Consider the following 70,700-nt stretch of genomic DNA (forward strand, 5'->3'; position numbering starts at 1 on the left):
TTCAGCCACTTTAAAAGCTGGTGCTGCCCCAAAGAGGAGTGGAGATCAAATGGCCCAGGGCAGGCAGTGAGGCTGGTCCCTGCCCATTTCAGACATAAATCAATCCCAAAAGCAGTTGGGAAGCTGCAGCCTCAGATAAAAACATGTCATTTGATGAGGTGACAAATACCCCGGTGGTCCCAGGCGGGCTGTGAGTGCTCTGCTTGGACTGGCTGCAAAAAATAGGTATTTATGTTTCATATAAAGGGCTCAAAAACGTGAATCTGAGAAGCCTGAATGGCAGCTGAAAGGAAAGTGGGGCTTGGCACCAAAAATAGCTCCTTGTTTTGGGGTGTGGCAGCCCAGCCACGGCACGTGGGGGTGGGAGCAGCACCCAGGGGGTGAAGCAGCCACCTGCTGAATCACTCATGTGTGGATATAAATGCACATATATATATATATCTATATACACACACACAGGCCTGAATGTGTAAAACTACTGAAAAACGTGTTGCAATAAATGTCATATTTGAGCAATTGCAACAAGACATGGAATCAGAGCAGGGACATCCCTGGCTGTGCTCAGGATGCTCTGCCAGACCCTGGGGCTGGGCAGGACCAGCACAGAGCCCTGGGGCTCCAGGCAGCCTTTGGACACTCTTCTGGTGCTTCAAATCGAGCTGGAAGGACAAAGAAACCCAAATTGTTGCCCCCCAAGGGCTTTTGGAAGGCCTGGGCTGGAGAACCGTTTGTGCTGAGGGTTTGTTTGCCAGAGCTCCCCTGGGAGGGAAGTGGCTGGAAGAGAAGTGGGAATGCTCTTGTCCTCTGCAGATGATGACAGAAATTAATGAATAGTGGTTGAATGTGATTCCAGAGCAAATTGTTACATTAATTGGTTGTAAATCCACGTTTTTCCTTCCATCACACAAATGCAACTGTTGCTTTTTCCTAATGTTTCTCACACCTGGGCCAGGACTGGGAGGAAAGGGATGAGAGCATGTTTCTGCTACTGGAATGTGGCTAAAACACCAACTTTCTGGATGTTTTGGTCACTTCCACTCGAGCTCTGTTTGGGGCTGCTCTGCAAACCCCTGTGAGCAGAGCTGGGGTTTGGGTTTGTGTGGGGGCACCTGTGCAGCAGGAGCTGCTCTGAGACCAGGAACCACTTGAGACCAAGGGGAGGTTGTGAGTGCTTTGCCCTGAGCTGGTGGTCAGGGCATGATAGGAAAAACATCATTATAATGTATAATTTTTACAGAATCATGGAATCCCAGACTGGTTTGGGTCGGAAGGAACCTCAAAGCTCATCCAGTCCCACCCCCTGCCATGGGCAGAGACACCTTCCACCAGCCCAGGTTGCTCCAAGCCCCGTCCAACCTGGCCTTGGACACTTCCAGGGATCCAGGGGCAGCCACAGCTTCTCTGGGAATTCCATTCAAGCCCCTCCTCACCCTCACAGGAACAATTCCTTCCCAATATCCCATCTATCCCTGCCCTCTGGCAGTGGGAAGCCATTCCCTGTGTCCTGTCCCTCCATCCCTTGTCCCCAGTCCCTCTCCAGCTCTCCTGGAGCCCCTTTAGGCCCTGCCAGGGGCTCTCAGCTCTCCCTGGAGCCTTCTCTTCTCCAGGGGAACCCCCCCAGCCTGTCTTCATTTATTATAATTAATAACTCTCTCTATATATGTTGTATTAATAGGGAATTATTTAGATATAGCTGACTCTTAAATATTGAGTGTACTGCACACTTAGTCCCCTCTGAGCCTTTGGTGTCTCCTTGCTGAGCACAGAAAAACTCTCTAAACACTGTTGAGGAAGGAGATGTCCAACCTCCCTGCTCTGAACTGCCACAGGGTGGGGCAGAGAAAGGTACAGAGCAGTTTTTTGTATGTTTAAGTAATTTTTCCTGCAGTTGGTTGTGTCTCTGAGTTGTGGATTTCAGTAAAACACCGAATTTTGTGACGCTCTGGGTGAAGTTGTGTCTCTGTTGGTGTGTCCAGCTGCTTTCCCTCTCCCTGCCACTCTGCCCCCCCGTTGGCTGAAGCTGATTTATCTGCAGAAAACAGGGAAGAAAACCCTGTGGTGCCATGAATTGTTTTGGCATTCATTTGGAAAAATAAATTCCACTGATCTTTGACTCCTCCATGTAATTTTAAAAATTGTGTGTGTGTGTATGAGGTGGATGGCAACAGGTTTGGGAGAGGTTTATACTGATCTGCTCTAGAAAAAAAGGGGGTGCAGCTGAAGTTATTCAGCTTCCTTTTGTCCAGGGGCTGTGGTTTTATTGCCCCAAGCCAAACTCCTGTTTTAACATCCCCCTTCCAGTAAATGGGATTTTGAGGGCCTTCCCATCTGCTGCCTCCAGCAGGGCTGACAGAAGCCAAGTTGGCTTCTGATTTCTTTATCATTTCAGATGACAAACTGACTCAGAAGAGAGGCTTTCAAAAAAATACTTTCCAAATCGAGCTGTTGCCTCCTTTTTTTTCAGCTGTAGCTGCTCACAGGATTTGCCATGGGGCAGGTGACACCCCCTCAGCATGCTCAGAGTGATGCAGATTTTAGCTGGAGGGAGAAGCAGCAAACCTTTCATCTGGTGATGAGTTTTTTCCTCATCCCACCCACAGAAAGTTGGGGGTCTTGCCCCTGGTACAAAATGACTGGGGGGCTTTTCAGGGCTCGTTTTAAACAGATTTTTCACGGTTTTCCCAACTTTAAATACTGTGTTGCTTCCATGTAGGAAGAAAGGAGCAGTTGTTGCCTCGAGGAGATCACAGAGTTGCCCATCCTGGAGGAAAGTTTCCACCACATCAGAGATGGGAGGTTGGGGTTGTTGCTCTGCTCCCAGGACCATTTCAGCCTCCCAGACTGAGCTTTTCTCCACCTTTTTTGCTCATCTTCCCCATCACCACTTGGTCTTTCTGTCCCTCCTGCTGGAAGGGGACTCAGGTGTTTGCTGGTGCTTGGAGACCCCGGGGCAGATGACACAGATCAGCTGCTGGGCTCCAGATATTAATAGTTTCAGGAATTTCTATTAATACTTGGAGCAGCAGCAAGCCCTGCTCCTGCAGCACGTGACAACACGCTGTGTTTGAACAGATTAAATTAATTTCAGTATTAGAAGTCATTTAGATTCAATCATCCACTTAAAAAATCTGGGACCTGTTAAGCAGCTGCCCATCAGGAAAGGGCTGCCAGGTCTCTGGTTCTTCCTCTTTGCCATTGTTGTTACTGCCCTTCCATGGAGACTCAAGAGCTTTGGGAGCTCAGAGACCAGAGCTTCTACCTAATTAAAAGTGTCCAATATGTGTTTTTGGTGTTTGGAGAACAGCAAACCACTGGCACAGCTGTGCCAGGACTGGAGAACATGAAAGGCTGTCTAATCAACCCTGAGTCCATCCTCTAACTGCCTCACAGAATCAGGTGGTAGTTTGGGCTGGAAGGGACCTTAATGTTCCTCTTGTTCCAGTGTGGGAATGGGATGGATTTGGGGGTTTCCTTAATGTTTAATAGAGCTCCAGGTGCATGTTATAATTTTCCCAATTTATTGACTTTTGCATTTGGATAAATCACTCCGTCCCTGGAAATGTCCAAGTGGGAAGTATCTCCTGGAGCTCTGGCAGCCTTGGGGCTGTGCCCACTGCCCTGGGGAGCCTGGGCAGTGCCCAACCAGCCTCTGGGGGAAGAACCTTTCCCTGAGATCATTCCCAACCCCTCCTGGGACAGTTTCACACCTTTAATATTTTCAGTTTGCCAGCAGTGAAGTGGTTTGAGCTGGGAAGGGTGGGATGGCACCCGAATAAAGACCATGTGCAGCTGGTGCAGGAAAGATCTGCCCACATGCTGGAGGTGTAATGTGAAGTTGGGACAGCAGACAGGCCATCAGGTTTTCCTCACAGGTCATATTTTGCTCAGTCATGGATATCTTGCCCTGTTAAAAAGCCTGTATTGCAAACCCCACCTTTCCCATTTGTGGATCCAACTACCTTTGACAAAAGACACCAGATCTGCTGCCTTCATTTCTCACATTTGTCACTTGTGAACAGCCCCTTGTGAGAGTTTAATGACAAGAAGAACGGCTGGTGAGGCAGCACACAAGCCCTTCCCTCGTTTTATTTATTGAACAGTTAAAAGTTTGTCCTTAAATTAAAAAACAAAACAAACCAAAACAACAACACAGAAAAAACCCTGCCCTGAGGCGTTTTTCCCTTTCTGCAGAAGGTCACTGGGCATAGTTTGGTTTTCCTCTTGAATAGTTAACTCTCCAGAGAAGTTTGTGCAATTAAAAAGAAAAACTAACCACTGCCAGTGGTGAGAAATGAAAGGTGAGGTGGTAACCTGCAGGGAGTTGCATTTGGAAATGGGAAACATCTTATTGTTTAATTCTTGTTGCTTTTATTCACGGCTATTGATTGCATTGTTCTACTTGAGATTGTTCCTGCCAGGCCCATCTGTGCCTGCCTTGAAAACTTCTCATTCTCAGCACTTAATTGCAAATAAAGGGTGTGTTAATCATTTCAGAAATCCTGTGGAAATCACAGAATCACAGAATGGTTTTAGTTGCAAGGGACCTTAAAGCCCATCTCATTCCAGACCCTGCCATGGACAGGGACACCTTCCACTAGCCCAGGTTGCTCCAGCCTGGCCTTGGACACTTCCAGGGATCCAGGGGCAGCCACAGCTTCTCTGGGCAACCTGTGCCAGGGCCTCCCCACCCTCACAGCCAACAATTCCCTCCCAATATCCCATCTAAACCTACTCTTTTTCACTCTGAAACCCTTCCCCCTTGAAATGCTGGCTTGGAAAAGCACAGGGACTGTGCACTCACTCAGGCTTCTGTCCCTCTGCTCTTTGGGAGCTCTGAGGCCAGGACTCCACCTGAGATTGTTTCTCTTCAAAACCTGTAAATTGATTTTTGCCAGGGCATTTGAAAATGAGTTTTCTCCCCTCCTTTCAGAGCTGGGCTGTCACTGAAAGCCTCGCTCTGCTCTAGGGCACCTCATATCCCTGGACAAGTTGGTGTAGCTGCTGTTAACCTGCTTGTTTCAGTGCTGTGGTGGCTGAGATGTACCAAAGACACTGATAATTTCTGACTGTTCTTGGGTGTGTAATGAGGCAGGAAAAGTGGAGTCTGTAGAAAACCTCTGAATCATAGAATTCCACAATGGTTTGGGTTGGGAGGGACCTTAAAGCTTATCTCAGTCCCACCCCCTGCTATGGGCAGGGACACTTTCCAGAATCCCAGATTGCTCCAACCTGGCCTTGGACACTTCCAGGGATTCTACAGCTTCTCTGGGCAACCTGTGCCAGGGCCTCCCCACCCTCACAGCCAGGAATTCCTTCTCCAGCCTGTGTGAGCTGCACTTGGGTGTTCACATGCTCCATCTGCAGCATTGGTGTGAAACAACCTGAATTCCCCCTCTGCCTCCAAGATTTTTGGGGTATTTTGGGGTTATTTTTAACCTGGATCAGGTCAGTGGTTGGTCTGTTCTGGGGCAGTGACCAGTGGCACAGGAAAGCTCAGCACACAAGACTCTGCTCAGCTCCCGGAGGTGTTTAACTTTCTGCTTCTCGTTACTCTTGTTCTTTAGCCAGTGTTAACTCAGAAAGAGTCATCAGTTTTCCCTGATTTCCAGATTAATAGTTTGGTTTTGGTATTTTATTTTTTTGTAATTAATCCAAGCTGGAAAAGACAGGATGACAGAGAAAGTATGTGCAGAGATCACATGTGAGAATTCAAACTGGCATCTCGGAGAGCCTCCGCTTCCAAGAGAGCTTCTTCCAAACCTGAACCAGCTGCTCCTGTGCTTTCAAAGGGAATAAAAACCTCCTGCTTTGTGAGATCAGAAGGTCTGGTACATGATGTGAGTGAACATTTATTAACAAAACCCCAAAAGTTCCCCTGACTGCTGATCCTTGGGTTTTACACACGGCTGGGGTCAATATTTGGATGGGAAATCTGGAAGGGAATCTCCAAGACCTCGTTTTTCACGTGGCCCCCCACAACATTAAATGCAAAGGGGTGGATGGGATGGGTCATTAAATTTGCACCATCATCCTCCAAAGAAATAACTTTTAAATACAAAAGCTTTGGAATTCTGAATGCGGGAAATGCTGAACACAGAGTGCTTGGAGGTTTTGGTTCTCCCAGGTGTTGGAGAGGGTTTTGGTGCTCACCAACCCACGAGGGTCCACCTGGAGCTGGAATAGGATATTGGACCTCAGTCTTGGCTCCAGAGCCCCTTTGTCCCCCTCAGAAAAGAAACATGGATTTCTCCAGGTTTTCCTGCCCCATTTCCTTTCTTTTAGTTTGTGGTTTTCCTTCTGTGTTGGAGGTGGAGGAGCTGAAGCACCAATTTGAACGACTCTTGTTAGCTGGGATTTGACCTCTCCAGTTGAACAGCACTGTAAAAATATCATTTCTTGGCAAATGAACTGAAAAAAAAAGGCTGTTTGAGGAGAAATCTGCAGAAAGTCTTTCTGCAAAGGGTCGAAATTGGTGATTTCTGCAGCTGGAGGGTTTCCACAGGGCTGTGCACAGGGAGGGTGGGAATCACCTGCACCTCCACCAAGGGATGCAGACCTGGGATGGGAAGCAGGGCTGGGAACTCTTCACCTGAGAGCAGAATCCCAGGCTGGGCCCTCTGTGCTCTCAGGCTCGTTTTCCCCTCCCATGGGTGACACTGACCTGCACAAAGTTCTGCTCAGGGGCACAAGTGCCACAAAGAAACAACAGGAACATTTTCTATCCTAATTTCAGTGGTCATAGGAACTTGATTTTTTCTTCCTTTGCAAAGTGAATCCTCAACTCCTTCAGAACTGTTAAAGGAATCTAACAAAGGGCTCTGATTTTGCAGCAAATTTGCTTCCTCATCTTCTCAGATCTCATAAGTGTCCATTATTTTGACATAATTTAGTCAACAGAGAAAAAAATAAACCATGACCCTCAACATTTTCTTACTAAAAGATGCTTAAAGACTCTTTGTAGACACTTTTGAATTATATCCATGAATTATGTCAGTGGAATGAACAATTATTCTCAGTAGAATCTCGCTGAGATTTTATAAATTTGATAGCTGGAAGCATTTAAAAAATACTTAGTAACACTTATAACACAATTAGAAATAAAAATATGGGTAATAAATTATAATTTCCTCTCATTTCAAACACACATCATTTGCAAATATCCCACACAAGAGACTGGAATGAATATGGCATTTGCAAATGGAACATTTGTGCCGGGGCTGAGGGCAGGATGAAGTCTGAAAATTCATTTCCATGTGCAAGATGTTTTAGGATTCTTCCTGTAGGAACAGCATAGGATGGTTGGCTGGTTGGTTTTTATACATATTTATTTTATATATATTTATTTTATATATTTATATATCTTTATCCTCCTCTTTGTGCCCCCTCTCACCGCCCATCACTTGTTGTTTGTTGTTCTAACCCCGTTTTTATGGCAGTCAGTAATTTATTCATGGAATTTCAGAATGTTGGAAGGGCTGGAAGGGACCTTAAAACTCACCTTGTTCCATCTTCTGCCATGGGAGGTGATTTAGGAGGAGCACAATAACACTACTTTATATATTTTTGGTGAGATTTTACACAGTTTCCTTTATATCCAACACTTGTTATTCCAGATAACATCCTGTTTGGACCAAGAAAATATTCCCATGCAATTCAAACCTTCCAGAATCCCACTGTTCATCAAGATGAATATTAATACGGAGTTAGATATTGCAGTGTCACCACTGGAAAGGGGGAAATCACCCCACCAGGTCTCTCCAAGCCTCATCCAACCTGGTCTTGGACACTCCCAGGGGTGGGATGAGCTCCTCTGGGCTGGAGGCTGAGCAGGGGGTTAATTCTCCAGCACGAAATCCTTGTCATTGTTACTCTGCTAGAAAGAAGTGAGGAGCAAAGAGCAGTGACAAAAAGGAATATCCATTTCCTGGGGATTTTCCTGTTGGGTTGGACAGGGATGCAGAGCATTGCCCAGCACTGGAGCTGGAGCCTGAAATCAGGCCAAGGGGCTTTATTTGGGACGTCAGGAGTTCGAAGGAAGTGTTGAGGAACCCACCAAGTGCAGAGCTCGGGGGCAGCGTGGGTCAGCTCTGGAAAGAGCTTTCCCAGGAAAGGCCCTGAACTGCCAACCTTTGGATAACAAAGGGCACAGGGAGCAGTGGCAGGGCCAGGGCAGGGACACTCCGTGTCAGGGCAGGACGTGGCTCAGGAGGAAGAGCCCAAACTCTCCTGTGCTCAGACTGGGAGAGCGCAAAAGCCCAGGGGTCCTTTGTTGGGGTCCTTTGTTGGGGTCCTTTGTTGGGGTCCTTTGTTGGGGTCCCTCCTCAGAGGCAGCACCTCGGGCTGTTTCTGTGTTACTGTGCTGGGAATAAATTGTTTTATGGAATGAAAGGTATTGATACATTGGGGAGTGTCCAAAGGAGGGACACGAAGGTGGGGAAGGGCCTGGATTTGAAGCCGTGGGAGGACACTGAGGGCACTTGGTGTGTTCAGCTGGAGCAGAGGAGACTGAGGGGAGACCTCAGTGCAGTTCCAATTCCTGGGCAGGGGCAGAGGAGGGGCAGGGACTGAGCTCTGCTCTGGGGGAGCAGGGACAGCAGCCAGGGAACGGCTGGAGCTGTGTCAGGGCAGGCTCAGGTTGGATCTCAGGCAAAGGTTCTTTCCCCAGAGGCTGGTTGGGCACTGCCCAGGCTCCCCAGGGCAGTGGGCACAGCCCCAAGGCTGCCAGAGCTGCAGGAGGGTTTGGCTGATCCTCTGGGGCACAGGGGGGGACTCTTGGGGCTGGGCCTGTGCAGGGCTCAGGGTTGGACTGGATGGTCCTTGGGGGTCCCTTCCAGCCCAGCATGTCCTGGGATTCTGTGAGACATTTGAGGTTCTGCCATGGGAAACCTGGGGTGGAACCAGTGAGGAAACTGGTGCGACTGGGAGTGGGGGGGGAGTCAAATGGGGACCTGTTGGGTCACTGGAGCTGCTGCTGTGAAAGGGCTCCAGTCCCACCAGTGACCATCTCTGATGCTGGGACTGGGACTGACTGAGAGGCTCCTGAATGACCAGACTGGAAGTTTCCTCAACAAAAACCCAGTTAGAGAGTCAGAAGTGAAAAGTTTGGCTTCAGCAACTTCTAATTCCAAATTCAGGCCTTCAGGTGGAATACAACTCCCAAGCCCACAAACCAGCTTTTTTTGCTTCCTTTTGCCTCCTAAATGACACTCCCAGCTCCACCTCTGCAGGAGTAATGCAATGCTCTCAAACCAATAATTTATTTAATTCTCCTCCAGCCACAGCTGAGCTCACCTGGACTGGGATCAGGCACAGGAAGCAGAGATTTTCCATGCTGTAATGTCATTTGTTACTCCCAGATGTGCTTCACTCTAAGCACAGTAGGAAGCACAACAAACCACTTGCTCACAGCCAGTGCTGGGGGAGATTCCAGTTTGAACAGGCTGAGCTGCTTTGCTGGGGCTCTTGGCCATTGGATTTGTTGAACGTGACTTTCACAATTTGGACTTGACTGAGAAGCTGCAAAAAGTCACCAGAAATTGAGATAAGGGGGAAAAAAATGCAAGTTGGCTTCTTGTTTGCAGTGGTGAAACTCCAATGAATGTCAAGCACAATATCATTCATCTTGATGAATGGTGGGATGCTTGACACAGTTCTGAATTTAATTGGAATATTTTCTTGGTCCAAGCAGGATGTTAAGTGGAATAACAAGTGTTGGACATAAAGGAAACTGTGTGAAATCTCACCTAAAATACTCAGTGTTATTCTGTTCCTCCTAAATCAAACAAACCAGTTGAGCTGTTTATCTCTGACCCTGCAGAAGAAGAGTGGATGCCAAATATGGTTTCAATCCTTTGCTTACACCAAGAATCTGTCCTCTGAAACCCTTGCTGAAGAAAACAAAGCCTTGGAGCTGTGCTCAAATGCAGTTGGTTTGTCTCAGCTGCAGGTTTGGATTTGGTTTTGGCTTGGCTTGACTTTGGCTTTCCCAGCAGGGCAGTTCTTCCTGTGCTGCAGTTGATGTTTATTCCTGACAACCTTGTTGTAATTTTCTTGTTCCCTCTGTGTTCCATTGTGGTGGTTTTCCATTTTTTTTTTTTAAATATATAATTCTCCTGGATATGTTCACACAGCCCTCTGCTAAAAATGCTGTTTATAAAACCCTGGAGGAGCCACTCTCGTGCTCCTGGAGATGATGGGGACAGCAGGGCTTGGCTGTCCACCCCAACCCTGGTGGGTGACCAAGGCTCAGCCAGAGCCCTCTCTGACCCAGTGCCCAGCCTTTTCCTTGCCAATGGACCAAGCTTTGTCTTGGAGCTTCCTGCCTTCCCTCGTGTGGCAGAGAAACATCAGAGATGATGCCAGACTTCCAGGCTGAATTCAATCCTTGGTTGTGTTATCTCCATTGGATCTCGTGCCAATATTGTCCTTGAAATGGCTCCTCCTGTCTCAGCTTGTGTGTTGTTGGGTCAAACAAACTGTCCTCCTTCAGTCTTCCCTTGTTTCCATGTTCTCCATTTCCTCAGGGATCACTGTTCCAGTTCTCTGTGTCTGCTGGAAATCATTTCTCTGGGATGTGGAAAGAATTTCAGGTGAGAACACACCAGGGACTTGGACAGTGGCAGGGATGTCTCCTTCTGTGGGACGTGCTTTAACATCCAATTTTCTTCCTCTGCTTCCCCCTTTGGTTCCCTTTCTCCTTTGGGGCACTGGAGCTTCTCTTTGTGAGGCTTGGTTATCCAACCAAAGACTTCACAGCTAAATGTTGAATTACCTTTTTCCACAGAATCATTATCACAGAATCATTTAGGGTGGGGAAAAACCTCCAAGATCATCAAGTCCAACATTCCCCTTTCCTTCTCTTATGAACTTGCTTATTCTCCACACCAGGAAGGTCCATCCTGGTCCCAGTGCTCCGGAATTCAGAGTTGTTCCACTTTCTCCCTGTGATGTTCCATTGGCCTTTGCTGATGATACTTCCTTGCCTCATGTCAATAATGATTTTACTCAGAATCCTCCTGCTTTGCATGATGAAAACATCACATGAAATTGGCCTGGAGAGAAATTCTGGAGCAGTTCCAAGGGTGATCCTGATTTAATAGTCCTATTAGTGGTGAAAGCTGTGGAGGCTTCCTGATGACCAGTGTCCTTTATAAATATTCTGTTCTTCATCTTTCCAGCTGGACACACGTGGAATTATGGTCAATATTCTGTTCCAGTTTCCAAAGACCTTGGTGTTGTTGTGACACAAAAATCAAGATGAGACTTGTCAACTGCCCATGCTCAGCTTCCTCTGATGATTCCCACAGAGAAAATATAACATGAGGTCACAGATGTCATAACTGTTTGGGTTCAGGACCCTTGCACCTGGGGACACCATTGATCTCTGGGTTTGAGATGATCAGCTCCAGTTTAATGCTCCCACTGCTCATCCTGCCTTTGCCCTCTTTCCTCTCGAAATCCAAAGCAAGGTGTTGTCCGGTGGATTATCTTTAATCCTCAAAGAGCCTCTTTTCTTTTCCTGTTTTATTTTATTTACATGGAGAAAACATTTTGTAATTTAAATGGTTGCTTCAATTTCCTTTGCGGGCTCTAATTCAGTTTGACTTGTGTTATTTTTCACTGATAATGTTGTTTCTCAATTCTTAAGATGCAGCTTTCCTTGGGATCATTTCTTTTTGGCTTTGCATTCCCTCTGTTTATTTCTAGTATCTTTGGAGAGAGAATTAATTAGCCAATTGGTCTGGAGCTCTTCTTCATCATTTTTCACCACCCCTTCTTTTTCCAGAATGCAAATTCCTACTCATTTTACAGCCAGGAGCTGAAGAAATCCCACTAAGAATTCCCACCCTTAGGCTGATCTAACCAGAGTTTGCTGAGTTCCCTTCATTTAGAAGAGTTTCTTTTCTCCAATCAAAGGTGTAATTTACAGGTTTGATAGGTGTATACTTGCAATTTACTTGAGAAATGTAGAGAAGTTTCACTGTTCCCATTTCTAGGGGAATATTCACTATTCACATTTCCAGGTGAATATTCCCAGTGGGCAGCTGGGGCTGGAAATGCCTGTGGCAACTGGGAATGTTCCATCCGAGGTGACTGAGGGAGCTAAAGCTGCACCACTGCTGGTCCTGCTGATCCCAAAGGGGCTTGTTTTGATGGTGAGACCTTCCAGGGGGATTCCCAGGAGGATGAGGAGCCTTTAGGTTCAATGTATTGAACTGAGGGCAGAGCTCAGGGGGGGCTGCAGCTCCTCCCCAGGGGCAGCTCTGATCTCTGCTCTGGGGGAGCAGGGACAGCAGCCAGGGAACGGCTGGAGCTGTGTCAGGGCAGGCTCAGGGTGGATCTCAGACAAAGGTTCTTCCCCCAGAGGCTGGTTGGGCACTGCCCAGGCTCCCCAGGGCAGTGGGCACAGCCCCAAGGCTGCCAGAGCTGCAGGAGGGTTTGGCTGATCCTCTGGGGCACAGGGGGTGACTCTTGGGGCTGGGCCTGTGCAGGGCTCAGGGTTGGACTCCATGATCCTTGGGGGTCCCTTCCAGCTCAGCACATTCTGGTTTAGTCTGTTCTGGTCTCTTCTTTCTATTCTATTCTATGTCACTGAATACATTTCTGTACTGGGATGTGTGTGTCTGACACTGGAAATCCTGCTCTGGTTCCTGGGCAGAACTAAACCTTAATTAGTAGCTGCTAATTGGCCCCAGCCCGGCCCTGTTTCAGAGGTGACTCCTTTGCTGTCACAGCTAAACATTCACTTCTGGGGATGTGTTGGCCCCAATTTCTAATTTCCTGCTCTTGTTGTGCACCCTCTTGGGTGCTGAGCCTCTGCTTTGGGTGCTGAGCCCTCCTTTGGGTTCTGAGCCCTCCTTTGGGTTCTGAGCCCCTCCTTTGGGTTCTGAGCCCCTCCTTTGGGTGCTGAGCCCTTCTCTTGGATGCTGAGCCCTCTCTTGGGTGCTAAGCCCCCCTCCTGGGTCCTGAGCCCCTCTCTGGGGTGCTGAGCCCCTCTTTTGGGTTCTGAGCCCCTCCTTTGGGTGCTGAGCCCTCTCTGGAGTGCTGAGCCCTTCTTTTGGATGCTGAGCTCTCTCTTGGGTGCTAAGCCCCCCTACTGGGTCCTGAGCTCCTCTCTGGGGTGCTGAGCCCTCCTCTGGGTACTGAGCCCTCTTTTGGGTGCTGAGCCCCTCTCTTCACCTCATCCCTCAGGAGCTGGGAGTTGTCAGCCTGGAAGTGTGTCCCAGCAGCATTCCACAGGCAAGGCTCTTCCTGCGAGGCAACACCAAGGGTTACCCACTGGATGGAGAAAAGGGGAGTCAGAAAAGCAGAATATTTTGCAATTAAACACTATATAACTGCAACAGAGATTTTATTTTATTTGGCAGAGCCAAATCTGCCCCAAAACAGGACGGAAGGGGTGCCCTGGGCTGTTGTTTGGGAGCAGGAGGAGCAGTGGGACCTCTCCAGGACAGGGCAGACAATTTATCTTCCTCCAGAGCCACATGGGCCATTTCCCCTGGGTGTGATGGGCTTGAGCTCTTTAACTGACTTAATTGTTTCTGCACTTGTTTGCATTAATTTCTGCCTCTACAGGCAGCCTGGCTGTTTAACTGGAAATAAAACACTTATTCCCTGATAAAATCAGTAATAACAGGCTTTCTGAAAGCCTAAATGTCGACTCCTGGTAGGTACCAGTGACGTGGTGTTTTGCTGTTGTCGTTCTGATCCGAAGGAATTAAAGGAGTTCTGAAGGGCTGGCCCTGCCTTTCACTGGAGCAGCTGCTGAGACTGATAAAAATGGGCAGGGTTTTAGGTAAACTGGTCCATTTATTTCAGTTTCAGCCCAATAAAGAGACACAAATTCTTACACACTTTAATTCTCTTCTGTGCTGGTCACTGCTTGGTATCAATGTCAAATGCATTTTTTTTTGTGTAAATAATCAATATTGCCTCACAAAATCTACCAATTTGGTGTTTACTCAACCTTTGAAAATACAGTTTTTGAACTCCTACCTGCTGCTGCCATTCAGCTCCTCCCTGAACTCATTTTCTCCAGGGTTAATGAGAACAAATCCTTTGAACTCACTGGTTATTTCTGCCTGATTTGGTGCAGGGTTCTCTCTAACTGCCTTTACAGTGAAATTTGGTATATAAATTGCAAAGGGTTCCACTATGAAAAAGTTTGATTAAGTTAATTAGAAATTCAGAACTTGGCCTTTGGCCAAAATGTAATTTACTTTCCCTGAGCCCTGATCTGAAATGAAATCTTTGTGCAGGTTTTCATCTAAAAATTCACAAGTTTTCCTTGTTCTTATTTTCTACTGTTTATAGAAAAAGAACCAAAACCAAGACAAAACCCAAACCCACCAATGAATTAAAGTGTAGAAGGATTTAAATAAGGACAGTAAACATGAAAGGATTCTAGATCAGGGTGGGGGCCTTTGGCAGGTGTGTGTCCCCTGGGGTGAGTTAGGCCAGGGCAGAGACAGAGCTTGGGATCCTCCTGGGGGGTGTGGGTGAGGGTCCAGTGCCTGTCCTGGTTCCTGGGCTGGGGACCTGCCATGGGGATCTGAGCATCTCCACTGCTTGACTGGCCACTGGTTTTGGGCCAGAGAAGGGGTTTCCTGCAAGCCAAGCCTGGGATCAGAGCAAAACCCGAGCCAAGGACCATCCTGAGGATAGAATTTAGAGCTGCAGCTGCCCCAAACTCCAAACCACTGCTGGATTTGGGGCTACTGGGGGACCCCAAAGTGTCCGGACATTGCTCCTAAGGAATGGATCCCTGGATGTGGATGCAGCCACACCTCCATGAGCCCAGGATCTGACCATGGCCAGTGGTGACCCCTGGGAGCTGCTGCACCCTGGGCTGGAGCCCATTTCCCTCTGCCCAGTGAGAGGGTGCAAGGGGTGAGGAATGTTCTGTGCTCCAGCTTTCCAACCCTGCTGAGCAGCACAGCCCAACTTTGCTGCTGTGTCACAAACACTTCCAGCTCTGCAGCACAGCACAATTCCCATCTGTACCCACAGAGCAGCTCTGGAAGTGCCCGGATCTCCCTCTTTTGCTTGCAGTTCCAGCTGCCTGGGCAGGGGCAGAGGAGGGGCAGGGACTGAGCTCTGCTCTGGGGGAGCAGGGACAGCAGCCAGGGAACGGCTGGAGCTGTGTCAGGGCAGGCTCGGGTTGGATCTCAGGCAAAGGTTCTTCCCCCAGAGGCTGGTTGGGCACTGCCCAGGCTCCCCAGGGCAGTGGGCACAGCCCCAAGGCTGCCAGAGCTGCAGGAGGGTTTGGCTGATCCTCTGGGGCGCAGGGGGGGACTCTTGGGGCTGGGCCTGTGCAGGGCTGAGGGTTGGACTGGATGGTCCTTGGGGGTCCCTTCCAGCTCAGCACAGTCTGGGATTCTGGGAAATGAAGTTCCTGCCCACAGTTTTGCTGCTTTCCTGCAGTGGGACAGCCCAGGGAGGCTGAGCTGGGCAGGAGGATGGAAAGGCAAACACTGCCCAACTTGCAGGTCTGTGCACTGGCTCTTCCTCCAGTGCAGCAGCAGATGATAAACACGCTCCCCTCATAAGACTTAAAATAAAAAACCACAAAAATTATTTAAAAATTACCAAAATTATTTAAAGCTTGGGTTTTTCTAGAATTTTTAGAACTGGATCTACCTTGGTGGTGGCTCTTTGGGGTCAGTGGTAGCTCCAGACCCAGCTGAGACCTGGGACCGTGTGCCTACAGCAGAGAGTTCATAGAACCCACAGACTCTTTTCCTTCTAACTCTCTCCACACCTCTTACTCCCTCCATCCCTCTGCTTTCATTCTTTGGACAGACAATTCTGGAATAAAGCAATGAGGTATCAACACCTCTGATGTGCTTTGATGTTCACAGGGAAAAGTGGATGATTTTCTTGGTACTCCTTTTAAATCCTCACTGTGTGGAATCCAAGGTGAGGGACTGGTATTCCTGAGGATCCAGGATGATAAGTGGGGAGAGGGATGTAGAGCCCCAGGTACTTGCTGGCTGGCTCCTGTCAGGCTTAAACCCCCTTGAGACAGGCAAGCAGTACAGTCACTACTCCACCTAAACGATTTTATGATCACCCCCGGCCTTTGTTTTATTCTTCTGCCCATTCACTATTTTAATTATGATTTTTTATCTCTCCCTGGGCAGCAAAACCTCTTGGATTTTGCCTTTTGGTTCGGTTATTTCGGGAACTCATTAAATGCCCGAGTCACGTGCTCGTTATTAGAAAATGAAAACAACTCTCTGGCTGTGCCATGGGAGAGACTTCACGGTGAATTACCGGAGTTAAGTAGTAGCTTAACAGCTTGAGACTCTTCTAACATTAGGCAGGGTTTTTTTAGACCTTTAATGCATGGCAGATTATGATGCTTCCTGTGCTGAATGGTATGAGGTTATTGTCTGTGGTTGGTTTAATGTGGATCCTTGTAGAGGGATAACACACAATCCCATACAGGCTGCCGAGGCATTAGATAATGTTCTCTGTTTGGATTTAAATAAAGGGAGGGGAAACCCCTCTTTTGCAACAAGCAAAGCCCATCCCACTGCTCAGCCACTCTTCCAGCTCTTGTCTAACAGGATTCAGGCTGGAACAGAAGTTGAATCATGATGTGACTCACCAAACTTCCAATTCCTCTGCGGTGTCATACCCAGACACATCACTGCTCCTCGAGGAGCTGGTTCCTCTCATCCCTCTCCTCCTGACAGCTGAGATCATCAAAACCTCTGGTACAACTGGGAGTGCTAAAGAGCCCCACAACCTGCCCTGAGAAGCATCACAGTCAGTGGTGAGACAGAGGAGATGAGGAATCAATACCCCGGGGCTCTGCGGAGCAACCTCCTGGAGACGGACGGGGAGTTAATGCTGTGTCCCTGTGGCAGGGGGTGATGGATGTGAGGGGCAGGAGATGCTGCTCAGTGACTGAAACAAAGCTTTTATACCCGTCCTTTCTGTGCTGGGTGTTTGTAGCACAGCACTTCACAGTATTTTTTTAATGCTGGTTCTTAGTTAATCAGGGAAAAATGTCTCTGATCGGAAAAGTGCTTAGTTGGAAGCTCGGTAAAAAGTTGTCAGGGAAAACTCTCCTGAATATCAACTGGTTTTCTCATCTGAAAGTTGAATTTGTTGTGATTTACCCATCATTTGGTATCAGGTGGCAAGTTGGGAGCACAGAATCTCAGAATCCCAGAACCTCCAGAGTTGGAGGGACCCCCAAGGATCATGGAGTCCAACCCTGAGCCCTGCACAGGCCCAGCCCCAAGAGTCACCCCCTGTGCCCCAGAGGATCAGCCAAACCCTCCTGCAGCTCTGGCAGCCTTGGGGCTGTGCCCACTGCCCTGGGGAGCCTGGGCAGTGCCCAACCAGCCTCTGGGGGAAGAACCTTTGCCTGAGATCCAACCTGAGCCTGCCCTGACACAGCTCCAGCCGTTCCCTGGCTGCTGTCCCTGCTCCCCCAGAGCAGAGCTCAGTCCCTGCCCCTCCTCTGCCCCTGCCCAGGAAGAAGTAATAATCCAAATGTTCACAGAAGTTTGCTCTTCTTTAACCAGTTAATAAGTGTTCATTCTGGTTGTACAGACAAGCTCAGAGATCTGTATCTTAAAATCAAGACAGATGATGTAACGGGAATCCCAGGCACACGTGGGAACACTCTGCAGACACATCTTGCTGTGGGCAGAGAATGACCATGGTCTTGAAGGAACAGGAGGAAAGGGAAAAAAGACCAGGCTTCCCAGCTGCACTGGAAATTCAGAGGTTGGTAATGACACAGGTTTGCTCAGGGGTCCTTATTCCTCTTATTAGACTGCACCCCCTTCAAGACAAAATGAACCAGAGAAGCTGTGGCTGCCCCTGGATCCCTGGAAGTGTCCAAGGTCAGGCTGGACAGGGCTTGGAGCAACCTGGGCTAGTGGAAGGTGTCCCTGCCCATGGCAGGGGGTGGGACTGGGTGGGCTTTAAGATCCCTTCCAGCCCAAACCATTCTGGGAATAGGGTTTCTCTGTTCAGCTCCTCACCCAGAGGTGCCTCATGCAGCCCCTGCCAGGCTCCTGAAAGTCCCTGTGGCACCACTGGCTGTGGGGGTCAGTGATGGGATGTGGGATTCAGAGGCTCCCATCCCTGTGCAAACTCCAGAAACCCCTTGTCCTCAAGCTCTCCTAGGTTTTGTTGTTGTTGTTGAACAAGGTTTTGGGTTTTTGAATAAATTTCAAGGAAGAGTCAAATGGCACGTGCCACTTCCCCTTTGGGACAAAGCTACTGGATTGTGCAGGAGGCAGCAGCTCCCTGGACCAAACTCCAGCTGTGACCAGCAACTAGGTGACCCTCAGCACCCTGACCTTTCCATCCTGCTTTTGTGCAAACGCCCCTGTTACAGAGAACAGTGAGAAGACGGAGAGGAGATGGATCAAAATCCATCCTCTGGGTGAGGCAGAGCCACTCAGGGCTCTGACAGCACTCCCAGCCCTGCCTGTGGTCTGTTCCCCTGGTTACAACTCGTCCCTTCTCCCTCCCTGAGCTGTTATCCTCTGCATCTTCCCAAACCACAGTGTGTAATCCCAAAGCAATGCATTATGGAGTGGCACCAGGAATTCCACTTGTTTTGCTGCACTGGGTCCCAGTGGCTGCAGAGGACTCAAAACCAAAGCCACTCTTTGCCTTCATATCTTTGCTACTCATTATAAAGTGCAAGAAGAAAAGCAGCAGAACAAACCCACACCTTGGCGTTTTGCTCCCGAGACCATCAGTGACAGGGCAATTAAAAGGAAGGGCAGCTCTCTGCTTCTGGTTGAGCAGGTTTGATGGGTGGTTCAAAAGGAAAAAAGGCAAAAACCCCACAGTGCTTCACATGCCTCCCTGTCATTTCTCACAGGAGAATGTCCATTAAAAGTCAGAGCCATGAATTCCCATGTCAGGAGCTCAGCCTGGTCCTGCTGGGTGATGTGCACTGTCTGTGCAGAGGTTGCACAGGGATGCTGGGCACAGGGGCAGCCTGGCTTGTCTAAATATTCCCAGAGACCTGGACAAGCTCTAAGCTGCTCCCTGCACCTGTGTCCTCCCCCCAGGTTGGTACTGTCAAGGGAAAAGTACCCACAAGTGTCAAACACTTTCCAGGCAAGGTTTGAATGCTGTTAATTCTTCATGTGATTCTTTTCATGGGAGAAAAAGAGGGAGGAATGAGCTACTGAGTGAATGTCTTTGACCTCTAAAATACAGCTGGGTGTGCTAGAAGCACATCCTGCCTAAAAAAAAGTGTAAAACTAACAGCTTTGACTCTTTTTTTTGGCCCATCTCACCCCTCCCGTCCCCCTTTTCAGTGCTCACAACCAGCTCCCCTCCCTGCAGGAGGGTTCTGCAGTTGTGCTTGTTCCCAGACAACCCAGCTCCAGCACGGAGCCCAACTAATAATCCCCCCTGAACTTATTAGCTCAGGTTTTGTGGAGTGTGTGGCCTCTAATGAGGGTGTTCTTCACTGTTGAGGGAGCACTGAACTAATGCCCCCTCGGGGTGGGCTCTCCCAGGCTTCAGACCCCGCTCAGCGTGTGAGGACGTGGATGATTTGTAATGCAGGCCTTTCCACTGCTATTCAGGGAGGTCTCCCCGCTGTTCAGGTTGGTTTACAACAGTTTTTTTGAGCTGCTGGGAAAGTTTCAGGGTACTGGAGGAAAGCTGGATTTGTATCACTGTTAAAAAAACACACAAAAGAAGTGAAAAAAAGTGCAAATTGGTGCAAAAACTCCAGCATGGATGCTCTGGGGGTGCTGCTTTCTGTAAGAAAGGGTGATACAACCTCGACATGGCACACAGGAAAAGGATTAAAACCTCGTTTGATGTTTGGGTTTAGGATGGATTTATTGATTTCTTGTTTTGGGGGGTGAATCAGGTGATTGTGGTTTTGAACAACTTCTGTGCTACCTTTTGATACGTGTTTGTTTTTTCCTGGAAGGAACTTCTGAACCTTGTGTAGGGTCAGAAGCTTGAATGGCCCTACATGGAGAAGATGCCTCAGAGCAGGATCTCTGATCAATCCCTTATGTAGATAAGGACAACGTGGTGATGGTCTAAGAGAGAAAATTGGAGAGCAAAAGAAAGGTCACCTTTTTGATCTCCTGCCTATTTGGGGCCTCCTCATTGCATTTTTACGGGGAATAAAGGCAAGGTCCTGGCTTTGCTCAGTGGAGCTCAGTTGGGAGTGACAAGGTCCCCAGATCAGGAATCTGGGGTAACTCATGGCTGTGGATGAGGGTCACTTTTAGCAGTGAAGGTACAGAGCCACCACAGGTGATTTTTAAGCTGATTGTCCATTTTTCCAAAGGAATTCTCCTGTTCAAACAGCATTAATTCCAAGCAGTGTGGTGTTTTCCTTGGGAGGTTGGACCACGGCTTTCGAGTACGGTATGAGGTGATGGCCCCTCTGCTTTTCCTACCAGTCATTCAAGACTTGAGATGTCAACTTGGCAGACTTCCACAGACTCTGCCAGGCTTTCCCAGCACAGCTATTTTGGTGTGGAAAGCAAGGCCCATGAAGGCAACTCGCTCCTCGAGGTCCGTGTGGCCGAGCGCGGTGGCACGTGGAGCTCTGGGCTCACAGGAGGGTGGTGACGTTGGCAGGAGCACGATGCCAACCTGGTGACACTCCTACAGCCCCACTGATTCACCCAGTGCTCGTGCATGGAGCTGCCTGGCACCTTGCAGAGGACTTTGGTCACCTGGCACATGAGGTCCAGGCTGGTGTAGATGATGAAACGTCACGTTTTGTGGAGTCTTCTTGAAGTCTGGAAGAGGAAGAACAGTGGGAAGAACCATGTCCTGCTGCTCTGGACTGAGACAGGGGTTTTTTAGCTCAATAGCCTGATTATCTCACTTTCTTCCCTCCTACTGCACTTGTTCTAATGCCTACAGTGACACACAGTGGTGATGGGGTTCTGCTCTGCCAAAACACTTGCCCTGACATGGGAGGTACAGGACGCTGTGGATGGTGGAAATGGTGACTGCCAAGCTCCCCTTGTAGCTGGATCCACCTGCTGCTGTGACTTGGGCTGCAAACTGCTCCTCAGATGGCCAGATGAGGAAGCTTGGGAGCTTTTTACTTTTCCACCCAATATATTGCTCATTTCCTATTGAGTTCCTTCCCCATCAGCAGAGAACTGCAGGTCTCATAAGCTGATTTGTACCAGAAATGCCACACTCAAATCCTCTTTATTTTCTGTGACAATGCAATATTTTTCATCCCTGTGTAAGCAGCCACTGAAATAAAAGTCCACTTTTGGCTGTTGGATTTCCCTGCTCCTCACGCTCCCGTTGTGTCAGAGAGCCCAGCAGGCAAGTGTGGCTCCCTTGGTCCTTAGGAGAACATTCTTCATTGTCACCAGGTGTGTTCACCTTTCCCCTCCAGGTGCTGTCTTTGTAGATGGCAGTTTTCACCAGGATTATTCCATTGCTCCATTTCTGAAGATTTTTGGATTTTTTTTCACTTGCTTTGAGAAGGAAAACGATCAGATGATGAGAAGTCTTGGGCTGTCTTCCTGCTTGAGCTGTTGCTCCACTTGGCAGACTGGAGACTGGCTGTGTAGAATCACAAAGCACAGGCTGGTTTGGGTCAGAAGGACTTTAAAGCTCAGCTAATTCACCCCCTACCATGGGCAGGGACACCTTCCACTAGCCCAGAGCGCTCCGAGCCCTGTCTGACCTGGCCTTGGACACTTCCAGGGTAGCTCCAGGCAAGCCTCTATTTCCAAATCTCAGCTTTCCCAGAAGATGAAAAAACATCTTGTTAGAAAGGTCTGGAAGTTGGGGGGCAAGCTGTAAACGAATGCACTTAAAACGGGTGGAAACCATGGAGTCATCTGTGAGCCACCATCCCTGCGAGCAGCAGTACCTGCAACTCGAGCTGCACCCCTGGAGATGGCTCTGGGCTGAGTGAAGCACCCCCTCGGCATGTCCCGGTGTGGGAGAAGCAGCTCCACGAAGCAGAGCAGATGTGCCGGGGCTCCATCCTCCAGGAAACGCTCCTCGCTGGCAGCGCGACACAACCGCGGGGTCAAGGTCAAGTTGTTGGCAGCTGCGGCCCCGCGGAGCCGAGCCAAAGGGGTAGAACCCCCCCCAGACAGCAGAATCCCCCGTCTCCGCAGTGCCGCCGGGCCAGGGGGCACAGGGCTGTGGGTGGCAGCCCGCGGGGTCCCGGGGGAAGGGGCGGCCGATGCCGGGCTGCTCCGGACATCTCGGCCCGCGGGTGCGCGGCGATTGGCGGGGCTGGAGCAGCGACACATGAAATATGATAATTTTCTGCCGAACAGGAGGAGGAGGAGGAGGAGGGAGAGAGGGGAGAGGGGGAGCGAGGGCGGGAGAGCCGCTCGCTCCCGATGGTTCGCATGCCGGGGGCTGCCGAGAGGAGCGGCCCGAGCGGAGCCGCAGAGCCCCGGGGATGGCCCCTCGCTCCCCGCTCCCCGACCAGGACGATGCCGATGCCACCCAGGTGGGCCGGGCGCCGGTGGCACCAGGGGGACGCTGCCAGGGGGTGCCAGGCCCGGGGCCCCCCAGTTTTGGGAACTCGGTGGCAGAGCGTTGTCCCCCCGGGAGGCTGTGCCGCTCCCCGGCGCTTTGCGGTGCCGCTTAGTGGAGGGCTGAGCTTTTTTTTTAAGGGGGGTTTTGGTGGGGTTTGCTAAAAACCCGAAATGTCACTCCTGGAGGAACGCTTCAGTGCTGTGCCAGGGCTGCTCGGTTCAAACTTCGCAGCCTGATCCTTAGTTTGATGGGAAGCACTTGACAGAGCTCCGCTCCGCATGTCATTAACCCTCTCACACCCCCGCCTGGCACGGAAACTGTTAATCCCTCAAATTCACTTGCAACAAATTTAACCCTGACAGGGAGCGACCGTAGAACTCCCGGAATGGCATCCACCAGCTGTTCATTTTTATAATGACTTTGCATTTATCCCAGAGCTGGGTGGCAAGTTTTCAGATGATTATTATTATTATTTTCCCAAAGGCGAGGGGGACCTATTAAAAAAAATAATCCTACAATAATCTTCCCGAAGCAAAGCTGCGAGTGCAAACCACCCTCCCCCTGCTCCGGCGGTGCCGTCGCTGCCGCTTTATTAATTTCTCTGCGCCGTGAGTGACAGTCCTCCAGAAGTGATAATTGGTGCACTGTGTCTTTAAAAGGTTAAAACCCTTTTCAAAAAGGCCTAGACTCATAGTGGGAAAAGACAAGAGAGGCTTTGGCTGGCTTTGGATCCAGAAAACAGCTGCTGATTAGAGTCTGCGTCTTCGGGCTGAATTTATTACATATTTTTCAGCAGCAGGGATTCTAGGAGGAAGCTTCCGTTTGGGTTTCTTGCTCGTGGTTTATTTTTATTCAGAGGAATAACAGAGGAAGGATTTGTTCCGGCTGGAGCATGCTCACAACCTGCAAGACCTCCCATTATTAAACTGCCTACTTTGGGCTTTAATATACATGTGGTATTTTTTTTATTATTTTTTATTAGCGTTATTATTATTTTGGCAGCGTGCATCTCTACGTTGTTTTTTTTTTTTTTTTTGAATAATTTATTTTGAAAGGAAGCTGATCTCGTAATGAGCTTTCTCCTTCCTTACTTGAAACAGGTGCTAATGAAAGAATGCAAATAGCACCGGCTGAGCCGAACATTTCATAAAGAAGGGAACAGCCACCAACCCCAAAGGCTCCGGGATCTGCCCGCCGGCCCCCACCAAAGGTAGGCACGGGGGCTTTTGTCGCTATTTTTGTTGTTCTCTGCGCGCATATTCGCTCCCCCCTCCCTCGCTGCGGCCGGCGAGATTCCATTTTGCCTCCCGAAAGGTGTCAGGTTGCCACGGGGCGCGCTCGGACGCTCCTATCCCGATGGACAGGGCGCCTGGATGGCCGGGTGGCCGCGCCGGGAGCGCTGGGCGAGCGCTGGGCGAGCGCTGGGCGAGCGCTGGGCGAGCCCGGCGGTGTCACAGCCCGGCCCCGGAGCCGCGTCCCCGCCGCGCTCGCAGCTACTTTGCCGCTTAATTAGCGCTGGCTGTCGCATGAATTTATCGTCGCTTGACAGCAACTTCATTTTCTCCCAACGTGCTGGGAGAGAGGATGGTTATTTTAGCGCTGGCGGGTGGGAGGCAGCGCTGGGGGCGGTGGGAGGGAGGGAGGCAGCGAGCGCCGGGTGTGTGACAGCGACGTGCGAGAGGGACCCGGCCGTGCGCAGGGACACGCGGCTCCCGGGGCATCCCGGCCACTGCGGCGCTGGAAAATGGACATGTTGCTCCACGGGGAGCCCGGTCCTCCTCCTGGAGCCAGTGCCCAGGGCCTGCTCCCTTCCCAGCCTGCGTTCGTGCTCCCCGCGGAGCGCAGCCGGCTGTTCCCCGGGGCTACAGCGCGGGGATAGATATTAAAAAATAATATCCCAACCCTCGTTTTAACAGCTGAATCCCTGCACAAAGCGCTGGGCTTTTCACTCCCTGCCCGATCTTATTTTCCCGAGACAGGGGCTGACATTCAGGCATCATCCTGCCGAGGTCGGTGCTTTGGGGCAGCCCGAGGTCGGTGCTTTGGGGGAGCCCGAGGTCGGTGCTTTGGGAGCCCGAGGTCGGTGCTTTGGGGGAGCCCAAGATCGGTGCTTTGGGGCAGCCCGAGGTCGGTGCTTTGGGCAGCCCGAGGTCGGTGCTTTGGGAGCCCGAGGTCGGTGCTTTGGGGCAGCCCGAGGTCGGTGCTTTGGGAGCCCGAGTTTCCCGGTGGAGGCAGGAGGAGGATCCGCAGCCCTTGCGGTACCTGCCCGCGGCTCCCGCCGGGGCTCCGGCTTTGCTGCCGTGTTCCGACTGCAGTGGCCTCTCCGAGGGCCAAATCCAGCCCTCCTCGGGATCAACCAGCTCCTTCGGCTGGATGAACCTCCGAGGGCAGGAATTAGCCCTTTGTCTGGAAGTTTGCATTCATATTTTGCGGTGTTTACTTGTGTTGGAGCCATATATTTCATTTCTCTGTGTGCACGCAGGTTATTTATAGTTTTTTCCCCTGACTGTTTAGGGAAGGATCTGCAAAAAAGTTTACCCCAATTAACTGTGGGAGCTGAGGGTGGGCAGCACATGAAATAAAATGCTCATTTTATATAAACAACCCCTTGAGGCTTCCTAGAAAGAGAACTTGCGAAGGTCTAACCTGACAGAGGAAGAGTAACCAAAACTTACCGTGAAGTCTGTGCCCCCCTTCCCAAAATCAGATAATTTTTAATTAAGAGTTTGATATGGAGGCGTGTGCAGGAGAATGGGATTAAAATCTGGAGCCAGTGGGAGGGGAATATCCCTCTGCACCTGGTTTTGGTGGGGCTGGGAGCACCTCGTGTCCCCTGACCTCCCGCTCTGCCAGAAAACACAAATCCAAGTGCTGCCGGGTGCTGGCAACCCCCAGCCTCGTGCTTTGGGATGGAAAGAACACTGATCTTTCCCAAACCTTCCTCTCCCTGGTCCTGAGGCCACTGGTCCTGTGGGACTGTGGTTTCTCCCTGTTTTCCACGTCGTACTGGGGAAGGAGCGTGTCCATCGCTACTTTATTTTTCTTTTCCTTTTGGAGATTGCAATTCTTCCAGCTGCAACAAAATGTGTATGTGGGGGGGGTTGGTCTTTATTCCTTGCTCCTTTGGATGAGCCTGTGTGCCTGGATCTCTGCACAGCAGTACCACGTGCTGCTCCTCTCCAGCCCCAAGCTCTCGCTCTGCTGGGAACGGAAAACATTTTGGATGAGAAACCTCCCCAAAAAAGCCCGAATGGGTGGTAACTAAGGAGGGAGAGGTTTTTTTTTTAACTCTCAAAGTGTCTCCTGTGTAGGGCACGGGCTTCTGCTGTGCCACAAACCCCTCTGAGCATTGCCCAGCCCAAACCCTCCTCCAGCAGCCTGAGTAGGACCCGGTGGATTTTGGCTCAGGGGGCTTCTGTGCAGAGCTGGGGGCATCTGAGTCCTGCCAGGAGTTGCTCTGTTAGGAAATCTCCCATCTTAGGACTGGTGGGAGTTGGTGGCTCTGCTTCACTGACTTTTATCCTTTCATCACCTCCTGAGAAAGGGAAATGAAGCTCTCCCAGGCACCAGAGTTTGGCTCATGCTTGGGAAGGATGCTGGGCATTATTTTCCTTGTAAGGGATACCGTTAATTATTTTGCTTGAAACAGCTGTAAAACTCCCATAAACATGTATAACATGCAAGGCTGTAGCTTCCAAATGGCTCTCCAGCATCTTGGCCCTTTCCTGGTGATGATTGTGGCTGGCCTGTCATGGAAATATTTGCTGGGAATTGAGATGGCTGCTGATGGGCCAAGGAGTTTTATGGAGCCCTAGGGGAGCCTCCTGGGTCAGAGTGATTAAAGGCCTCCTCCTCAGGTGCACTTTAGTTCTGGATTTCCACCTGGGCCAGCAGTTCCCAGAAATGTATCTCTGTTCACAGTGTGGAGCTGGTGAGGAAGGGATCAGTGCCAGGAGAGCAGGAACACACTGTTGACCTAAACCCATAATTTTTAATTGCACTAGCTGTGAGTGAATCTTTCTGCCTCGTGCTGGTAGGAGCACAAACAACTCCAGATATTTTGAGGGGGCTAAAAAATATCTCTTTTCTCCACGTGCAGCTGTATCTGTGTAGTTAATGCAGATGTACAATGTGGGATACAGGGACACACCAAGGACCAGCAAAGCCCAGCTTGGATTTAGTTGCCTCTTTAAAGGTGTGTGTTGTCATCTGAAAAGGATCTTCAGAAATATTTCAGAGGGCTGGTGGTTGCTCACCCGTATTTAACCATATTTCTGACCTTGCTGCAAAGGGGATGTCGAGATTCACCCAAATCTCTTCATTTAGGTCTTTAAAAAGCTCAGAAACTTTATGCCAAGAATGGAAACATCCCAGCTGTGTAAGCTGTGGATTTGCTCCGCTCTGATCTCGGTGGTTCCCTGAGGTGGGGGGGACCAGCATGGCCTTTTTTGTTCCTGTTTAACCTTTCTGTGTCTTACTTTTTCTTCTGTCTGGGAAACAGGGAGGAGGGAAGGGGAGCTGCTTGGCCAAGATCTCAGTGTGAGTCCCTGGCAGATTGAAAATACAAGTAATAAGTTTTGACTCTAAGCTCCAACTGCAGACAGCAGCACTCACTGGGGTCGGGTTTTGTTGTTTTTTTTTAGTTCATTATTTGCTGGGTGGACTCTGGTGCTGCAGGGAAATGCAGGGGGAAACATATTTTCCTGGGTAGGTAATCCCTGGAGCTCCATGTCATTTTTTGCACTCCTGGGGGAGTGGCTGCTCTGGTGGGGGTGAAGGTCCCAACTGGCTGCTGGTTCTGGGGACGGGATGATTTAGGGAGGCACGGGGCACGTGGTGTGGCCAGTTTGGTCTCTCAGGGGGCTGTGTGTGCAAACCCTCATGTCCAGGGCCATGGGATGCTGCTGGAATCCCCAGGGAGCCCAGAAATAGCTGCTGGGATGGTCCCCAGGAGGAGCCCAGCTGCTGGTCCCAGCCGAGGGCTGGATGGGATGTTGTGACCCAGGATGCCCCAATGACCCCGACCCTAATCCTGGTTGATCTGCAGCTGGGAGAGGAGGATCCCACAGCCCTGCTGCTCCAGGCTCATGGGATTCAAGTCCTTCAGATGGGTTTTCCAGCCCTGGAACAGCCCAGATTCCCAGTGCAACACAGAGACATTGTCCTTCTCTCGCTCCCCCTCGAGCTCCTGCCCTGGGACGTGTGGGAACCTGGGAGAGGAGCTTGGACAGTAAATGCCATGGAGGAGAAAACCACGGGTGTCTGGAGCATCTCCTGCCTCCCTGGAGGGAGGACTGAGGGCTCTGCTGACTCACAGCCCCGGGCTGGGGGGCTGCCAATGAGTAAAGGCTGAAGTAACAAGTGATGTGCTGGAAATAAGTCACTCCAGAAGAGATGACTCTTAAAGCAGCAGTGAGAGAGGCGAGTGCTGCTCGTGGTGATGGCAGGGGCGATTGCAGAGTCCTTGAAAACCCTTCTCAGATCCAAACTAAACTTCTTACCCGCTTTTGGTTTTAGTTGTCTGTAGAGTTGAAGCGTATTTTGTACATCACGGTGTTTTTTACCTCATTAGTGTTACTGCTGAAGGATGGCTTTGAAAACAAAACAAAAAAAAAGTCTGGGTGTTTGGAACAACCAAAGGAAAAACTGAATTTTACATGGAATTTTAGAAATGCTCAAGTGCAAAAGAGCAGGCTCTGGGACAGGCTCAGCTGCACGAGCATCATCCCAGTCCCAGACTCTCTAACTCTTGTCCATCCCTCTAACTCTTGTCCATCCCATGGTTTCAAAGGCATTTCCAATCCCCACCAGCCAGTTCCCCTTTACCTGTGTGTTTTAGTCCATGAAAACAAAATTTTTCATCCATTTTCTTGTTTGCTGTGGCCTTTACCTGGTTCTGTGCTGCTTTCCAGAGTCCCTGCAACCCTGTCCTTCGCAGGCATCTTCATAATCACCCCAGTTTTGGAGCCACTTTTTGGTTGCTTGGACTCATATTTTCAATTTTTTTTTCCCTGTGGTTCTGGCATCAGACTGAATTTCATGGGAGAATGAAAATCACTGAGACAAACAGATTGTTTTGTTGTTAATGGCTGTTCAAAAGCAGCCTGGCCAGGTTTCTCCTGCAAACTCCTTGCTGCAGGGAATCCGTGGAGAGGAAGGAATTCTCCAGACAATCCCGGGATGTCCCAGGCAAGCACAACATCAACCTCAGGGATAGTTTGATTATAGCCTTGATTAAAACTTTGATTAATTCATTGGACAGTAATTCTATGCAGGGGAAAAAAAAGCTCTGCTACCTGGCAAGTGGAGGAGATGTGTGTGCACCCAGGGAAATGTTTGGAGTGGCTTTGTGTCCCCAGACAAGAGACACAAGGGAATGCCAAGGGAAAGCGGGGAGGGAACAGGTCAGGGGGTGAACATGGGCTGGGGAGTTTATTAATTAAATAAATAAATAATAAAATAAATTAAATTTTAAAATAATAATTTTTAATTGGTGTAATTAATTAAATATTAAATTGAATTAATAAGAATTAAATAAATAGGAATTTATTTATTTAAATAAATGTTTATTTAAATAAATATTTATTTAAATAAATAAGTATTTATATAAATAAATATTTATATAAATAAATATTTATATAAATAAATAAATTTACACCTTTAAATAAATAAGGTCACTAATAGAAATTATTATAGCCAAATGAGTTGTCTTTTGGAATGTTGAACCTGGCTTGGTTTACAGTGAGAGCAAAAGGTGTTTCTCAGCTGGGGCAGAAATTAAATCACTTTACCCCTCAGTTACATTGGACTGAGCACGAGTGGGATTTAGTTTTCCTTTGGGAAGCCATGGGGACCTGGAATGAGAGTCCTGTGGAAGGTTGTGCTCCTGAATTGCACGGGATGGGGATTATTTGCCTTCCTCCATCCAACACGTGCTCAGGTGCCCCTGCAGGGAGGGCACGGGCACGACCTCCCAGAGCAGGGGGTGGCTGATGGTTGGCTTGGTGCTCCCCAAGGTCTCCTTGGTGTTTACAGGCAGGTTTAGAGACAAAAGACTTCTTGTTTCTGTTTTTACAGAAATATTCACCTTCTGAGGCAAAAATGTTGTTCCTTGGCTTGAGCTCCTGGCTGGCACCTCAGCAGATGCCAGAGCTGGGGGGGTTTGGTGGCACCAGCCCAGCTGTGCTGCTGGGGCAGGGTCCAGCTCCCAGAGCCTGCCCCTGGGGGAGATTTCAGGGTGTTCCACCGTTTAGATGGTAAAATATCATCATTTTGTCATCGCCCAGATGACAACAGCAGAGAGGAGATGCCTGCCAGGGAATGGTAACCCCAGGAAGGAGGTGTCCCTGTGCAGGGACAGAGATCCTGGGCAGTCCAGAGTGGGCACTGTGCCAGGCTGAGGGTGGGCTTTGCTCGTGGGGGGCTCTGGGGAGGAGCTCCAGGCTCCTTTCACTTCCTATTGTAATTCCATGTTCCAATTCCAACCCCCCTCTGTCAGCTGGCAGGGATGGATAATACAAGTAACCAGGTGTTAGCACCATGTAAATAACACCAGCACTCACCAACATCCTGGAAAACTTCCATGGGCAATACCAGGAAGGCAACTCAACTCCCAGAATAAGTGATTTAGCTGGAGTTTGCCTTATCAATGAACAGAGGGATGCAACAAGTGACGGGAAAGCTGCATAAAATCTCTGCCAATTGCAGGCCTGCACCTGGCAGGACCCAAATTCCTTCTGCCCTTGGAATTTTGGGGTGCAATGGGGGCCTGTTCCCTCCCGGGTAAATCATGGCTCTGGCACTGCCTTGCACTTCCCAGAGCTGTCTCCTGGAGTGATGTGATCACTCAGGAATATTTTGCAGATCATATGATAACCCTCAGCTCAGGAGGACTCTGAGGAAGCTGCAATTAGTCCACATCCACAGTTATTCTTAGCCTGTATCCATAGTTATCCTGTGCTTTGTTTTGGGATTCTCTGTACGCTTTAAAGCCATGAGCCCACCCCTGAGCAGCCTGTTCCTCACAGAGCTTGGGGAAAGTGAAAGTCAAGAGGGTAATTTTCCCATCTAACTGCACAGAACAGGTTTCTGTTGCTCCTGTTGCTATTTCTGTCAGTGTTTATCCATTTTTTTCCTCAGTCACTTGGATTTTGCTCAGTGTTTGCCACTGCAAAAGCTGCTCAGGGACTCGTGCTGTCTGTGCAAGCAGGTCAGAAATGCATCTCAGGCAAAGAAAATCTTTGATTATGAACAAACTTTTGTGGTTCTCCCCGAGTGAATAACCATCAAAGGAACTTGGTGCTCCAGAGCAAACTGCCAAGGTGGAGGAGGGGGAGGACTCCTGCATTAATATCCCATCGAGCTGGGAAGTTAAGCAAGGCAAAGATGGAATAAGGAAGCGGGAGGTTGAATGTGTAATCACAACCCCCCTTTGTCTGCGGGGTGTTTGTGAGAGAAACTGCAATCTTGTGTCATTTACGACTTTCAATAAATAGATATTTAAGATAAGCTCGATCATGCAATTAAGGACTTCTGACACATGGCCAGATGCTCTGTCTTTATGTTTGTGTAAATGAGAGCAGGGGGTGGCTCTGCCCACTCTGCCTGTGCTCCAATGCCCAAAAACACAGCTCTTTGTCCTGATGGAACCACATTTGCTGCATCTCATGGGAGGGAGGGATGATTGGGACCGTCCCCTCCCTGGGGAAACTGGAAATTGTGGGGATCTAATGGGCTAAAGGGAACTAAATATGTTGTTGCCACTGTCTATTAAAGGTGTGCCCTCGAGCAGGAGCATTGCCCTGCTTTCCCAGTGTTTTGGGAAGGAAATTCAAGCTGCCCAAGGGATGGGGGGGACTGTCCCTGGGGGTGACTCTGAGCTTTGGGGGTCGGGGCTGAGCTTTGCTCTGGGTGGGACCAAACCTTTGGGGGCTGAGCCCAAGATCTGGAGCAGGTGAGGGGCTCCCAGAATCACACAATCAATTAGGGGGAAAAGCCTCCCAGCCCATGGATCCCCCTGTGCCCCATTCCCACCTTGTCCCCCAGCCCAGAGCACTGAGTGCCACGGCCAGGCCTTCCTGGGACACCTCCAGGGCTGGGCACTCCAAACCTCCCTGGGCAGCCCCTGCCAGTGCCTGACCACCCTTTCCAGGGAGAAATTCCTGCTGATGTCCAACCTGAGCCTCCCCTGGCACAGCCTGAGGCCGTTCCCTCTCCTCCTGTCCCTTGTTCCCTGGGAGCAGAGCCCGACCCCCCCCGGCTCCCCCCTCCTGTCAGGGGGTTGCAGAGCCAGAAGGTCCCCCCTGAGCCTCCTTTTCTCCAGGCTGAGCCCCCCCAGCTCCCTCAGCTGCTCCTGCTGCTCCAGCCCCTTCCCGGGTCTCATCCCCCTTCCTGTGCCTTGCCAGGGAAGCATTTGCAGGGTCGGAGCAGGACCCAGAGCACACAACTCATGGACAATTGTGCTCTGGGGGGGGTTGGAGCCCAGCTGGACCCACCAGGGAGGACTGAAAGAGCAGAAGTGCTCCTTGCAGCTCCACCTCTGCAGCTCAGCGGGGTGGGAAGTTCACTTGAAGTATCCTGAGGCTTGGTCATGGGCCTTGCAAAAAATCTGCTTGAGTGGGGATAATTCTGGGCTGCAAAGGATTATATATATTTATACATATGTGTGTACCTTTAGACTATATATATAAATATATATTATATATATGTAATATATGTAATATATATTATATATAATATATGTTTATATTATATATAAACATAATATATATAATATATAATATATATTGTGTATGTAATATATGGAATATAATATATATTATGTCTATATTATATATATACTATAATTATATATGTAAAATACCTGTTATATATATAAAATACATCTTTATATATATATATATATGCATACATATATATATAAAAATATATAGAATTATACAGATGAGAATGGAACCCATCCTGGCCCCCTGGAAGAGCCCTCCTGGCCCTTGTGTGTTCCAGGACCCCCTGGAATACTGAAGTGTTGCTCAAGTGCCTGTGTGGATAATGGGGTCTTGTATTGAGCTTTTCCAGCACCACGTGGGCACCTTGGATTTGAAATCCCTTTGTGCTGGCAAATGGGTGCAATCCCAAAAAGAGCATGAGAGGGGAAACCCTGTTTTGGTGCTACAGTGCTGGAAAGGAGGAGAGGAAAGCTGAATTTGTTGGGTTTATATATATTGTCTACTTTACTTTAACGAGGTGGAATTATTACATCAAGTTTTTGTGTGATTTCCTGTGGGAACTTTTTTCCTTTTCTTTCATTAAAGAAGTGAGAGAGAGTTCTTGGTGCTTTCCCTTATGGCATCCACTCCTCTCAGACTTATGCCAATAGAAATCATCTGTAAAGGAGAAATCATCAGTATTTGTAGACTTGGGACTGACTTGGACTTTTAGTGTTGCAAGCCAAATATTTTACTCCAGTTTCCATGTTTGCACCATATTAAAACCTGTGAAATGGTACAACCAGCTCCCAACAAACAACCCCACTTGCTTGGGGGAAATGTTTTTTAGCAGCCTAAACCTTTTAAAACCTTAAAGCTGCATAAGCAGCTTAAACCAATCTAAAGCCTTAGATCATTTTAAACAGCTTGTGCCAATATAAGGACTTAGATTATCTTAAATAGCTTAAACAGATCTAGAGCTTTAGGGACAGAATTTGGCCAGATTTGGCTGATGGTTTGATTTGGTTAATTTGGATGTCACAGGTAACACTGGTCACCACTGGGTGACTCTGCCCAACCACTCCTTGCCTGAAGACACCCTAATTTTGGAACTTTTACACTTTGAATATTTGACACTGACATGTGAACATGGAAGTAAAATGTGAATCTAACCCTGCCCTCATGCTCAGATTGGGATCATCTGTAACTCCTCTCCGTGGCCCTGGGTTATTTTGTCTAAATACATATTTAATTTAGAGGAGAACATTAATTCTATTACAGCAGTTGAGGATTTTCAAAGAATCCTGAGCACCTGAACTGCCCTTTGGAGCCTGGATTCCTGTAAATTGCTTATATAGCTTTGAAAATCCCATCTTAAGATGTGGTGGCTTAATTAAACCTTTAAAAATCTACATAAACAGGGGAATGAGTTCAAACTATGACTTGGGTTCATTTGGCCATTCTCTGCTTCCCACGTGCTCCTCACCACCACATCCTCCTGGTGTCAGTGGAGGGTTTAATTCTTCGGGCTTTTTGTGCTAAATAATTCAGGTTCAAAGATTTGGGAGGGTTTGTTTATTCTGAAATTAAATTAGGGGGAGTTTCACTTCCACCCCAGCCCTGAAGAGTTCTTTTCTTCCCATTAACACACAGAGACACTGAAGTTTCCCTGAAAGCTGGAGGAGCAGCAGCCCCAGGAATATTTTCTCCAGGAGATACACAGATAATAACAAGAACACCACAGCTGGGAGAAGGCACCAGCAGGGAAATTTTCTGCTTGAACTCCTCAGCTGAGGGAAGGAGCTGCTGCATTTCCCTCCTGCTGAACTCTGGGATGGGATTTGGAGCCCTTGGGAGCTTCTGCTCCTCCTCACCTGAGCTGCAGATCCTGGGGCAGAAAAAGAGCCTCTGGGCAGGTTGGGCTGTGATGTTGCTCCAGTCCCACTAATTTCCTCCCTGCTTTGGTCACACAGAGTGGAATTGAATTTTATTGTGGGCACCAGGGACAAGGGAGTTTCTATAAAAACAAGGGGGTTTTGTGGTGGTGCATGAAAATGAGTGTGAACCTTCTAGTTCCTGCAGAGCAGCTGTAGTGACTGTTCTGGTTACTCTGGAACTGTGTGTGGTGAGGACTGGAACCAAACAAAATCAGTTAGAGGTGAAGATCATGGAGTCACAGACTGGGAAGAGGGACCTTAAAGTTCATCTCATTCAACCCTGTGCCATGGGCAGGGACACCTCCCACTAGCCCAGGTTGCTCCAAGCCCCTTCCAGCCTGGCCTTGGACACTTCCAGGGATCCAGGGGCAGCCACAGCTTCTCTGGGCAACCTGGGCCAGGGCCTCCCCACCCTCAAAGGTGAGAATTCCTTCCCACTATCCCATCTATCCCTGCCCTCTGGCACTGGGAAGCCATTCCCTGGGTCCTGTCCCTCCATCCCTTGTCCCCAGTCCCTCTCCAGCTCTCCTGGAGCCCCTTTAGGCCCTGCCAGGGGCTCTCAGCTCTCCCTGGAGCCTTCTCTTCTCCAGGGGAACCCCCCCAGCTCTCCCAGCCTGGCTCCAGAGCAGAGGGGCTCCAGCCCTGGAGCATCTCCGGGGCCTCCTCTGGACTCTCTCCAGCAGCTCCACGTCCCTGTGCTGTTGTTCCCAGGGCTGGGGCAGCTCTGCAGGGGGGTCTCACCTGAGGGGCAGAATCCCCCCCTCCCTGCTGCCTGTGGGATGACCTTGGCACAGTGTGCTCACCTGGAGCAGAGCTTGGCCTCCCGAGCTCTTCCATGTGCAATGTCCCCCTTCCAACCTGTCCTGTGTATTGGCAGAACAAACAGACACAGGTCTCTGGCATCCCAAAGAAACAGAATTTTAGGACTTTCTCATCTAAGAACTGTTTTAACCTGTAAGAAATTTTAGAAAACGAAAGGAAAGTTTTGAGTTTCATCTTCAGATCCAGGGGCTTGGGTGTTCCATCCTCACACAGGTTCCTCACAGCGCAGCTGCTCATAAGTTCTGGTCTCCTGAATTTTATTCACTTAATAAATTAATGTATTTATTATTCATAGAAATAGTAGGTGAGTGCTCTTTTGGAGGTGAATTGCTTGCTTTCAGCCTGGCAGGCTCTGGATTCTCTGCTAGATTTTATCATTTGTACTTAGAAGCTGAATGGCACTTTGATATTGTGAGAATATTTAATTGAAAAATCTGGGATTTTACAAAAAAACCCTGTATTTTTTTTTCAGAAGTAAATTAAAAAAAAAAAAAAACAATATAAACTACACCCAGAAATACCTGGGAGTTGCACAGAGCTGGAGATTTCAGTCCCAGACTGGCTCCCTGAACAGCTCACTGTGGGTGCAGCTCTCCAGTACTAAGTAATGAAGTTTCTTTCCTTTCTTAGAACATCCACCCCAAGGAGTTCAGGATTAAGTTTACTAGAAATGTAAACTCGTTGCAGCTGGATAAACCACAGCTGAACCCGGGCAGGGAGCAGAGCAGCCTTTTAAATCTCTTTTAAATCCGATTTTCTTTCCTTTCTCACTGATTTCCCTTACCTGGGGCCAGGATGGGGTTGTCTCTGGAGACACCCCAGAACTGAGCACCTTTGCACTTCCAGTTTGGTGCCCTGGTCTGCTTTGGACACTGTTGGGCTTTCTCCTCTTGCTCCTGTGCTGGGCAGGAGCCAGTGCTGGTTTTGGGGCTGGATGGTGCATTTTTTCCCCTCCTATGGAACCACAGAGCACCAACTTCCCACTCCTGACACTGATGTAGGGAATTCTCATTCAGCTCAGTCATTTTTACCTGTTTTACTCCTGGTTTGCTGGAAGTCCAGAGTGTTCTGAGCTCCACAGACCCCTGAGTGGAGGCTCAAAGCAAAAGTGAAGCTGGTGGAGGTGATGAAGGCATGTGGAGGATTCAGAGGAGCCCGAGGGCAGAGCTCAGGGGGGGCTGCAGCTTCCTCAGAGGGGCAGGGACTGAGCTCTGCTCTGGGGGAGCAGGGACAGCAGCCAGGGAACGGCTGGAGCTGTGTCAGGGCAGGCTCAGGTTGGATCTCAGGCAAAGGTTCTTCCCCCAGAGGCTGGTTGGGCACTGCCCAGGCTCCCCAGGGCAGTGGGCACAGCCCCAAGGCTGCCAGAGCTGCAGGAGGGTTTGGCTGATCCTCTGGGGCACAGGGGGTGACTCTTGGGGCTGGGCCTGTGCAGGGCTCAGGGTTGGACTCCATGATCCTTGGGGGTCCTTCCAGCTCAGGACATTCTATGACTCCACAGTTTTAGGTAACTCCTGTAGCAGCATCTCACTCAGCTCCACCCATGCTGTAGTCTGCAGGAACAAGAAAGAAAACATTTCCTTAAGTCAGTACTAAGAGAAAAACAAGGCAAAAAGCTTTTTTTCCTTCCCCCTGCCACGTTTGCAGTCCCCTCTCCCCCTGGCAGCTCTCCCAGCTGCAGGAATCACTGTGCCATGTGCAGCAGGAACCTGAGGATGAGGATGGGCTGAGCCTGGGCAGAGGGGTCTGCAGAACCCTCCCTGGCACTGCATCCCAGAGAGAACAGCAATGAGCTGTTTGTTCCACTGCTGGAAATGGGAATAGGCACCAAACGGTGCCAAAGCAAGAATTAAATGGATTTAATACAGACAGGGCAGTGCTTGGGGTGGTCTCTGGCAGCCCCTGTGACCCCTTTGGCTTTCCTGGGGGTCATTGTGCTGCCAGGCAGGACCCTGAGCCTGGGATGAAAGGCAGGGGGACTGGGAACACGAGGAAGAACTTCCTCCCTTTGCAGTGACTGAGCACTGAACAGGCTGCCCAGATCTTCCTCCCTGGGCATATTCCAGAACTGTCTGGATGCAGTCCTGTGGGATCTAGGACGACCCTGCTTGAGCAGGGAGGTGGGACAAGATGACCCACTGTGGTCCCTTCCAACTTGCCCCATTCTGTGATTCTGAGTGTGTTCAATTCTGCGTCGGCCACTGGGACGCAGAGAATAATTCAGAATATTCTCTGAACACCAGCTGCCTGATGAAGCCAGTCAAGGTGAGAGGCTTCCAAATTTCCTGTCTCCCCAGCCTGTTCACACATCTGCAGACCCCAGCAGTGCAAAGCAGTGGGTGTTAATCCACCCAACAACTGTGCCTTCCTTGGAAGGGGCCCCGATTTCCGAAAGCATCGCCCTCCAGGCCAGCATTCCGGCATGTGCCTGCCTGTAAGAGTGTGTTTAATTGCCATCCTGGATCAGGTTGTACTTAAGCACATTCCTAAATGTTTTTCTGAGTCAAGCCCAGTGCTGGCATCCTGCAGTTTGCACCTCCATGGGGTTGATCCCTCCAGAGCTGGCCTCGATGATCCTGGTGGGTCCCTTCCAGCTCAGCACGTCCTGTGATCTGATCTGTGTGAAGAGCTGCCGGTGCTGGGGGTGTGAGCCCAGCCCTCCGGAGCAGGGGTGGGTGTTGGGAGAGCTCCTGCAGCGTGGAAGGAGGGCTGTGGCTCCCTGGTAGAGATCTGGGTTATTGGATGGGGTGAAGTGGGGACTGTGCAGCAGATTGGTGACATCAGTGGATTTGGGAGAGGATTAACGAGCCTTTGCAGCTCTCAGGGACTCGCTGGAACTCCTGAGCCTCGTTTGCTTGGGGACTCAGCAGCTCTGGGCTTCCTTCAGACTCCTTGGAAAGCTGGGAAGTGTCTGTGAGCAGCCAGGGATGGGCAGGGGGAGTGTTTGTTCAAATGAAATGTGGGAGATGCTTCACCTGCAATCCTGGGGCAGTTTTGGGCACCACAGTATAAGGAAGATATGAAGCCATTCGAGAGTGTCCAAAGGAGGGCAATGAAGAGGGGGAAGAGCCATTCCCTGTGTCCTGTCCCTCCATCCCTTGCACTGAGGCCACATCCAGTCTCAAACACCTCCAGGGATGGTGACTCCACCCCTGCCTGGGCAGCCCATTCCAAGGGCTGATCCCTCTCTCTGTAAAGAATTTCTTCCTCATGTCCAACCTGGCTATTTGGAACACAAGCTCCACACACGGGTATGGGGAGCTGGGAGGGAAAGGGCTGCTTGGACACAGGAATTCAATTTGCTGATTGGAAAATTAGAGACGAGGGCAGCTCCTCTGGGACTGTATTACTGGCAAATAATGTCCCTCTGCCCTGCATTACAGGGTCAATAATTAAAAGGTTGTGGGTGCCTCCCTAAGGGAAGCCTGCAAAGACAGTTGCTGGCAGACAACAGGCCACTTCCACTGGATCAGAACAGGCAGAATGTCATTTGGACTCGATGATCTCAGAGGTCTTTTCCTACCTGTGATTTTATTTCATGTCCAGGGTGTTCACCTGGAGAAGAGAAGGCTCCAGGGAGAGCTGAGAGCCCCTGGCAGGGCCTAAAGGGGCTCCAGGAGAGCTGGAGAGGGACTGGGGACAAGGGATGGAGGGACAGGACACAGGGAATGGCTTCCCACTGCCAGAGGGCAGGGATAGATGGGATAGTGGGAAGGAATTGTTGGCTGTGAGGGTGGGGAGGCCCTGGCACAGGTTGCCCAGAGAAGCTGTGGCTGCCCCTGGAATCCCTGGAAGTGTCCAAGGCCAGGTTGGATGGGTCTTGGAGCAACCTGGGCTGGTGGGAGGTGTCCCTGCCCATGGCAGGGGTGGATATAGTTGGTCTTTAAATCCCTTCCAACCCAAACCATTCCATGATTCCAGGACTGGCAGAGCTGAGGTGTGAGAGGATCCCCAGTTCTTGCTGCTGGGGGTGAGGACCCTCAGGAGATGGTTTTGGTGGGGTTCAGTGTCTCTGTGTGATGGCCAAGGCACCCTGGCAGCAGAAGTTGATTTTCAGGGATAGTTCCTAAACCTTTCCACCCCACTGGTTGTGCCCACATTTGTGACACTCGTGTGAGAAGAGCCAGAGTGAAAACACAATAATTATTGGTGAGTTGGCAGAGTCAGAAGAGACTTTTGTGCCTTGGAATTGTGCACAGACATGGCTGTGTTCTTAGGGTGGCTTTGCAGCCCCTCCAGGAGTGGTCACAGAGAACTCCTCACTCCCACAAAACAAAACTTCAGGAGCCACGAGGAGTCAAAAAGAAAAAGAAACGGGAAGGAGTCCCAAGGTAACAAATAGTGGGACATTTAGGGAAGAGAGATGAGCGTGGGGAAGGGTGGAGCAGGATGGGCCTCTGCAGAATGGAAAATAAAAACCTCCTGGGTTATCTCAGAACATTTTCTAGGGAATATAAAAAGCAAAAAAAAGTTGCATTTCCTGAAAACTGCATATTCCAAGGAAGAGGTTTTGCCCATTTGGCCTCTGTGTTACCCTGCCCATAAATATGCTTTTAACTTGGATTTTCATCGAAATACCAATGTTCCTTTAAAACTTGCATTATCTGGGCAACTTTCCTCTGATTCCACAAGCAATTGTCGCTTGATTTTCCATCCCATGTCCTATAACCCTAAATACTGCTGCTTATCCTGAAATTTCTGTAGTTTCCTGGTACCTTCCTGTGCTCTTTTACTTTCGTGACAGTGTTTGCTAGTGGAGAATAGCACAAAAAAAAATAAAATAAAAAATCCAACCCTTTTCTTTTAATTATCTAATGCTGTTTCCTTCATATTCCACTTTTTCTCATTTACCTTTGCAAAGTGAGCTGATGACTTGCCAGACCAGAATGTTGTATGTGTAATATATATATATATATGTTTATTTATTTATGCAAACTATAAAATATAATTTTTGTATATTTTTATATATATAAAAATTTATATATTTTATATATATATATTAAAAGTTATATAAAATGTATGTACATTTTATACAGAAATTATAAGGCTGCAACAAAGGAAAGCATAAATTTTTAATTTCTTGCTGGAACATCCAGAAATTCACTGTATTTTTGGGCTGGAGGTATTAGTTCTCCAGAAGAAACAACAGCAACAGGCTTGTTGCAGGAGACAGTTCTGAAGAAGTGGTTGTGGCTTTTTAACAGCATTCAAACCAGGTTATAAATATATATATATATTTTAAATACAATTACTTTGCTCTGGCCTCCAAATTACCCTGAGCGTGTTCTCCTGGCCCCACCTCATTGCTGAAGGGTGTTTTTGGAGGGAGCAACACCCTCTCTGCAAGTGCAGCACTTGGGGCAGCAATTCCAGGTTTTCCTGGGATGCAAACAGTGGAGCCTGAGGGCTTGGTGGTGCCCTGTGCCAGCGGGTACAAACCTCCTTCCTGGCACGTGGCTCTTGAGCATCTGCAGGACTAACGCTGGAAAAACAGCCCCAAGGAAAACCCCTTTCCTCTCTCTTTTTCCTTTATTTATTATTTTTTTTAATTTTAATTTGATTTTTCGGCACCCCAAGCTAAGATTTGCAGGACAAAAGCCTTTGCTCTGCCCTGGGTGGTTTGTTTTGTGTCCCTGGGTTACCAACAGCTGCTGGTTCAGCGCTGCCCGTGAACGGAGCATCCCCCCGGGGACACGGGACAGCCCTTAAAACAACCCCCCTGCCCGGGGGAGCCTTGGAACGTGGCTGTGAGCACCCAACAACCACCCAACAACCACCCACCCACCAACCACCCACCCAGCAACCACCCAGCAACCACCCACCAACAACCCAGCAACCACCCACCAACAACCCAGCAACCACCCAATGACCACCCAACAGCCACCCAACCACCCAACAACCAGCCAGCAACCACCCAACGACCAACCACCTTCCAACCACCTTCCAACCACCCACCAACCACCCACCAACCACCCAACAACCACCCAACGATCACTCAACGATCACCTACCAACCACCCAACAACCACCAACCCAACAACCACCCAACAACCACCCACCAACCACTCAACCACCACCCACCAACCACCCACCCACCAACCCCCCACCAACCACCCAACCACCCCCCATCCCGTGGGACCAAACTCCAGCCGCCCACTCGTGACCCCGAGGGGTCCAAGGAAGGTGCCCCCGGGCCGGTTGTTTCTGTTCGGGCTGTTTGGGGAGGGATGGGGGTTTTGTCCTCCTCTCTCCCCTTCCTCCATCCCGGTGCCCCTTGGCTGGCTCTGTGCCCGCACACGGTGCTCCCGGGGCCGCCTTTGGCTTCCCTTGGCTGGGCAGCAGCAGGAGGTGCCTCCTGCTCCCACCCCTTTGGGGCTGCCCAGGACACACTGCCCTGCTGCCCAGGGCTCCTGCCTTCCTTCTCTCTCTTCTCTCTCTTCTCTCTCTTCTCTCTCTTCTCTCTCTTCTCTCTCTTCTCTCTCTTCTCTCTCTTCTCTCTCTTCTCTCTCTTCTCTCTCTTCTCTCTCTTCTCTCTCTCTCTCTCTTCTCTCTCTCTCTCTTTTTCTCTCTGTTTCTCTCTCTCTTTCTCTTTCCCTCTTTCTCTCTCTTTTTCTCTTTTCTCTCTTTTCTCTCTTTTCTCTCTTTTCTCTCTCTTTCTCTCTCTTTCTCTCTCTTTCTCCCTCTTTCTCTCTCTCTCCCTGTCTCTCCCTTTCTTCCTTCTTTCTTTCATTTCTTCCTTCCTTCTATCTCTCTGTAATCTTCTTTCTCTCTTTCCCTCTTCTCCTTCTCTTCTTCCTCTCTTCTTTCTCTCTTTTTCTCTCTTTTTCTCTCTCTTTTTCTCTCTTTTTCTCTCTCTTTCCTTCTTTCTCCCCAGGGCAGTGGGCACAGCCCCAAGGCTGCCAAAGCTCCAGGGGGGTTTGGACACTGCTCTGAGGGCCAGGGTGGGATTGTTGGGGTGTCTGTGCAGGGCCAGGGGTTGGATGGATGATCCTTGGGGGTCCCTTCCAGCTCAGGGTATTCTTTCACATTTAGGGATAAGTGAGATGTTTAAGGTTGGGTGAGAAATTTTCTCCTCCCAGAGCCAGACTGTGTCTGGTATGTGGAGACCTTGAAACCTGCCTGGTGCTGGAGTGCCACTCTCAGTTCATCAGGTGACTGCAAAAGGTTTCTCTCAAGGGCAGATAAACCAAGAGGAGAGAAGTGACTCCTCCATGCAGCCCCTGCAGTGGTGCAGCCGTGGCAGGAGCAGCTCAGGGTGGACATGGAGCTTGGAGGGTGAAGTTCTGCACATCTTCTCTCCAAGGTTCTCTGAGCATCCACTGCAGACTCAGCAAAGCAGGGCTGTGGTGGGCACTGGCTGTGGATTTGGATGGTATAAAATCACAGAATGGTTTGGGTTGGCACTGACCTTAAAGATCATCTTGTTCCACCCCCATGGACACCTTCCATTAGACCAGGTTGCTCCAACCTGGCCTTGAACAGTCCCAGGGGCAGCCACAGCCTCTCTGGGCAGCCTGTTTTGGGTATTTGGTGTGGTGGGCACTCCATATCACATCTGTGGATGAGATGGGTAGATGTCAGGCTTTATCACCTGAAAAAGAAGTGACTGAGTCATTGGAGAAGCTTTGTTGTCTTCAAACTCATAGCTGGGATTTCCTGCTGGCCCTGTTTCAAGGCAGAAAGGTGATAAAGGTGATAATCACCTCCCTGGAGGTGACAGTGGTTGTCTGGAGATAAATGACTGGATTTGGGTTTGGTTCTAGTCACAAAAACCCAACACTGGTTGTCAAGCGCTGAAATGGTTGGTGTGGGGAGAGAGAGATCTGTGTGGGGATGAAGGTGGATCCCCACCAGAAGGTTCTTCAAGGGGGTGTCAGATGCTGTGCTGGGATCCACAGGAGCAGTGTAGCCAGGGAGAGAGAGGACAAGGAGCCCCGTGGCTCTGGGGTGTCTGTGGGGCACAGCACAAGGGGGGAGCTCGCAGGGGCTCAGCAGGCAGGTCCAGGCTCAGGGACAGCACTGAGCAGGAGGTGTGGAGGTGTCTTGATAGAGGAGAGCCTGAGTGCACAACCATCACTGATGGAAATTACTGCTGAGTGAGCCTGGAGGTTTCCAAGAGGCTACAAACTCCTGGAGGACGATCCTTCCTGGGGCCAAGCTCTTTGGAGACCCCAGGGAGGAGCTGGGCTGGGCTGCCATGGTGGGAAGGGCTGGGAGGCTGGCAGGGCTCCTGGGGGAGCTGGTTCTGCAGAGGAGCTGCAGGTGGGACTGTCACAGTGTCTGTTTGCACAGCACATGTTTTTCTTGGCTCTGAGCTCCCAGAGCAGTCCTGGGACGTGCCTCCCCACGCTGACTAGAATTCCCCTCCGGGCTTCCTGGGTTCAGGTGTCTTTTCCCCAGAAATGCTGTTAGATCCAATTTGCAACCATTATTCCCCTTGTCCTTTGCTTTTTGCCAGGACCATCCCAGCCCTGCCTGGAGAGGATGATCCTGCTGGGCAATGGGCACTGGCTCTGGGGCTCCTTCCACACCCTTTTTGGGTGCTGGGGGGCACAACAGCAATTCTGTGCTCTCTTATTTTGGGGTAACTCCTCAGGAACTAAATTGACTGACCCAAATATAAGAAAGTTATTGAGCCATTAGAGAGTGTCCAAAGATGGGGAAAGGCCTTGATTTGAAGGCATGGGAGGACACTGAGGGCACTTGGTGTGTTCAGCTGGAGCAGAGGAGACTGAGGGGAGACCTCAGTGCAGTTCCAATTCCTGGGCAGGGGCAGAGGAGGGGCAGGGACTGAGCTCTGCTCTGGGGGAGCAGGGACAGCAGCCAGGGAACGGCTGGAGCTGTGTCAGGGCAGGCTCAGGGTGGATCTCAGGCAAAGGTTCTTCCCCCAGAGGCTGGTTGGGCACTGCCCAGGCTCCCCAGGGCAGTGGGCACAGCCCCAAGGCTGCCAGAGCTGCAGGAGGGTTTGGCTGATCCTCTGGGGCACAGGGGGTGACTCTTGGGGCTGGGCCTGTGCAGGGCTGAGGGTTGGACTGGATGGTCCTTGGGGGTCCCTCCCAGCTCAGGAGATTGTGGATTCTGGGACTCTGGAGCTGGCACTGGGGCAGCAGAGGCCAGCCCTGTTTGCAATCCCTGTTTCCTGTGCTGTGCCACCTTCTGAGGACTGGGGGCCTCAGCCCTGAGTGATCTCACGTGTCTCTCATTGCAGTGCTGAGCATTGATCTCTCCACATGTGGCCCCAGCTCTGTTCTGTCAGCAGTGTCTGCCCAGACTGTGCCTGTCTGGATTTCCTTACCCTAACCCAGCTCTGCACATCTGGGGCTGGGAGGGCAAACCCAGCCCTGCTCTTCCTCACGGCTGCAGCTGTGAGACAGGACCTTTGGCAGCACTGCCTTTCCCTTTCAGTGCCTTCTGGCCACAAGGAAATTCAGCTGGTGAGAGGAAAGGGCATCCCTGAGGGAAGGGTTTGGCCCCAGGGCTGCCCTCAGTCCCTGCCCTCTGGGGATGCTGCTGTGCAATGGGCTCTCCAGGTCCCTCCTCTTCCCTTTGAGGAAATTCATGTTCTTGAAGTTCAGTTCGTGCCTTGTTTCTAAAAAGATCTCAGAAAAAGGCAGGGTCTCTATTTTAAGTATCCTTTATCCATTTGCTTTGTATTTTCTCAGCCAGGGAGTCATGAACCTGTTCCTGGAGGCACAGAACACCTCAGGAGGGGCTTTCACCTTGACTCCTATTTGCACTTCATCCCAACAGTGATTAATTCTGATCCTTTTACCTTCTTGGTAGAGACTTGCAGGCACTCGATGATCTCAGAGTTCTTTCCCACCCTCCCTGTTTCCATGATTCCATGATTCCACGTTCCCGGGTGTCTGGGCAGGGGGTGATCCTGGGGCACTGTGTGATCCTGGGGCTCTGTGTGATCCTGGGGCAGGGTGTGATCCTGGGGCAGGGTGTGATCCTGGGGCACTGTGTGATCCTGGGGCACTGTGTGATCCTGGGGCAGGGTGTGATCCTGGGGCAGGGTGTGATCCTGGGGCAGGGTGTGATCCTGGGGCACTTTGTGATCCTGGGGCACTGTGTGATCCTGGGGCAGGGTGTGACCCTGGGGCTCTGTGTGACCCTGGGGCTCTGTGTGACCCTGGGGGCTCTGTGATCCTGGGGCTCTGTGTGATCCTGGGGCTCTGTGTGATCCTGGGGCTCTGTGTGATCCTGGGGCACTGTGTGGAGGTGCAGCCCAAGCCAGTGCAACATTCTGCACTGGAGGTATCACTGCCCCCCTTCCCATGGAGATGTTCATGTCCCTAACAGCTGTATTTGTTTCCAGACCACACTGACATCTTGATCTCCTCAATCCATGCAGTGCCCTCAGAGCCCTGAGGAGGTGACAAGTAGCTCTCTGTGCTCCTGGGGACTCAGTGCTGAATAATTTGTAGGACCCTCAATGCCAAAGGCTGTGCTCAGAGATCAGAGGCTTTTGCTTCTTTTAATCATGTGCTCTCCTTGCCTTGTGAAAACATCTCTGCACTGCTCTTGCTAATAGCAGGAATCCTCAGAAAGCACAGAGAGGGATCTGCAGGGCAGATCAAGCTCCTGCCTTGCCCAGACAGCTCTGTGAGCCCAGCAGAACAAACCCTGCAGCAGGACTGCAGTGACCTCAGCCCAGGGGACTGTGGGCAGCAGCATCCCCCGGGTGTGATGGCAGTGCTCTGGGCTGATGTGGTTTTGTTCCATAGAATAGGAGAATCACAGAATATCCTGAGCTGGAAAGACCCCCAAGGATCATCCATCCAACCCCTGGCCCTGCACAGACACCCCAACAATCCCACCCTGGCCCTCAGAGCGTTGTCCAAACCCTCCTGCAGCTCTGGCAGCCTTGGGGCTGTGCCCACTGCCCTGGGGAGCCTGGGCAGTGCCCAACCAGCCTCTGGGGGAAGAACCTTTGCCTGAGATCCACCCTGAGCCTGCCCTGACACAGCTCCAGCCGTTCCCTGGGTGCTGTCCCTGCTCCCCCAGAGCAGAGATCGGAGCTGCCCCTGGGGAGGAGCTGCAGCCCCCCCTGAGCTCTGCCCTCAGCCTGCTCTGCTCCAGCTGCACACACCAAGTGCCCTCAGCTACTCCTCAGGGCCCCTCCAGACCCTTCACCACCTTCCTGTCCCTCCTCTGGACACCCTCTAATGCCTTTCAGCCCATCCTTTCCAGCCCAGCACCTTCTTGTCCATCTCCTCACACTTCACCCCAGACAAGGCCAAGCCAAGGTCTCCAAGGATGGTCCCTGAGGTGTGGAGGCAGCTGTGGGGTTTGGATCCACACCCAGGGGGTCCCCATGGCTGGGGTAACTCCACCCTGGAGACCTCTGGGTTCAGCATCACCCTCAGCATCCCCGTGGGAGGTGCCATCACAAGACCCAGATGTTTTCTCACATGAAATCTTTTTGTTTGGATCTTCCATGGTTTGCAGACTCATTTCTTTCTAGAGGAGGTGGGTGAACTACTGGCAGCACTGAGGACCTGAGCAGGGTGGTTTCTGCAGCCAGCTGGAAGAGATCCCCTCTTTGGGCAGCGCTCCCTGTCCTCTCCCAACGTGCTGGTTCCTGCTGCTGTGAGCTGCTGCTGGAGGCTCTCAGGAGGTGCTGGGCATGGCCCAAGCTGGAGTTTGGTGCTGTATTTTTCCTCTTAGTGTCTGGACTCCTAAATAGCTTCTTACCCACGTGTTACACGAGCCTGGGATCCTCCTCCTGCACAGAGCCTTAAAATAGTATTGGATGCAACTGGAGGGATGCAGGAGCATCATCTTATCCCCCAGTGTCGAGCTGAGGCTGCAGCACCGGTGCCCTCTGAGGTCTGACCAGGTCTGACCCCAGGGTGTAATATCAGCTGGCAGCAGAGCAGGAATTCAGGCTCAGCTCCAGCTCCCACGGTGTTCCACGAGGTTGGGTTGCTAGACATCCGTGTAACGTGAGATTTCCTGGATTCCAGGCTTCAAACTGCACTGAAAGCACAAGGGATGCTGCCCTTCCTGAATTTCCTGCACAGTTTTAATATGGGATGTGAGAAATCCCACTGTCACCTGCCCCTTGCACGGATGTATTGCTTCTAATCTTCTTCATTGCCTGTCTTTTCCCCCAAAATTTGGATTTGGACATTAAGCTGCAAGGAAAAGGTGACTACAGGACACGTTTGAAGTTTTAATTTTTATCCTCTGTTCATTGGTTTCTTCAGCCCTCCAGCAGAGCCACCCAAACTGCATCACAGTTCACTGCTGAGGTGAAATCTAAGTGCTATCTATTCCATTATTATTTTATGACATAATTAAAGATGAGATAAAACCAGGTTATCCCAATTGCTCACTGAGAGAGCTGATTGTTCAGAGAAGGAGAGCACTTCGTGTGTGGACTCTGCAGATCCCTGGAAGTGTCTGACACTGTCCCATGGACAATTACACCCCAAGGAGAGCAGGAATGAGCTCCTGGAGAATCAGCAAGGAGGGGAAGCCTCCAGAGATCAGTTTTGAGCTGAGCTCCTCTGTTATGTTGATATTGGAACAATATCCCAGGATATCCCTGAGGAGATACTGGGACAGCACATCAGGTGCCTTCAGGAGTGGAAGGGAGGATGGGGGTGGGAGAGGAAACACTGGAGAATCTCAGCTGCTGTTGTACGAAATCCTGGTTCCTGTGGCCAGGAAGATGAATTCCAGGGAGGGTAAATGTGACTCCCAGTGATTACAGCGAGGAGAACAGAGCCATTTCCTCACCAAGAGGAGATTAAGGGCCCCTCTACATCATCCTAATGAGGGACAGCCTTGTCTTGGGGTTCCCAGTCCAGCGTGAACACAGCAGTGAATTTATAATGATGGAGCTGAATTTGGGATTTGCCAAATCCACTGTATAAATGTCCAAAAGTACATTAAATTAGGGATGACTTTCCAGCCTGTGGGAACTCAGACCAGGGAGTGAAGTGGGAGTATCTTGGGGCCACAAAGCCCCATAGCTGCTGTTCCATTGTTTGGGGAGCTGCTTTTCCACAGAGATGCACTTAATCAGGAGCTTCATTGTGGAGTTTGGCTTTGAACTGCAGCAAAGAGCTGTGGGGATTTTGCTTCCTTCCCCCTGGCTGCAAGGACCAAGCTGTGCCTGTCAGTCCTGGTCACAGTTCATGACATGCTGACCATGAACTGCTCAATGATGCCATGGGGCCATTTCTTTATTTCAAGCTATGGATGCCCCTAATTTGAGACCTTCCTCCTGGCTGGGTGGGAGCTGGGACTGCTGGTTGGGGGAGCTGTGCTCAGTTTTTTGCTTACCCCCAAAACTTTGCAAAGCCCAGGAGTGGTTTAAGCCTTCTCTGTCCCAGGCATGGAGGCCCTGGAGAGGTGGAAGAGCTGAGCTTTCAGTGCTTTAGACTTGGAATTTGGTGCCTATTTAGTTTTTTTACCTTGGGAATAACACTGAGTTCTCCTCCAGCTCCTATTTTGAATTCCAGTCCTGACCTCCAGGAGCATGTCCCTGCTGGACAGGCCAAACCCACGTTGCTCTTCCAGCCAACCATGGAGATGTTCCTGTCCCAGCTGATCCTGGGGTGTCTGCAGAGATGTGTCCCCTCTGTGCCATCCCTGTTGCTGGATGATCAGAGAACCCCAGACTGGTTTGGGTTGAAAGGGACCTAAAAAACCATCTCATTCCACCCCTGCCATGGGCAGGGACACCTTCCACTAGCCCAGGTTGCTCCAAGCCCCATCCAACCTGGCCTTGGACACTTCCAGGGATCCAGGGGCAGCCACAGCTTCTCTGGGCAACCTGTGCCAGGGCCTCCCCACCCTCACAGGAAGGAATTCCTTCCCAATATCCAATCTAAATCTCGCCTCTTTCAGTTTAAAACCATTCCCCCCTGTCCTATCACTGTAAAAAGTCTCTCTCCCTCTTTTTTATCATCTCATTTAAGTCCTGGTAAACTCCCTTTCAGTCCTGAGTCAAAGGCTGAGCTCAGCTTCTCTGCAGTTTAACCAGCTGCATTGTAACAAATAATTATAATTGACTGAGAGTTGCTTTTTGTGAAAAATGAGAAAAGATGCAGCACTTGTGGGGTTTGGGAGTGCTGGAGCCGAGAAGCTGGGGGCTGGAGTGTGTTCCTTCTGGACTTCCCAACCTCAGAGTCGTGTTATGTTCTCCAGCAGCACCAGGGGATGCAGGCATGCCCAGTACACCCCAGTGCTGGCTCCCTGTGCTGCACAAGAGCTGCCAGGGTGCTTTAGGCCAGCCTCAATTACTCCCTGGTTATCAGGGTGGAGATCAAAGCACATCATTTAAAGAACAAATGCAGTAAATACCTTGAATTTATGTACTGACTTCTCTGGGCAGGGGGGTTGTCACGACAAGCTCGAGTTAATCTCTTGGATTTTGCATAAAGAGTGATGTCAGTGTTACCTGAGGTGTCTGGGTTTGCAGGATCCAGCCTGTTTTTATGAGGATACCTCTGCCTGCTGTGTAATTCCTGCTTTCCCACCTGCCTGGGGATCTCTGTGCACTCTGAATCTCCTCAGGATTCAGGTACTGCAGGAGTTGAGTCAGTGCTCTTCTCACCTTGGTGATTTACTTTCCTGCTCCAGGTTTATTTTTAGTGTCTCCTGAAAAGTTGCACACCTTGGAAAGGAACAGCTGGGGGAGAGGCTGCTGATGAGCTGATTGCTCAGGTTCAGCTGGGCCTTCCTTTCAGAGGCATTTCTGTCACTCTGGAGCAGTTTTGCTCCACGAAAACATGTGGGATGTTTGGAGGGAAAGGTGCCAATGAAGTGTCACTCAGGCTGAATGCTGTGTCCTGTCAGTGCAGTCTGGGACTGGAGGAGAGACAGGGGACAGAGGAAGAGAAAATCCCTAAGAAGTTCCTCCCATTCCATCCAACAACAAGACTTTTATCTTGCCTGAAATCAGGATTGCCATCATTAGTTCAGATTAACTAAGAGCAGTGGTGAGATGGACAGGACCAGGGTGGATTTAGAGATGCAGCAGCCTTGGATATTGTTGAAATTATTTGCTGTTGTAACGCCCTGAAATCCCAGCAGGTTGCCTGGTCTATAAATTACAAGTTGTGTTATTTCAATGTGTTAATGAAATAGTGCAAGATAAAGCCTATTTTGACAAGAGGAATGACAACATAGAAATGGGGTTCGTGACCCATTGAACAACATCTTTTTCTTTAAAACATTTAGTGGTGCTGCAACCCTGATGTTTTCATTATCTTCAAACTGCTGGACTTGCTTATGGTGGGGATTGTTTTTAAGGTGTCTTCAAGAGTTTTCTTGTCTCCTTCACTGGAAGTTTCTGAGTATAAAAGCGAGTCTTTGCACATGAGCTTCACTCTGTGCTCCAACAGAAATCACTTTATAGCTGAGGGGAACCTTCTTCCTGAGGGAAAACTCCAGTCTCTGCTCTGGGGGAGCAGGGACAGCAGCCAGGGAACGGCTGGAGCTGTGTCAGGGCAGGCTCAGGGTGGATCTCAGGCAAAGGTTCTTCCCCCAGAGGCTGGTTGGGCACTGCCCAGGCTCCCCAGGGCAGTGGGCACAGCCCCAAGGCTGCCAGAGCTGCAGGAGGGTTTGGCTGATCCTCTGGGGCACAGGGGGGGACTCTTGGGGCTGGGCCTGTGCAGGGCTGAGGGTTGGACTCCATGATCCTTGGGGGTCCCTCCAACTCAGGAGATTCAGGGATTCCAAGAGTTTAAATTACTTGGTTTGGGGGTTTGTGTCCAAGTTGGTGGGAGAACTTTTATGTGTCTTGGTGGACAACAAGAACAATTCCTTGCCAAAAGAGAATGCAAAGCCTTCCACAGAATGTGCTCAGCCAAACCCTCCTGGAGCTCTGGCAGCCTTGGGGCTGTGCCCACTGCCCTGGGGAGCCTGGGCAGTGCCCAACCAGCCTATTTTTTTCCTGAAGATTAAAAAAGAAAATCCAACAATCCTCCCTGCAGACACCCCTGGCATTGTCTCATCTGCCATCTTGCATTTCCACACCGAATTTTCAAGGCCTGGGAGGGGAGCACAGCCATCAGCAGGTGCCCTTTGGCAGCACTCAGAGCATCCTGCCTGGCCTTGAGACCAACCTGCAGACAAAGAACCTCTCTGGTGGTGCTGCAACCCTGGACAGCATTCCCACTCTCAGCTCTCAGGGACTGCCAGGCTGTGGCCTCTCACTTTTCCTTTCCAGTGGGATTCAGAGGCTGCTGATGAATAGCTGCTATTCTGAGCTCTCTCTCTTTCCACCCTCCTTTTGTGGCAGATGGGGAAAAGGTGAAAAGCCATGAACTCTTCAGTCACAGGCCTTCTGAGAGCAGCCATTTATATGCTGTTTATCCCAAATTCTCTGCTGTGAAAAAGCCACAAAGTCTGCAGAAATCCCAGCTCGAGGAACAGCTGGCTCTGGGTCCAACAGGTGGGGCTTGAAATGGAGCTGGGTGGAGAGGAAACAGTTTGGAAGGACTTGTCCTTTACTGAATCCAGGCATCTCCTGCTTGCAGAAATACCGTGAATCCCCAGCAGTGCCCCTGACATATCCCTGACAGGAGTTTCTTCCTCAAGGGGTACGGAGGGGAAAAGGCCTTTTGGAGTGCTGGGTTCATTTGAATCAGGTGTCTCCTCCCACATGGATTGGAGAAGTCAGAAATGCTGCCTTTCTCACTGTCTGAAAGCAAAGCAGGATGAGGCAAAAAGCTGCAGTTGATGCAACAGGGAGTTTGGAGGTGTCCTGCAGGTCACTCTGCAAAGGGACATCACCCTGTTCCCATTCTCTGCTCTGCTGCAGAATCACAGGTGTGGGTGGGACACAGAGCCACAGAACCCCAGAGTGGGTTGGGTTGGAAGGGACCTTAAAGCTCATCCCATTCCACCCCCTGCCATGGGCAGGGACACCTTCCACCAGCCCAGGTTGCTCCAACCTGGCCTTGGACACTTCCAGGGATCCAGGGGCAGCCACAGCTTCTCTGGGCAACCTGGGCCAGCGACCCCTGTAATCCCTGCTGCATCCCTGCTTTTCCCACTCGGTCCCATGGATGTGCTGAGGCCCCCACTTGCATGGGAAGGTGTCCAGCTCCAGAGCTGGATCACCTGGGGCAGCTCCCCAAGGTCAGCTCCTGTTCTGCCACGTCAGGGCAGGCTCAGGGTGGATCCCAGGAAAAGGTTCCTCCCCCAGAGGGTGGTTGGCACTGCCCAGGCTCCCCAGGGCAGTGGGCACAGCCCCAAGGCTGCCAGAGCTGCAGGAGGGTTTGGACAATGCTCTGAGGGACAGGGTGGGATTGTTGGGGTGTCTGTGCAGGGTTGAACTGGATGGTCCTTGTGGGTCCCTCCCAGCTCAGGACATTCTGTGATCCTTGCTCCTGTGCCTCCCAGTGGGAGCAGCCCCTGTGCTGCAGCTCCAGCCCTGGCCCTGTGTGGGCTGTGAGGAGCTCAGTGGCACTGTGACATTGTCCTTGTCACACAGCCAGGACAGAGCCCGGGGGTGCCACGGGGTGACACCTCTGGCTCCTCATCTTCACATCCAACATGGGGAGGCCAAATGATGGGAAATGGGGCTGCTTTTACCTGGTTTTGCCTGTTGTTTTTGCTGGTTTTGCCTATTGATGTCCCCAGTATTCAGCTCCAACTTTCCCAGCTGCTGCTCTAAGTGTATAAATGTGTTCTGGTTTATTTGAGCAGCAGATTTGTTTTCCTTTATTGGCTTCAAACTAAATTGTGCAGCCCCTATTATGGAAGCCTCTCACCAGGCTGCTCACTCAGCCACTGGAGATCCTTCCTCAGCTCTGTATTGTTAATTTAAACTGTGTCTTGCCTTGCAGACCTCACTTTATCCCCCCCTGTGTGCACACTGTTGTGATTTTTGGTTGTTATTTTCTCTGCCATACAGGCATTTTCTGTGCTTGCTTAAATTGCCATGGGTTTTCCTGCCAGGGCAATGCACTGATACCTGTTCCGTGGTGATGTGTGGGAAATGTTACATATTCTCCTTGAATTAACAGTCAGGTTAATAATTGCCCAGGATATATCTGGTAAATCCACTCACAGCACTGGGCACAGTGAGTTTTCCTGACCTACATGTTTCTCGTGAAGAAAGAAGAAAACACCCTCTGTCCCCACTGCCAGAAATCACACATCCCCATTTATTTTGGGAATATTATTTGGTCTTTAATCCTGTGTATCCCTCTAGGTGGTTTATTCTGTTCCACTTGGAGATGGGGGAGCTGAGCTGCACAGAGGCTGCTGAACCCAAAGGATCCAGGAGCTGAAGCCTTAACTTAGTCCATCACTTTTCTCATCTGAGTGTGCTCCTGGAGACATTAAAAGTCAGCAATTTTTAACCTGGTTGTTGGGCTGTTGCTTTGGGATCCTGCTTGGAGCTCAGGATTGGTTTTTGGTCAGGGAGTGAGCTCTGGGTGTGGAACCCGGCAGAAAACTTCTCCTGGACCTTTCCTCATCTTTATTTCCCTCAAGTGAATGTTGTCTGGGCTCCTGGGGAGGAAACAGCCCCTGCAGCTCCACTGGGTGGGTTTGTTTTGGGAGGATGGCTCAGAGAAGTGTTGAAGGCTCCCACAGGAGCCTTCAAACCACATCCACTGCCGGCCTTGGCTGCATCCAAACTGACAAACAAAACATGGGAGAGAGAGAAGCTTTCACACCTTGTCCCCAGCCAGCCCCAACTGAGCAGGGAGCTCCACTCTTGGCTGTTCTGCACCCAAACCCACCACGGGACAGGGTTAAAGGAACCACTTTCCACCACTTCACTCCCCGTAGGACTTCAGGAAAAAAACAACCGAATCTCTCCAGGCAGTTTCCACACTTGGAAAATTGAATTAATTATGTTTGTGTGCATTCATGAAGCGTTCTGTGCTCCAAGAATAGAAGTGTTATGTCAGTGCTGTGTGTTGTCATTATTTATTGTCTCGGAGCTGCTGGGATGGGACACAAAGAGCGCGGCAGGATTTCGGAAGCCGAAGGCATGTCGTGCTTCCTGATGACAATGGGAGTGATTGTGGCTTTTTGAGGCACTGGGACATGTGGGATTTGCCCTTTGCTGAGCAGGAATCCTTCATTGTTCCTGCGGGGCAGCCCCACCAGGCAGGGGGGGTTGTGTTGGGCTGGAGGACACTGGAGGGGTTGGAGGAAATCACTGGTGTGAATTTGTGGTTTCAGCAACATTAAGGAACTGTTGACATGTTGTTGGGAGCAGCATTTCAGGGGGTAAATGCAAGAGAAAGACAGTGAGGAGATACTTGAGTTACAGAAGTGTTTCAGCTTTGAAAGTCCTGCAGAGAATCCCAGAATGGTTTGGGTTGGAAGGGGCTTCAAAGGTCATCCTGTTCCACCCCCTGCCATGGGCAGGGACACCTTCCACCAGCCCAGGTTGCTCCAAGTCCCATCCAACCTGGCCTTGGACACTCCCAGGGATGGGGCAGCCACAGCTTCTCTGGCAATTCCATCCCAGCCCCTCCCCACCCTCCCAGGGGAGAATCCCTTCCCAACATCCCATCTAAACCCACTCCCTGGCAGTTTAAATCCATTCAACTGACAGTTGAACCCCAAGTCTTGCAGCTGCCTCTGGGCTGGAGCTGCTGAGGGTCTGAGACCCCCCCGTGCTGCTGGTGGGACAGAGCTGGAGCTGCCAGAGATGGGCAAGGACATGGAATGGGTTGGGGTGGAAGGGACCCTGAAGACCATCCAGTTCCACCCCTGCCATGGGCAGGGACACCTTCCACCAGCCCAGGTTGCTCCAACCTGGCCTTGGACACTTCCAGGGATCCAGGAGCAGCCACAGCTTCTCTGAGCAACCTGTGCCAGGGCCTCCCCACCCTCACAGCCAACAATTCCTGCCCCATATCCAGCCTTACCTATGACCTGTTCACAGGGACAGCATTTGGAACCCAGGGGGAAGTTGTGAATGACTGAATTTTCATTTTTAGCACCCCTTCTACCTCCTCCCCCAGTTCTTCCCCAGACAGGTCCCACCTTAGGGTGGAGCAGCCCCGGGGCTGTCCCTGGGCTCTGTCCCCTCGAGCAGTGCTGGGTTTGGGCTGGGCCTTGAGCAGGAGAAATCCTGGCACCTCCAAAGTTCAGGGGAACAGTCTTGTGTCAGCAGCAAAACTCCCAAATTGGGGATGACCTGCCCAGGAGAAGAGCCACAGAGAAGATCTGGGGTTTTTTTTATTTAGTAATTGGAGTTAAACATTATCCAGAATCCTTGCTGGGATCCCAAGGGTCTGGCCACTGTCTCCTGTGGGGGCACCTCACTTGACCCAGTTCCAGATGGCCACAGGATTTTGCATTTTTAACTCAAAACTCTTCCAGATGAGCATAAATGGTGCATCCCATGCTTTGAGGTGGATGGTTTTCTTTTAGATTTAGAGACTTAATTTGGAAGCAAGTATTTCTGTGAAGTTTTTTTTTCACAAATACTTGTGTCCCTCCACAGTGTCTTCCCTGGCACCAGCCTGGTCCTGACTCCTCTTACACCATAAACTGGCTTTAGATCTTTCAAAACAGAAAACTTCCAGCTATGTGTCAAAAAAATGCAACCCCCCACCCTGTAATTTCAGATAATTAAACACATCCTTGCATATTTGGAGGCTGCATAATCAGTTGTTCAAAATGTGACAGTCAAATATAGACTGTGAGGAGTCTCTGAGTTCAAACCACTGTGTAGTTCTTTAAAAAGAAAGGAAAAAAGGACCTGTGACCAACAGAACTGTGGTGTCACACATCCTGGCTGACCTTCTGGTGTCTATCAAGGTATGTCTGAGCTTTCAGATATTAGAACTTTTCAAAGGAACACACATGGATCCCACCTCTTTCGTATTAATATTTCCTGAGTGCTTTTTCTTTCAAGTGTTTCTGTTTTCAGTGGGCCTTTTTCAAATTAAAAAGGCTTCCCAAGCCTTTAAACACAGCAGGTGTCCAAAGTGTGGAAAATTCTCTTTGAAGAGTCACAGTGTTTAAAAAGAAAAAAAAAAAAAAGAGAAAAGGAGGTAAAGGAGGTAAAAGAGAAGAGCAGCAAACGGTGCCTGGTGTGGAGTGAGGGGCAGCTCAGGACTTTCAAAGCAGACATTGCTGATTAGACATGGGCTGGGCTGGGCTGGAGCTCCACGTTATCCAGGGGAAGATGAATGTGCACCAGGGCAGACTCTGGAATATTTGTGTGATCTGGGTTAATCCAGTCGGTGGTCTCGGGGTATTTGGATGGTTGTGGTGTTTGCAGCTGAGACTGGAAGGCAAAGAGCTGAGGTTTGTTTCTCCTGGGAGGGTTTGGGTGAAGGTGGAGTGCTGACAGCAGGGGGAGGGCAGGAAGAAGGGGAAAAGGATCTCTATCAAATACAGGGGTGTTTTTGATATAATTGTTCTTTTATATCCCTTGGTTGTGGTTGGTTTCAGTGAAATGCAAAGAGATTTTGTGATGGAGTAAAAAGTGATTTTGTGATGAAATGCAGTGATTTTTTTGATAAAATACCCTTGCCAGACTCTCAGCTGGCCTGACTCCTCCCTGCCCTCCCATCTCATCCCATCCCATCCCATCCCATCCCATCCCATCCCATCCCATCCCATCCCATCCCATCCCCCCTGCAGCAGTGAGGTTGCTGGGTCAGGGCTGGGCTGGTGGTTGCCCAGCTCTGTATTTGGAGATCTGTGCACTGGGACTGCAGATGAACAAGGGTTAGGAAATACTTTGCATTGCAAGTTCCCCAAATGCTCTGTCAGCCCTGACTGCTCCCTGCAGACACCCTGAGTGTCCTGGGAGTGTTCCCAGGCTCCTGCTGGGGCTGCCCTGGGCATCCCACAGTGCTGGGGGGGGAGCACAGAATCCCAGAATGTGCTGAGCTGGAAGGGACCCCCAAGGACCATCCAGTCCAACCCTCAGCCCTGCACAGGCCCATCCCCAAGAGTCACCCCCTGTGCCCCAGAGGATCAGCCAAACCCTCCTGCAGCTCTGGCAGCCTTGGGGCTGTGCCCACTGCCCTGGGGAGCCTGGGCAGTGCCCAACCAGCCTCTGGGGGAAGAACCTTTGCCTGAGATCCACCCTGAGCCTGCCCTGACACAGCTCCAGCCGTTCCCTGGCTGCTGTCCCTGCTCCCCCAGAGCAGAGCTCAGTCCCTGCCCCTCCTCTGCCCCTGCCCAGGAATTGGAACTGCACTGAGGTCTCCCCTCAGTCTCCTCTGCTCCAGCTGAACACCCCAAGTGCCCTCAGTGTCCTCACACGCCTTCAAATCCAGGCCCTTCCCCATCTCTTTGCCCTCCTTTGGACACTCTCTGATGACTTCAGATCTTCCTTATTTTGTGTCCCCCCAAACTGCCCCAATATTCTCCTCAGGGCTCTGAGGCAGGTCCATGGTTTGCTGAGATGTCCCTGCAGCCCCTGAGCTGAACAGAGTGGGGGCTCTCAGGCAGAGCCTGGACTCCTTCCCCCACTCCAGGTGAATCACAGAATCATCAGGGTTGGAAAAGCCCCCTAAGATTAACACCACCATGTTCACCACTAGACCATGTCCTCGAGTGCCACATCCACACATTTTCTGAACCCTTCCAGGGATGGGGACTCCACAGATCCTCGGGCTGCAGAGGCCTGAAGGGGCAGGAACGGTGTGAGAGCTCACAAATCCCTGCTGGCCTCTAATTGAGGAGCTGTTATGCCCTTTTTAATCTGTGCAAAACTTTCCTGGAAACCAGCTTAGATGGTTATTTGTGGTCTGCAATTATCTGATTATCACAATGCTGATTGATGGGCAGGGAAGGGGCTGAACACCTGACCCTGGAGCTGCTGCAGAGCAGAGCATTGGTAACCTGGGAGAAGGGCAGGTGTGTGTCCTTGACAGAGGACAGCAATTATTTGCCAGCAATTAAGTACCTACACATTACTGAAACAGCTTTCAGGATAAATCTGGATACTTTTCGACTGTTTACTTGGTTTATTTCTCTCTTTATTTGGTTTATTTGTCTCTATCCTCCTTTTTTCCCCCTGCCTTATGTTGCTCATGTTAATGTAGAGCCCAGGGTCTCCCTGCAGGGTTGGAGGTTGGCAGGTGTGCTGATAAATTATGGCTCTTCCAAGGTAACAAAGTTCAGGGCAGGGGCTGGAAAAGTATTGGGAGAATAGAAGCAAAGCAGAAGTTTGAGGGATGATATTTCATGGAGCAGACACCTAAATGTAGAATCACAGAATATTCTGAGCTGAAGGGACCCCCAAGGATCATCCATCCAACTCTTGGCCCTGCACAGACACCCCAACAATCCCACCCTGGCCCTCAGAGCGTTGTCCAAACCCTCCTGCAGCTCTGGCAGCCTTGGGGCTGTGCCCACTGCCCTGGGGAGCCTGGGCAGTGCCCAACCAGCCTCTGGGGGAAGAACCTTTTCCTATTATCTAATTAGTAGGAAAAGAGGAAAAGAAAATAATTTTGGCTTGATGTGAAATTATCTTTTATGAAGATCTCAGAGCACTGTAAGACATAACTCTCTCACATACACCTGGTCCATGATCCTGGGACTGCATTCACCTCCATAGGAAAAGAGACTGAGAAAAGGTGTCTCATTCCCATCTGGGTTCACAACTGGGAGGAGAATTCAGGCTTTGGATCCCAATCCCCTCCCTTCTCCATGTGTTGACATTTCTTAGTCTCCATCTGCTCAGCACTGGAACACAACCAGAGGACATAAATTGTCCTTAACCCTCCCCAGATGCCTGATCAAAGGTGCAGAGACAGTGCACAGGTTAAAGGCCAAAAGGAGACCTGTGGAAAGCAGATGCAAGGCTGGAGTGTCAGAGGTCCCAGTGTGCTGGATAACAAGCTTTGTAGCTGGGATGCACAGCTGGGAGCAGGAAGCACAGGGGGAAAACTGGATTCCTTCCCTGCTGGCCCTTGGGGACTTCGGATACCGTGACAGAACAGTCTGTTCTTGCTTGAATTTTTTTTTTTAAGGGGGGAATTTTGGGTGTTGTTGACTTGTTTTTGTTCAGATCTGGAAGTTAAAATCACAGGAGTGAGGATGTGTTTGCTCACACACACACACATACTTGGCTTCTGGGAATCCCTCCCTGAACGTGAACTTGAACTCAGGGGATGGAGCTGCTGGCCCTGGAGGAGGGGAAGAAAAGGCTCCACTTGCTGGATCTGAGCTGGGCTTTGCATTTTCCTTGGTTGTCTGAGCTGTGCTGCTTTGTCTGCCCAGGTTGGTTCCTGGTGCTTAGAGGAAAAAAGGGCACCGGTGTGCTCTGAGAGGAGATTTGGGCTGTAATGAGAATCCTGGCTTTTATTAGCACTGTTTGCATGGACTCAGAGCATGTGGGAGATAAGAGGCTTAAGCTGTTAAGTGTAGAGAAATGTGAGGTAGTAATTAAGGTTGTGGAGGAACCCTCTGTGGTTGTGCTGAGCCAGGGCAGAGCCCTGACCCTCTGCCCAGCCCCCCGTGGCTGTGCCAGATGTGGGGGCAAAGCTGTGCAGACCCTGGGAATTCCTCTTGCCCCCAGGATGTGCAGCACTGGAGTTTGCCTGAACTGCTGCCTGTTATTCCACCTCTTTGCTTCTGCCTTGTTCCCACTGCTCCTCATTCCACAGGATCATTACAAGATCATGGAATGGTCTGGGTTGGAAGGGATATTAGAGCCCATCTGGTTCCACCCCCTGCCATGGGCAGGGACACCTCCCACTAGCTCAGGTTGCTCCAAGCTCTGTCCAACCTGGCCTTGGACACTTCCAGGGATCCAGGGGCAGCCACAGCTTCTCTGGGCAACCTGTGCCAGGGTCTCCCCCCTGTCACAGGGAGGAATTCCTTCCCAATATCCCATCTATCCCTGCCCTCTGGCAGTGGGAAGCCATTCCCTGTGTCCTGTCCCTCCACCCCTTGTCCCCAGTCCCTCTCCAGCTCTCCTGGAGCCCCTTCAGGCCCTGCCAGGGGCTCTCAGCTCTCCCTGGAGCCTTCTCTTCTCCAGGGGAACCCCCCCAGCTCTCCCAGCCTGGCTCCAGAGCAGAGGGGCTCCAGCCCTGGAGCATCTCCGGGGGCTCCTCTGGACTCTCTCCAGCAGCTCCACGTCCCTGTGCTGTTGTTCCCAGGGCTGGGGCAGCTCTGCAGGGGGGTCTCACCTGGGGGGCAGAGGGCTGTGGGGTTTGTTTGGCAGGTCCTTTCCGAGAGCAGGAGCAGGTGGAGAGGTTTGTTGTGCCTTCAGCCTCTCTGTGCCTGGAGCTCCAGCCCAGGAGCCTGCACAGGGTGGGTGTTGCTGGTCTGAGATGGGCAGATTGTCTTATAATGCCATTTACTTATTATGTTTGTTTATTATGTTTAGATGTCCAACTGGGAGCCCTTCACAAGGCCAGGCCCCTCCTTGGAATGTGCCATTTGGCAAAGCTAATAGATGCAATTTGATATATATTTATATATATTCATGATCCATCTATATATATTATGTGTATGATTGCCCTACTGATGGAGCACTGTGGATTAGTAGGAAATGCAGTTATTAGCTCTTGATAAGCAACCACTTTTCATCCCAGCTGTTTTTTAATTAAACAGAGATGTGAAGTGCAGCTGTTCATTCAAAGGACACTTTTTATTTCCCTGCAAAATGCAGCATTTTCCACTGTTTGCATTCCACTCTTGAGTCCTGTGGCTCAGCACAAGAAGGGAAATTTTTATAAAGTCCTATTTTCATATTTCATTTTCAAACAAATAGTTCTTATTACAACTGATGGTGAGCTTAGCTGGGGAAATAAAGATGAGGTGAGATCTTTAGGAATGGGGGAAGGATTTATTTTATTTGCTTCCAAAATATTCTTTACATCTTGGTACTTTAAAAGGCAAAAAAAAAAAAAGACAAGAAGTGTGATTTTCTGTGTTCAGCTGTGTCTTGATTTGAGGCTTTTCAAAAGCTTGTTGTACAGAAGTTGTGAGTAAATCAGAAATTGCTGTGAAAAACTCGTGTATTGATGAAATATTGGGACTGACTGTTCAGGAGGACAAAACTCTGTGGTTGAACCCCAAGTATTATCCCAGTATGACCCTAAATGCCACGAGCTGCCTCAGTGGATGCTCCTGTGGTGGAATTCACTGATGGGAAAAGACCAACAGTGGGTCTGGAGAGGATTTTTAGAGGCCACCAGTGATATCACAAGCACTTGATGTTGTTGAGTCTTCAACAGTGTTCCAAGCACTGCTCTGATCTAAACCACTGGTACCCTCTCTGATCAATCCACTGTGTTTGCATTCCTGGCCAGCTGGGTTTTCCCTTTCTTGCTGTTCCTTTCCACTCCCCAAATGTTCTATAGGGAAGTGAACAACAGTCCTGCTGGGAGAGAAGTTAAAACAAGCCCTGAAATAGCTGAAAAATGCAAACAATTCCTGGTCATCTCCATTTTCTGGCTCCTTGGTGCAACATTTCGTGGTTTCTGGGAGCAGAGCTCACGCAGAGCTCCCAGCTGATGCACCCAAAATATCAGAGTGTTTCAGAGAAATCGCTCATAAAATTTAATATCTTTGCATTTTTCTTCTCTTCTCCCAGGCAACTAGAGATGGGACAAGGGAAATGGCCTCAAGTTGTGCCAGGGGAGGTTCAGGGTGGTCACTTGGAAAATTTCTTCACTGAAAGAGTAGTCCAGCATTGGAACAGTCCCCCCAGGGCAGTGGTGGAGTCGCTGTCCCTGGAGGTGTTCAAAGAATGAGCAGAATTGGCACTTCAGGGTGTGGTTTGGTGGCCATGGATTGGTCAGAGACTGGACTGGATGATCTTGGAGGGCTTTTCCAATTCAAATGATTCAATGAATCCACATTTTTTGGTTTTTTGCAGAAAACCCACCTGGAGAAAGCAGGTTTCCTTTAAGGTCCCCCTGCTCTGTGCAGAGGTCCCTGGGTGGCAAAGAAACAATAAGCACGAGAAAATAGGAACTTTTCTCTTTTGGCTGCTGAATCAAACCCAAAACACTGAGAGCTGCACTGGTTGTTTTTCCTGACAGCCCTCAGCAAGCTCTTGAGCTGGTTGGATTTTGGGGATGTGCTGCCCCCTTTAAAGAGATCCAGGGCAGCCCAGGGCTGTTTCAGCCGTGTTTGGCTCTCCCAGGGCTGGGATGGGATGGGGGGCTGCAACTCTTGGGCAGAATCCTGAAGGCAAATCCCAGGAGTACGATTCCATAGGAATCACGAGTGCATTTAGAAAGTGATTCGTGGATTCCTGACGGGAAATTGGTGAGCAGGTGATTGTGGTGTTAAAAATGGATTTAAAAAAACGAGCCAGATTTCAGAGGCAAATGGTCCTGCTGTGTCTGACTCCTGGTGAGAGTCCCACTGGTCAATGAAACTCCTACACCATGTTTTGCTTCTTACTCAGGATTTTCCATAATAATTCCCTGGATGGTTTCAGGTCCCCCCAGTGATATTCCCCAGTGGAGAACACAGGGTTCTTTAGAGCCTGTTAAATAGGTTTTCCCCCACAGCAAGAGAAAAGGAGGAATTCCAGGTAAGGGAAATTTCCCTTCCCCTCTGAGGTGAGTGTGAGATGAAGTGCAAAGCTGGTGCAGCCTGGGACATCCCACAGGTTGTTGTCTGCAGACAACAGGTTATAAAGGATGGGTGGCTCCACTTTTTGGCACAAGGGCTGTGCTGCCTTTGTCTGTTCTCACTCCTGTTTCATCCTTTAGCACCAACTCCCACAGGAGCCTGGGCTGCTGAAGGAAAGCCACCAGCTCATCCTCCCTCTTGGACTCCTGTGGAATTGGACACTGGCCACAGCTGTGGCTGCCCCTGGAATCCCTGGAAGTGTCCAAGGCCAGGTTGGATGGGGCTTGGAGTAACCTGGGCTGGTGGAAGGTGTCCATGGCAGTGGGTGGAACAGGATGAGCTTTGAGCTCCCTTCCAACCCAAACCATTCTGGGATTCTGTGATCCCCATTTATTATTCCCACATTTAGGTGCAGTGTGACCATCTGCAGGTGAACATCTCCCTGCACATGGTCTCTTTTGGGTCTGTCCCCAGAGAATTGAGTCCAAGCAGCTCTTTCTGAAGCCTGGCTGTGCCAGTGCCCCAGCGTGTCCTGCCCAGCCACCTCCAGGGACAAGGGGGTGACACCTGCACGTTGGTAACACCAACCCCACCACACACACAGGGACACTGATCCCTCCTTGCCCAGGACTGTTCTTGTGTTCCTGTGCAAAAGGAGGGCCAAGGATTCCTTGGTTAGTGGCACAATAACCTCAGTTAACACCAGTTATGACACGGGGGATGACAGGGGGTCAAGGCAGATGAAATCATGCCTTTGGATCCTTCCAGCTGGGACACTAAGACTGGATAACAGGAACACTAGAGCTGCCTCAGGCACTGAACCACCGCTGGCTTAAAGGTGAAAATCCCGAGGTCTCATTCCTAATGCAGCCAAAGACACCCAGAACTCGCAGTTGGAAGCTCTGAAGGCTGGTCCTGTTCAAGATGGACATCGAGTGCTCAACACTGACTGTCTCTGTTGTGTGGACACTTGTCTGACAGGGGAAGCTGCAGCCTCAACCTGCAAAACTATTTTTGGACAGGAGCTCAGTTCATTAAACCCGCAGCTCAGTGGTTTTTTTTCGGGGGAGAAGGAGGCAGAGCAGTTTGCTACAGTTTATTTGACCTAGTTAAGGAAAATATCAAGTCGCCTCAGGCAAGTAATTAATTTGTACACACTTCCTCCTGCTCCTGGCGTGGTGCAGCAGCCAATACCTGCTGCAGGTGAGGATGAGGGGCCTCTCAGCTCTCAGGAATCCTGCCTGGATGTGCAGCTGCCGTGAGGTGTGCGGGGCAGAGCCTCCATCCAGCAGGAGAGCTCCAGATGGTCTCTATCCCAGCCCTCAGCGGTCGGCTGGGGATGATGGAAAGCTCTCCCTGTTGCTTCCTCTCTGGCAGAAGTGCTGCCTCTCGGTGTCATTGCCAGGGGTGGATTCAAGGGTATTTTTGTTGGTATTTTGAGAGCCCTGTCTGCAAAGGAGGTGCTTAGAAAGCTCCTCCCGTGGGGCTCGGGCCCAACTCCCCCCGTCGGGTCACGATGGTTTCGGTCCCTGTTCCTCTCCCCTCTGCTGGGGCAGGTCCAGGGTGACACCAACCCCCCCCAGCTGCCCATTAGACACCAATTCACCCTCTTCCAAAGCCCAGTGCTGGGTCATTTCATCTGTCCTGCTCCACACTGCCCATTTCTGCAGCTCAGCACTGCAGCACCTTCATTTTTAGAAAAGCATCGAGCGCTGTGGGCACGGGGCCAAGCCACAGTGGTGGGGAGGTGAGAGTCCTGTGTGCAGCAAAGCTCAGCTCTCACAGGGAAAATAACTTGTTTTCAGGCTCAGAGGCAAAACCCTCGTGGAATCCAGTTCCAAAACTTTTTAATATTTGAGTCTCTGCAATATAAAAACCTGGGGTGCCCAAACTGAGGTGGCTCCAGGGCCATTCTCTGTGTGATCCACCTGAGTTTATTCAGCCACACTCTCTCCATTTGCAGAGTGAGGGATGTCTGGCAGGGAAAAAAGTCCCCAAAATCCTGACCTGTCAGTGAGGTGCATCTCAAACCCTTGGCTGGTTTGTGAGGAGTTTAAAGGAAACAGAAAAGGTATTTTGTTGATAGCTGTGAGCATCTAATTAAATGAGAAATCATTAAGAAGGAGAAAATATATGAAACATATAAAACTGAAACTTCTGCGACCTGACACAGTTGTTCTGGGGTATTTTATTTTAATTTGGTTTTTGTTTTACTAGATTTCCCTCGTTGGGGCACTGATGGTGATCAAAGGGTTTTAAGAAGCACACAGAAAACATGGGAATGGATAACATTGGGAAAACTATCCAGCTTTCAGATTTCTGCCATAAACTCTTTGGTGACCAGTCAGCCAGGACTGAGAGAGAGAAAAAAATTCATAAAATCATCACGGAATCCCAGACTGGTTTGGGTTGGAAGGGACCTTAAAAACCATCTCATTCCACCCCTGCCATGGGCAGGGACACCTTCCACCAGCCCAGGTTGCTCCAAGCCCTGTCCAACCTGGCCTTGGACACTTCCAAATGGCAGACCTAGATCTATATTTATATTTATATATAAATAACTCCTGGTTTTGTCTGGTTTATTTTCCTTTCATAAAACCAGAGGTGGAGGGACTGTGACTTTCTTCACTGTGGGCACTTGGATGCCCAACATCCCAGGGGATGGATTTCCTTGAGCTAATATTTGGTTGGGAATAATCATGTTTATTTATCCTGTTTTCCTGGCTGAAACATTTCCCTTTCTTTAGACCCATTTGGGTGATTTTTCCTGTGTTCAGTATGAGGATGTGACACTGAAACTTCAGCTCTAAGATAATGGGAGTGGGAGATGTTCTTTATCTCCCCCTCCTTGTAACTTGGCTTTTTTTTTTTTTCCCAGTAAAAAACCCCATGTTCATCTTCAAACTGCAGCATCATTTTTTTTAAGTGGACAATCCACTGGAATAAACACAGTTCTGTGATTTATGTGTTAATGCAAAAGCACCTAATGGACATCAGAGGACAAGTGATATTTGTTTAATGCACCATTGGATCATTTCAAGTGTCGATGCTGGGAAGCAAAGAGATGTTTTTCTGGGCTTTTGTAATTTATTGTGTTTTGGGGGAAAAGCATCACTGCTGATGTGAGTTGCTGAAAAAGAGGATGGGTTTGAACATAAGGGGAGGTATCAATAAGGACAGGAAATGTCCTGGGGATGGGAGGGGACAGTGAGAAAGGGAATCAGCTGGGAAATCCTGGAGAGTCCTGACAGCTGCAGCTTGGCCCAGGTTTGGGCTGAATATGGGTTAAATAAAGAGTTTTTCAAGCAAAGTGACCCCCACAATGAGGCTTTTCCAGGGGAGGTCCCCGTGCTCCAAGCCCAGCCCTGCTGGCAGGAGGCAGGAGGGGAATTCCCAGCTCCCCAGCAATGGAAATCGGAGCCTGCCGAGGCAAGTGCTGCTGCTGGAGGTTGTGCAGGCTCTTTGGGGAGCTGATTCTTTGCATTCAGCTCTATTAATTTCCTCTCCTAAAATACGCCCCGTGGGCCCCAGCATTGTTGTGGCTGCTCAGCCTCGGGTTTCTCTGCAGCCTCTTTGGGACTGGGAGGATGCAGGAGAACAAATTTCACCAGTTAGACATTGTCATATTCCTGCCACTCAGATTTATGTGACACTGGGGCTTGCCTTCCTTCCAACACCCCCTTCCCAACACCTTCCCCTTGTTTCCAAACAGCAGCACCAGTTGCCAGCTTAGGATAAGGAAAAAAAAAAATGAATCAGAGCTACATAACTCATGAAAAGGTTTGGAAACACTCAAATCATGGGCATGGGGTAAAAAGTTAGGAAATTAATGGAGCAGGTTCAAGAAAAACGATTAGGTGAGGTTTGAAGCATAATGCAGTTTGAGATTTAGGGGTGTTTACTTATTGACTTACTGGAGTTTTCTCTCATGGGTTTTAAGGGTTTAGGTTCAAGTTTTCTCTGGGCTGTGGCTGCTAAAGAAAAGTGAAACTCTCCCTGAGCTCCAGGAACTGGGCCTTTAAGGGAAACAGTGTCAGGATATTCCAGGGAAACGCTGAGTTTGCAACATTCAGATCAATCTCAAGCAAAGCAGTTTGACATCTGAATGACGCCTCGTAATCCGAGCTCTGCTGTGGGATCACTTTTCCCTGTGTCCTGGCCAGTGAGGTCCTGCAGGATTTTAGCCCTGGCAGAAGGGAATCAGCCCAGGAGGGAGGAGTTATCACATCCAGCATCTTGCTGGGGACACTTGGCAGGGAAGTGTCAGTGCTGGAGAGGAAACACTCCCTCGTGCAGGTATTTTGTTTGTATGGACACAAACATGTCTGTGTTCACCTTTCACAGAATCAGGAAACATGGAATGGTTTGAGAGGGAAAGGACCTTAAAGACCATCTTGTTGCAGTCCCTTGCCATGGGCAGGGACACCTCCCACTAGCCCAGGTTGCTCCAAGCCCCGTCCAACCTGGCCTTGGATTCTTCCAGGGGTGAAGCAGCCACAGCTTTTCTGGGAATTCCATCCCAGCCCCTCCCCACCCTCACAGCCAACAATTCCTTCCCAACATCCCATCCATCCCTGCCCTCTGGCAGTGGGAAGCCATTCCCTGTGTCGTGTCCCTCCATCCCTTGTCCCCAGTCCCTCTCCAGCTCTCCTGGAGCCCCTTTAGGCCCTGCCAGGGGCTCTCAGCTCTCCCTGGAGCCTTCTCTTCTCCAGGGGAACCCCCCAGCTCTCTCACTTTATCCAGGTCTTTGCAGAGATGGGATGTGGTGCAATCCCACACTCTGGGTCCCCATTTATCCTGTTCTGCTGCGGTCTCTGTGTGGGTTTGGTGGGCACAGACAGTGTGGGGCAGTGTCTGAGGGGCACAGACAGTGAGGGGCAGTGTCTGATGGGCAGTGTCTGATGGGCACAGACAGTGTGGGGCTGTGTCTGATGGGCACAGACAGTGTGGGGCAGTGTCTGATGGGCACAGACAGTGTGGGGCAGTGTCTGATGGGCACAGACAGTGTGGGGCAGTGCCCAGGGGGACACCCTGAGATTCAGAAACCCCAGTGGGGCGATCCTGCATCGGAGAAGATGCTGCTCTGGGTGGACAGAGCTTTGCTGTAAAGGGTTTGTGGGGGCTCAGCTCAGCTTGCAGAGTGCCCAGGGCTGGGGGGGATGAGCCCAGCCCCAGTGGGTTGGTGATGGGGGGTGATGCCCATAGGGCTGTGCCAGCCCCGCCCAGGACTGGTGCCAAAAACCCGTGTGGGGCTCCGGGGTGTTATCTGGGTTGGTGTCAGTGACAGGTAGGGCCGTTGGGCTGCAGCAGAGTGAACTCCCAGTGAACTGTGAGCGTGGGCTGGGCTGAACTGCCCGTTCCTTTCAAAGCTTACAGCTGAAAAGGAGCCTGTTGTGTTCGAGTGTCAAGAGGGAGCAGCGCTGGCAATTCATGCCATAGCTTTGCCTTGCTCAGGGCAGGGCCACGACTGAGGGGGAGATGTTAGAAAGTGGGGGTGAACTCTGCTGGCAAACCAAGAGAAGATGTGTTTCTGCTTGCAGCAGAAAGTAGGGGTTTGGTGATTAAAAAACAACCAAAAAACCACATTAAAATTTGAGGATGAAAAGCACTTAAGGACATAGGGATTAAATAAAAGACAGCCTGTGCTCCTGTGGGAATGGCTGTGACCCCGTGCAGATGGCACAGCTGAGAGGCAGCCCAGCCACGTGCCTCGGGTTCGATTCACTCTGTCAGTGCTGACGTTGGGTGACTCAGTGCCAGGGCCTGCTGGTGTGGCCTCAGCAGGACCTGAAAGGTTCTGGGAGTCCCTTTGCTTGATGAGCTCTGCAGGCAGCAGAGCCCTGCCTGTGGGCCAGCAAGTGCCAGCCTGACACAGCCTTCCCTGCACGGAATGTGCTGAGCTGGAAGGGACCACGAGGGTCACCCAATCCAACCCTCAGCCCTGCACAGGCCCAGCCCCAAGAGTCACCCCCTGTGCCCCAGAGGATCAGCCAAACCCTCCTGCAGCTCTGGCAGCCTTGGGGCTGTGCCCACTGCCCTGGGGAGCCTGGGCAGTGCCCAACCAGCCTCTGGGGGAAGAACCTTTGCCTGAGATCCACCCTGAGCCTGCCCTGACACAGCTCCAGCCGTTCCCTGGGTGCTGTCCCTGCTCCCCCAGAGCAGAGCTCAGTCCCTGCCCCTCCTCTGCCCCTGCCCAGGAATTGGAACTGCACTGAGCTCTCCCCTCAGTCTCCTCTGCTCCAGCTGAACACACCAAGTGCCCTCAGTGTCCTCCCACACCTTCAAATCCAGGCCCTTCCCCATCTCTTTGCCCTCCTTTGGACACTCTCCAGTGGCTCAATCCCTTCCCTCCATTGTGTCCCCCCAAACTGCCCCAATGTTGAGGTGAGGCCGCCCCAGGGCAGAGCAGAGCGGGACAATCCCCTCCCTGATGCCCCAGGACAGGGTTGGCCCTCCTGGCTGCCAGGGCACTGCTGACTCAGGGACAACTTGCCTTCAACACTCTGCTCTCCGATGCTGTGTGGTGGCAGGAATGGAAAAAAACGTGGCTCCGAGGCAGATTTGGTACAATTTGCATCCCAGCTCTGCTGGGATGTGTCTCCAGGCCAGGAAATGGGTTTCCCTGGAAAGCCTGTGTGGAACAGCCCGCTCCAGTGGCACGGGGTTGGGGTGCAGTCGGGGTTCCCCCACGGGGCAGAGCTGGGGGCAATAATGGCAGTTTGCTTTGTGCTGCTCAAGCGTTTCAGAGAGACACATCACAGTGCATCTTTGAAGTACAGTATTAAAATTATAATTGGCCTAATTAGCACAGGAAAATAAGGTATATAATAAGTAGCACTAACAGCCGAAAAATGGCTTTTGATTTTGAGTCCTGTAATTCTTGTTCTCGCCTGAAATGACACAGGGAAATGCCTGATTTTTCAGCTGTCAGAGACTCGTGCCAAATAAAGAATGAAGCCATCCAAAACCAGAAGTCATTTGTGAAAATACAAGCCTTAATCTCTGGGCTTAATCCCCTTGTGTAACACAGATACCGTTGCTCACCCACCCACCAGACTGCGACCAGCGCCTCTTAATCCGGGGTGAGGGGGGGGGGTTGAGAGCTGATTTGTGGCAACCACCCCACTCGAAACCCTTGAAAAGCAGCAATGCACGTGGCCACTTGAGCTCTAAGCCCGTGCTTCTCGCTTTTGTGCTGGTGATAACCCGGAGCAGCGCCGGGGAAGCCCGAGGATTAACACTAATGCTGTGGAGTGAGCCCAGAACAAGAGCTGCGAGCAGCGCCCAGGAGCAGTTGTCTCCTCTCGTCAGGGAAAAAAGGATTAACTCCCGTCCTGAAAGCACATTAATTTAACCAAAACAACATCAGCTCACCTCAGACGTGTCACTGGGGGGGTGATGAAGTGTGTGACCCACTGCTCCTTTTTTCAGTCGAGTGTTTCGGGGCTTCTGGAAGCAGAAGCCTTTTGACAGCCTGCAGGGAGGTGGGGGGTTCAGGCAGCACCTGGGATGAGAAACCTCTAGAATATGGGTTTGCTTTCAAAAATAAAAATAGTAATTTAAAAAAAAATAATAATTGGACTAAGTTTTCTAAGGGCAACTGGTTGAATTTTAAGAGGGCAACCGAGGGAAAATATTTCTATCCCTGACAAAGCACTGTTCTCTGGAAAATCTACATTTTCTTTCTTTGACCTTGGGAAGACCTGGGATTTGGGAGGGGGATTAGCTGATGTTTGTTAAGGTCTAGGAAATACAGAAACTCTGCACAAAAGATCAGCTTTGCTGTTTTGTGGCATTACATCTCCATATTTACTTCCAGTATTGTTCCACGACCTCTCCACACACAGCACCTCGTACCAGCAGAATGCTGGTGACAGGAATAAACTCTTATCTCCTTGGAGCATTTTTATCATTGTTTCCTTTTTTCCCTGGCCCTGTAAAGCCTGTGCCAGGTCAGGAGAAAGCTTTTCCTCGGAGTCAGGGCTGGTTCAGCCCATGGATTTCCAGGTCTCTCCTGGGTTGGTGCAGAGCTCAGCGGGGTGGGAACACAAAACTCTCCCTGTAATAAAGTCATTTAACATCCAAGGGAGGAGAAGAGCTTTTAATCCTTCCTAGATCTGCCTGGGCCGGATTCAGGCTGGAATTAAGAAAGCCTTGAGGCATCCAGTGTCATCTGCAGGGCTATTTTCAAGGAAGAAGGGGAGATATGTCACGGCCAGGGAAGGTGCTGTGGAAAGGCCCAAGTCAGG

General features: G+C 50.4%; 1 long non-coding RNA gene across 2 annotated transcripts; it reads left to right on the plus strand.

The window, feature by feature from the left end:
• Positions 1-22,413: 22,413 nt before the first annotated feature.
• Positions 22,414-53,812, plus strand: LOC127463915 (uncharacterized). Of its 2 annotated transcripts, none has more exons than XR_007901078.1 (3): positions 22,414-22,462; positions 23,592-23,701; positions 53,135-53,812. It is a non-coding gene; the product is annotated as an uncharacterized LOC127463915 (long non-coding RNA). The 2 variants fall into 2 exon arrangements; XR_007901077.1 differs by lacking the exon at positions 22,414-22,462 and adding an exon at positions 23,174-23,447.
• The last annotated feature ends 16,888 nt before the right edge of the window (positions 53,813-70,700 follow it).

Source organism: Manacus candei, unplaced genomic scaffold (assembly GCF_025592945.1).
Source record: "Manacus candei isolate 608988 ecotype Guabito, Panama unplaced genomic scaffold, ASM2559294v1 h1tg000180l, whole genome shotgun sequence".
NCBI lineage: Eukaryota > Metazoa > Chordata > Aves > Passeriformes > Pipridae > Manacus > Manacus candei.